Source organism: Camelus dromedarius, chromosome 18 (genome assembly GCF_036321535.1).
Source record: "Camelus dromedarius isolate mCamDro1 chromosome 18, mCamDro1.pat, whole genome shotgun sequence".
NCBI classification, from domain to species: domain Eukaryota; kingdom Metazoa; phylum Chordata; class Mammalia; order Artiodactyla; family Camelidae; genus Camelus; species Camelus dromedarius.
In genome coordinates this window covers 43,424,459-43,490,460 of record NC_087453.1, presented here as the reverse complement: position 1 = coordinate 43,490,460, position 66,002 = coordinate 43,424,459, and the positions used below count along the sequence as shown (strand labels likewise).

General features: G+C 46.8%; 2 protein-coding genes and 1 non-coding gene across 5 annotated transcripts; 2 read left to right on the top strand and 1 right to left on the bottom strand.

Moving 5' to 3' along the window:
• Window positions 1–11,815: 11,815 nt before the first annotated feature.
• Window positions 11,816–21,692, bottom strand: MGME1 (mitochondrial genome maintenance exonuclease 1). 2 transcript variants are annotated; one of them, XM_010986077.3, is made up of 5 exons: window positions 21,559–21,692; window positions 19,872–20,459; window positions 16,131–16,347; window positions 13,313–13,445; window positions 11,816–12,923 (listed from the first exon to the last, which is right to left on the bottom strand). In XM_010986077.3, exons 2-5 carry the CDS (start codon window positions 20,383–20,385, stop codon window positions 12,762–12,764), a joined length of 1,026 nt encoding a protein of 341 aa, XP_010984379.2. In that variant the 5' UTR covers window positions 20,386–20,459; window positions 21,559–21,692; the 3' UTR covers window positions 11,816–12,761. The 2 variants fall into 2 exon arrangements, with proteins under 2 accessions (XP_010984379.2, XP_010984380.2); XM_010986078.3 differs by lacking the exon at window positions 21,559–21,692 and adding an exon at window positions 21,375–21,539.
• A 132-nt stretch (window positions 21,693–21,824) lies between these two features.
• SNX5 (sorting nexin 5) lies at window positions 21,825–46,056 on the top strand. 2 transcript variants are annotated; one of them, XM_031434289.2, is made up of 14 exons: window positions 21,825–21,964; window positions 22,220–22,301; window positions 31,805–31,909; window positions 32,951–33,061; window positions 33,940–34,061; window positions 35,188–35,311; window positions 35,740–35,835; window positions 37,231–37,336; window positions 37,419–37,494; window positions 38,680–38,719; window positions 38,803–38,889; window positions 40,372–40,531; window positions 43,911–43,996; window positions 45,268–46,056. In XM_031434289.2, exons 2-14 carry the CDS (start codon window positions 22,251–22,253, stop codon window positions 45,316–45,318), a joined length of 1,215 nt encoding a protein of 404 aa, XP_031290149.1. In that variant the 5' UTR covers window positions 21,825–21,964; window positions 22,220–22,250; the 3' UTR covers window positions 45,319–46,056. The 2 variants fall into 2 exon arrangements, with proteins under 2 accessions (XP_031290149.1, XP_064331974.1); XM_064475904.1 differs by lacking the exon at window positions 21,825–21,964 and having other exon boundaries at window positions 22,098–22,301.
• Window positions 27,213–27,447, top strand: LOC116147554 (small nucleolar RNA SNORD17). The gene has a single exon (XR_004131113.1). It is a non-coding gene; the product is annotated as a small nucleolar RNA SNORD17 (small nucleolar RNA).
• Window positions 46,057–66,002: the final 19,946 nt, after the last annotated feature.

Here is a 66,002-nt window from a genome sequence, read left to right as displayed (position 1 = left end):
CCCAGCCCCAGATTTTTGGTGTTAAGGACTCGCAGCCTGGAAGAGGTGAAGGGGTGAGCTGGGAAGTGTGCCAGGCAGATGGAACGGGAGGCAGGAGTGTGCTCAACTTGCGTGAAGAGTTGGGGAGTGAGAGCAGATGGGGCGAGTGTAGACGAAGTCAGAGAGGTGGCGGGGTGGGGGCAGGCGGCCATTGCAGGCTGTTGTAAAGACCTCAGCTTTTCTTCTGAATGAACTGGGAAACCGTGGAGAGTTCTGAGCAGAGGAGGAACATGGTCTCACTTATGTTTTCACGGGCTTGCTGTGGCTGCTGTGAGAACAGATTTGCAGGTGGGAGGCAGGAGTGGAGGTGGGGAGACCAGCTAGGAGGCCACTGCAGAAAGAAAGGCAGGACACGAGGAATGTTTGGACCTGGGTGATGGTGGCGGAGGCGGCGAGGACGGCCGGGGGCTGGAGATGTTTTTGAACATGGAGCTCCCTGGGTTTGTTGATGAACTGGATGTGGGCTGTTGGACAGACTGTACATCTTTCTTCGTCTGGGACAGTTCCAGTGTCTATCGTGAATGACACGATCACCCTGGTTATGAGAAGGAGAGAGGGGTCAAGGATGGCTCCAACGGTTTTAGGTAAGAGGCGGGGATGACCAACAGTGAGGAGCCGGGTCCGGGGAGGGGTGGAGTCAGGAGTTCTGGGTTTGGATCTTTTCAAGTTGCTGAGAAGACATCCAAGTGTCTGGGAAGGTGGGAGCTCCTGCCCGAGGTCTGGGGTGGAGGCGGGAGCAGAGGAAGCACGAAGCCGCACGGCCGGATGCCACCTTCCCAGCGCAAAGAGGGGCCGTGGCCTGTGGGCACATAGGGGTGGAAGTGAGGAAGCGAAGGGGGCCCAGTGAGGGTGACTCAGAGGAGCTGCCACTGGAAGGGAGGTGCGCTGTGGGGGCAGGGGGGTGGGCGCACCTCGACAGATGCGTTCTGTCCCCTGTGGGCCCCGGCTCATCGCTTTGAATGATAATCTTCTCAGATACGCGTGCTTCCTCATCTTAAGCTGAGGACACTGAACACGATCAAGCTGTTAAAAGTGCCCTGGTTGTCATTACAGACATCACCTGCTGTCGCACTGTTTGTAGGTATGACTTTGAGAGCTGCTGTGGCCCACAGGCCCACTGGTGCCCACACCTGCCGCCCAGGTCCCCACACCTGCCGCCGTGCTGAGTGCCCTCCCCGTGCTGGCGGCCGTCCCTCTCCTTCTGGTCCTCTCACAGCCCCTCCTCCTTTAATCCAGGACTTTCCAGGCTACAGTTGTCCAATAACCAGCTTATGGGACAGACTCACAGGTGAAGCGAGGGGCTGTCCTGTGACCTTCAGTTCCTGCTTCTGCTGGTTTGAAGATGTCTTTCCTTTCTTCTTCAATTTCCCTGAGTAATTCCTTACTGGAAGGTGACTTCTGGTTAAGCGGAGTGGAACTATAAAAGTTATTCTCTTGCCACATTAATTTAGTCTTTCCTGACTTACCAGGCACACCCCCAGCCCCACCATGTCCCGAATGTTGTGTTAGCCCCTGGTGGGGCTGCGGGGAGTGTCTGATTAGCTCACTTGTATGACCAAGATTAGCTGTGGGTCTGCAGTTGAGGCAGACAAAAACCCCTGCCTGTGTGATGTTTGCATTTTGATTTGACAAGGGGTGGGACATAGATATGATAAATTAGTAACACATCTAGTGTGTAGGGGGTGCTGCGTGCAGTGGAGAAGTCATCCAGCAGAGAAGGCGTGTGTGAGTGCCAGGGAGAGGAGGCTGTGGGTTTTAGGGTCATCCCGCAGCCTTGATGAGAAGATGAGGGGGAGTCTGGACCCAGAAGCTCAGGATCCAGCAGCATGGAGATCAGGTGACCGTTGTAAATCAGGCCAGTCCAGTGCTTCCCGTCCTGCCGGGATCAATTCCCAGACCCCCTCCCATGGCCCGCAGGTTGCCTTCCTCACGCTGCCCAAGCACATTCCTGTCTCAGGGCCTTTGCACATCCTCAGTTGCTGCACGTGTCCCTCCTTTACTTTATCCTGGTCTCTGCCCAGATGTCACACAGTCAGTGAGGCCTCCTGGGTGGCTGGCCCCCAGTTCTCTGGCCCTGAGCAGCCCCCTTCCACCTGACTGTGCTGGCCTCGTGACTCACTTTAACCAACACAAAGTGTCAGAGGTGACACTGTGCCCACTCTGAGCCTAAACCTTAAGATGGCCTGGCAGCTCCTGCTTGTGAATTCAGGGAACCCTGAGCTATGCTGTAAGTATGCTGTAAGAAGTCTGGCTTCTGCTGGGAAGGCTGTGTGAGAGGCCACGTGGACCGGGCACCCGAGGAGGGAGAGGCTGTGAGACTACACGGAGAATGGGGTCCAGCTGTTCTGACATCCCAGCAGAGCCCGGCCTTCTCACCATCCTGCCAAGACACAGACATGTGAATGAGTCATCTGCATCTTCCCGCCCAGCGGAGCCTCAGGAGACTGCAGCCCCAGCGAGACTCCACCCGGAGCAGAAGAACCATCCGGCTGAGCCCAGTCGGTCCACAGAACCTTGAGTGATAGCAAGATGGTGATTGTTTCCATCCCTTAGTTTTGAGGCGATCTGTTACCTCTGTCTCTGTTTCCTTCCCTCTGCACTGTTTTTCTCTGACATTGATCCATGTGTATGTTTACTGTGCATCTCCCACGGCACTGTAACCTCCATGAGGTCGGAATTTTGTTTGTTCTGTGCACTGCTTTATCCCTGGAGCTGAGGACGCTGCCTGGTCATAATTGGCATTCAGGAACTACTTGTTGAGTGAAGGACTGGAGAAGTATCCACTCTTCTAAGATCAAAATAGCCTTGGTTTTACAATGACCCTTTTCCTCTGAGGAAAAACTTCCAACCCCCAGCGCGTCAGGATACACAGCGTTCCCTGAGGGGCCTTCTGCAGCTGACTTTAGGCATGGAGGTGCAGACATTTTTATTGAACTCCTGCCACAAGGAAGACTGATTGGAAAACTAATAGATAAACATTTAAAAATAGCAGCTTTAAACAAATCCAGTTCTGTGTTTGGGGAATCCCCTGTGTTCCCAAAGATGGGGCAAGAAGCAGCAGGAGATGTGAAGCCAGCCGGAGGAAGGGGCGAGGGGACCAGGTACCAGGGAGGAGATGAAGGGGGGAGGGCACTGAGCCAGCTGCTCGTGACTCCCTGGGCCCGCCTGCACCTGCACCCCCACCACTAGCAGCCCCCTAGAGAGGCCCCCTGGGCTCTGGGGGCCCGGCCCACTGTGCAGACGGCCAGATTCCTGTGGCCGCCACCACGGTCCACACGGTTGCTATATTGGTCCTCTCCTCTGTTCCATCCGCCTGACGTTTTCTCAGCCGATTCTAAGCCCAGTGCACCATTTTAGCTGACGTGGGGGAGTGCTTCGTGGCGACAGCAGATGGATGGGATGACAAATAGCAGGCTGGTGGGGACAGCTGCGAAGTGCTTTTTCCTGTGCCGGAGCTGTGGGCTGCGCACGTGCTCCCGCGTGGTCTGGGCGCACAGGGAGCAGCAGCGTGTGCTGGCGGACGGCGGGCAGGCCTCTTCCATTTCCTTCTTTGCTGCTGAGCATCCTCGTCCGTATTTCCAGTCAACCTGCTTGCCAACTGTCAGGAAGCAGACCTGGGACAGTGGTTTATTTGCCCGCAGGGGTGTGATGTGGTCGTGGGGAAGTGAAATGGAAGGGGAGAAAGCTGAGGGTTAACCAGGAGCAGGTTATTGCCCTGGGGCTGTGGGCAACTGGGCCTCAGCCCCCCGGGGAGTTCTGGGCACCCTGAGGGGCAGGGAAGCTGGACTGTTCACCCACCATCTCCTGCGGTTCACTGGGTGAGGGTGGTCCCCAGGGCGTTAACCCCGCAGCCAGATGAAAGCTCCAGGCAGAAGTTCTCAGGTTCTCATCAGCTCGGGCTTCTGTAACAAAGTACCACAGACTGGGTGGCATGTAAACCGTAGAGATGATTTCTCGCAGTTCTGGAGGCTAGAAGTCTGAGATCAGGGTGCCCGTGTGGCTGGGTTCTAGTGAGGGCCCTTTCCGGGTTGCAGGTGGCCCCCACATTCTCGCTGCGTCTTTCCACGGCCAGCTCCAGCTTCTTCCTCTAAGGTCGCTAATTCCATCATAAGGGCTCCACTTCTGTGACCCAGTCACCTCCCAAAGGCCCCACCTCCAAACACCATCACACTGGAATTAGGACTTGAATGTATGAATTTGGGGGAGGGGGCGGACACAGACCATTGCATCATCATTTAAAACAGTGAGTGCCAAGGGGATGTGGACAGGGAAGGTGGGGTTTGCTACACTGACCAGCACTGCCTGTGCATCTGCAGTGCCAGAGCTAGGGCCAGAGGAAGTAGGAAACGCACAGTCTAGTGGGGAGATGGCCGTACAAGAGGCAGGGTGAATACCAGCACAGAGTCCTGCATCATGCTGTGGGAGGCAGGTCACCTCTGAGGGCAGTGTGCAGCTCCGCAGATTGGGGAGCATGAGCTGGGTCCTGAGAGCCAGACAGAGTTCAGGGCTCCATACGTGTAGTTAACCCTTCACTGCCTCTCAGTGGATTCTACATCCTGGGATGACACTGTAGGTACCAGATGGGGAGGGCCAGCAGGCTGATGGCCCTGGTGACCAATCAGAGGTTCCTGGAATTGGAAGGTGGTTGGAGAGGCCCCGGGGCCTGCCTCCTGACCTGTGTCCTGTCTGGCTGGCTGCTTGCCTTTAAGACCCCTGGGCGGGGACCGTGCCAACACTTTGCTGTCTGTCCCTGGGGCCAGCGAGCAGACTCCCTTCCTCTACGTTCACCCCTTGGTGCCCACTTCTTCCTGCCTACCCTCAGCGAATATCCGCATGGTCTCCTGTATTTACATGCAGTTTACAGATGAAGAAGCAGAGTGACCTACAGGCTCACACCTGTCTCTTACAGACACTCTGCAGGGCCGGTAAGAAGTTCTTAGCTGAATGTTTCAGTTAAGGAAGCCAAGGTTTCCCAAACGTCAACTGACGGGTCCAAGGTTACCCGGCTGGGAAGTGGCAGGTCCAGGAGGCACACCTAGGTCCCCGTCCTGTATGTCTCCCTCATGTCACTACCCCTTGGAGGCCCACTGGCCTTCCTGAGGGTGGGAGTGGTGGCTGAACAGACTCTTCCCTCTCTCTTGCCTCTGGTCCGGCCTCGGTGTTTCCTAGATGGAGTCATTTTATGCACTGCCTGTGAGTGGCTCTAGGTCCCCAGGCTCCCGGTGAAAAAGCCCCTTGTCTCTCTGATTATATCGGGAAGAAAGCCTCTGTAGGCTGTAGCTTTGGGGCCTCACTTTGCTCGAATACCCTCTTTAACCAAGAGAAGGCAGGCCTCCAATTCAGCCTTTGGTTGAAAAATTTTCTTTAGTTTTTTTGGGGGGTTTTATTATTTACTTTTAGAGGAGGTACTGGGGATTGAACCCAGGACCTCATGCAAGCTAAGTATGCACTCTACTACCGAGCGCTACCCAGCTTTGGAAAGCAAGGGAACTGAGTTAGAATGAACATCACTGTTTTGTTTTTGTTGTGCTTAATTTATGGTTACCTTCTGCTTATAGCAAGTCATAGCCATTTTTCCCTGTGGTGGTGAGATACAGTTTGCTTTTGAAATAAATTTATTTAAATAAGAAGAGTGAACCTGTTTAAAGAAAAATATTGTAGGTGGGGGGAGGATATAGCTCAGTGGTAGAGTGCATGCTTAGCACGCATAAGGAGCTGGGTTCAACCCCCAGTACCTCCATTAAAAAAATTAATCAGTAAATAAACTTATTTACCTTCCTCCAAAAATAAAAAAAAATTAAAAAGAAAAGAAAAGAAAAATACTATGTGAATAATTGTCTAAATGGCCCTAAGATCTGGCAGAAATCCTGGTGGTGGCACAGGAGTGACTGAAATTCAGGAAATGCTTGTACTCAATAGACACAAAATGCCATCATTATTTGCAACAATAAAACAGCTACTATTGAATATTTATTACAGGCCAGGGACTTTACATTTAAATTTGTTATTTCTAATCGTTATAAAACCCTATGCAGTTGTTATTATCTCGCCCACGTATAAATCGAGGCTCAAAGACTTTATGTAACTTAACCTGGGTTGTACCACTACCACCGCGGGTTGTAAAAATGGCCCCATCTCTTCCCTTCCTTGGATCCACGCCCCTTCACAATGTGACTTTTTGGCACATCTCATCAAGAGGTGGAGTTCATTTCTGCAGCCCTTGAATCTTGGCTGGGACACACGACTTGCTTAGGGCAATGCGATGTCAGTAAATGGGACCCAGACAGAGCCTAATTTATCCCTCCTCCCTTCCCCTTGGGTAACCATAGTTTGCTTTCTATGTCCCTGAGTCCATTTCTGGTGTGTAAATAAAATCTGTATCGTTTTTTAGATTCCACATATAAGTGATATCATATGATTTGTCTTTCTCTAAGACTGCCCTTTTTTTAATTGAAGTGTAGTTGGTTGACAGTGTTGTGTTAATTTCTGGTGTACAGCATAGTGATTCAGTTACACATATACGTATATATTTCTTTTCATATTCTTCATTATAGGCTATTACAAGATATTGAATGTAGTTCCCTGAGCTATACAGTAGGTCCTTGTTTATCTAGTTTTATATATAGTAGGTGTACCTGCAAATCCTGAACTCCCAGTTTATCCCTCTTCTCCCCTTGTTCCCCCCTCGTAACCATAGTTTGAAGACTGATCTTCTTGAAAAGGGAAGGAATGGCTTTAATCCCCTGCCTGTCCCGCCTTTGCATCACACTTGGACTAAAATCCGAACTCCTTTCATGGCCTGTGCGCTTGGCCTCCCTGGCTCCCTCACCTGCCCCCGGTCTGCCATCTCTCCCTGCCCCACTGCTTTCCGGCCTCCCCTGCCTCCCTACAGTTTGCCCTTCCTCTGGACTGTGAACTCCTTCCTGCCTCTAGGCCCTGAACCTGCTGGTCCTCCTGCAGGCGCGCCCTTGCTGTGGCTCCTGACACTGCTGGCCGCTCTGTCTCTCTCTGGTTTCGTCTTACACATCACCCCTCTGCGGCGCCCTCTCGGACCTCTGACGCCCAAGCCCACACGCCGACCCCCTGGCTGGCTCGGGCGCTGTTTCTTCATGGCACTCCCCATCTGTAATTTTCTTACCACTTTTCTCACCTTTAGTTGTTTGCCCGTCCTCTGGACCTCAGGTCCTTGCACGAGTTGGCACAGAGCAGACACTCAGTAAGTGTTCGTTGGGTGAAGGGGTGGATTAACCTCTAACTCACAGTCTTGTGCCTTTTTCTCCATTCTGTCCTCTGTACTACGTCACAAGTCCCATTTTACGTCTTGACTCGTGACTCCTCTAGCTCTACAGATACCTCCCTCACAAGTGTGTCCGCAGCCTCTCAGCCGAGGGCTGGCCAGAGCTAACTATCAGGTCTCTGGGGGCCATTCTAATCCCAGCTCTTTTTCTCCTTCTCTGGGGCAGGGTAGGTTCCCCTTCATTGTTTGTCCCTTCACTTACCTCTCTTAAAACTGTTCTTTGTGACTTTTATCTATTTCTTTCACTTTCTTGATCTCGCATCCAAGATGCACCCAATTTTCGCAACTCATGACCTCCTGGACCTTGTGTTATGTTCTGTAGTGATAACTTGGATTTGAAACTCCACACCTTATGGGTAACTGCTGACTACAGTGCTGGAAAAGGAAGCATTCACACATAGGGCAGTTTCACAAGCAGTATGTATGTACTGAATGTCTCACATCTGTTCAGGGCTGTCGACGTGTCCCATGAACTGGGGAGTTGATGTACACAATGGAAATGGTTAAGTGACAGGAAAGGTGGAAGGCAAAGGAGAATGAAAATGGGTGGTAAAAGCAACGGCTCCCTGGGAGGTCAGTGGAGGGTGGAATCATCACGTGCCAACTGGAGTCAGGACCAGATAGTTGTCCGGCGCTCAGTCCATTCCCAGCATTGCCACACGTTTCCCTGCACTGAGGTTTCCGACAACACTGGGGTCAGGACTAGCCCCAAGCTACTGATGAGGAAACAGACACAGGGAAGGGAAGTGACTTACCTGACATTGCAGGGCTGGGACCTGAAGCCACATCTCCCTGCCTGTGAGGCTCCTGCTTTCTGTGTTACACCATCCCGTTTCCCGCAGACCAGGTAAGGCTGGAGCTGCACACCTGGTAGGATTGGGGCTCATGTCCAATCAATCTCTTAGAAAATTAAGACTTGGCTGAAAAAAGGGGTGAAGGGAAGTGGTTTTGGGCAAAAGCATCAGTGAAAACAACAGCCCAGCCCGCGCTGTGCGACAGCCTAGAGTTGCCTGAATAGATGTTTCTAATCACAGCTGATCTTTGCTCGTTGTTTAGACTTTGTTTTCTTTTTTTAAAATTTTTTTTAATTGAAGTATAGTTGATTTACAGTATTCTGTTAATTTCTGGTGTACAGCAAAGTGATTCAGTTATACATACATATATATACATATTCTTTTCCATGTTCTTTCCATTATGATTCATTACAGGATGTTTGGTCTGTATACTGTGCTATATGGTAGGATCTTATTTTCTTAACTTTTAATATCCCATTTATTTACTGACAGTACTGATTTAAAGACATGTTATATGTCTTTTCATATAAGATATGAAATAAAAGATATTTCAGCAACATTGCTTTTTTTACACCCTTATCTTTCATGGGACATTTTTAGATAGACCTTTTAAAATGTGTCACTACCTTTGATGATTAATTTTCATGCACTCATCTTTTCCAACTATGGATTTTAGAAGTCCTCACAGCAGACAGCACAGGCCCCTGATTTGGAAGGACATTACCTGGGGCTCAGCGCAGCGGCAGTTTGAGGCAACGGCCCCGAAGCCTGCCTGCTCCTGACCGTCTACCTCTCCCCTAGAGAATTAGGGTTGCTCAAGGAAAGCCTGCCCGGCTGGAGCCACCGTCTCCTGCCAGTTTGTAAATAGCCTTGTTCCTAATCTGTCTCACTCCTCTTTTCGGAGCCAGTGACCCAGATTCATTTGGCTGGAAGAGGCTCCCGAGGGCTGGGCAGACAGGCCTCCACATCGCTACACTAGAAAACGTGAGAACATCACAAGTTGCCTAAAAATGGGGAGAAGAACTCTCATGCAGCTGCTTCAATTCAAACCAGATGTGTGTGAGTGCCTGAAACGCTGTTTTACCCCAGAGTGTATGTGGGTCCAACAGCCTCTGGCTTCTAGCCTCTAACTGCAGTCTACTCCTCCACCACTAGATGGCAATCTCGTTTAAAGCCGATTTTATTTACGCAATAACGCTGTTGAAAAAAAGTAAAAATTAACTTTTCACCCCATCGTGTTGGAAAAAAAAAAGTGTTAAAACTCTTTTGTTAATGAATATGTGGGAAAGCAGGAAGCGTCAGCAGCCACTGTGGGAGCACGAGTTGATAACACTGTTGTGCAGAGGAACTGGGCAGTGATGTTCAAGCTGTGCACAGCCTGGGACCCAGCGGACTCGACTGGTTTGATTACTTGATACTGATGAGGCTAGCTAACAGGCATTTTGTTCCTGCTACGTGCCAGGCACTCAGCCTCATTTAATCCTCAGGACTCTAGGAAGTACTATTATTTCCCCTCGATTTACAAAGGAGGAAATCGGCCCCAGAGAGGTCAGGTAACTTGCCCAAGGTCACTGAGCTAGTAAGTGGCAGAGGCACGGTCTACACCCAGCTTCCACTGCCTTGCCCATGCCTCGAGTTCTTCAGGAAACGGGCACACCCTGGAGGGTGCTCACTGCAGCACTGTCTGTAGTAGCGAACACTGCTGTCTGATGGCCCACTGGCGAGGCAACAGGCAGAGCGGCGGAAAGCCAAGCACTAGATTTAGGGGCAGTCAACCTGGATGATCGCAAAACTCATAGAGACACGGCAGTAAAAACCAAACACAGAAAGCAGAACGATGTATTATTCACGGAGAACAACACAGGTATAAGTAGTAAGACTATAAAAGGATACGCTAGGAAGATAACACCGAATTTATGACGGTGCTAGTCTCAGGGAGAGGGAAGTGGGATTAGGGAAAAGGGCTTTTCAGTTTTTCTGTAATGTCTATTATCCCCCCTCCCCTTCCTTCCCTACCTCTTGAGCAAAATGGAAAAAACGCAAACCCTGCTCTAACCCAGACTGTTTTATGACTGATCCTTATAAAAGCATTTCTCAAACCTGACAACCGTTACTGTCCAGGCCAACAGGTAAGCCTTTGTTCAGTCAGGGGCGTCTCCCCAGAGAGTCCCCCAAGCTCCCTTCTCTGGTGTAAATAACTTAAGAGTTCAGTGGGTTAGGCTTCCCTTTGTTAACCTGCCCTGCGGAGGCTGGAAGGAAGGGGAGGAGGGCAGGAGGAGGAGGCAGGGAGAGTCAGTTCTGCCTTTGCTTGGTAACTGATGGCTTTGGTTTAATAGTGTTTCTCTTTAGGGTATCAGCTCCTAACAACTGAAGTGTTTCTTTAAACATAAAAGTTCTATTTCCTTGCTTCACTTTCTGTGTGCGGGAGGAGGATAGGGTAGGTTATAATCCAGTGTTTAATTGCTCAGGTGGAAACATGCAGTGATTAAAACAAATTACCCACCTCCAACTCCTAGAGCTGGTAGGCAAATTGGTTACCTAGAAACACAATGACCTATGACTAACCTGCTTCCTGTATTGACGGTCAACATATATGAAACCATACGCTACATGTTGACAAGTTTTCCTAAAACTCTAAGAGATTTATAGAGGTTAATGTCCTTAGGTTAACAGGGGCTAATGGCTCTGAGCAAGAGGTCAGGTCTGAGGGAGGAAAAAGGCATTATTGTGGGGGGAGAAACTGAAGACTGGTTTTTAGTGCCAGCATGGAGTTTTTGCCAGCTGCTGAACGCGTTAATGCGTAGAATTGCAGAGGAAAAGGGGAATAGCTTCAAATCTAACGGATTGTCACAGAGCTCAGGATGGGAAGTCTATTCTGTAAGGGAGGAGGCCTCAGAAGAGCAATGTACACCTTTAAAAAACATTTTAATTATCCTCAATTAGAGAATCCCTCGTCACAAGTCCTGCTTCATTTCCCTGGCGTTTAGTATGCTCCGTGACTTAGGGGAGCAGGTGGTAGCCCCCAGTTAGTAACATCCATGCTAATTCTTGAAAAGCTGTGACTCGTTTAGAAACTCAGATTTAGCCTTCTCTTCCTCTGCCGTGGTGGTGAAAATAACTTTTTCAATTGACATCTCCCTCTCGGAGGACTGAGCTTTCTCTACTGGGGAGACTGAGGACTGTGAAGGCTGTCGGGAGACACTGGTGTGCCCTGTGTGAGTCGGGGGCACCCGCCCCCAATCTACCGTAGCCACGCACACCAGTCACGCCTTCCCGGTCAGACTGAGGGTCTTTCATGGAACAGTTCACGCCACGTTAGTTCACACGATGCTAAAATCAAGCCTTGCTGGGTCTGGGCACCTGAATTCTAGGGGGGGCAGGGTGGAGCAGTGTGGCCATATCTGCAGGGACAGCTCTGAATGACCTCACTTGATTTGTGACTTTGGAAACTACAGCCTACAGGAATATACACTGCTTGAGAAATATGTGAAGTGTATGGAGTCAACACAAAGTCCCCCTCAATTTGCCCCTCTCTTCCTTTGTGTGTGTGTTTACATACAACACATCTCAAAGCTACTGGGTCAGTGGTAAAAATCTGAATTTAAAAACAAAATCTAACCAATTTCCAGGTTTGTGAGATTACTCTATAAATGCACAAGTCAAAAAAAAAAGCAAAAGCAAAGGCCTCGTTACTTCACTCACATCTTGTATTTTATTTCTTATAATTAATGGCTAATGAAAGGAAAAAAAAGTGGTTGTCGCACCCTACTATTTTAAGGCAGCAGCAGTAACTTAAATGCTAACCTACTGCGTAGAACAGGGAGCCTCCCCCAGGGCTGCAGTGGGCCTTTATTTATGTTTCCCGAGCCCAGTGACACTAATCGTTTTCATTACTTACCAAACACAGAAAACAGATGTTATTATTGTTCCCCAGAGCTGAAAAATCCCCTAAACAATACATTTGCTCCGTGTACATGATTCCTTGACTCAAACCAGAATACAGCTACCAAAACACCTACATTTACAATTCTCAGATGGAGCCTGGCTCCTTCTGGGGGTTCATGGTGGGAGGCCAAGGGGTCTTGCCAGTGATACAGTGAACACGCCCCATCTTTCCAGAGAGCAGCATTTACTTGAAGCTAAGGAAGGAATCATATTTTTCAAAAATGTTAAAGGGAAGCCTTTTCCCCACGTGAAATGTAGAGACCCCAATATATGAAACACGTTTTAGGAAGCTGGTTGGCAGTGGGCGACGTTCTCCCTCCACACACACCTAGGGGCGCGGGGCCCCCTCCCTCCCGTGCGCCCTGGGTAGCCGTGCGGCACACCAAGCCTCACCACCCTTCATTTCTCAGTGCGAGGACTGGGCGTCCTGCCCAGGACACAGAAAGGTCTACAGGGGCGCTGGGGGTGGGGGTCCCACAGCGACCAACGCCGTGCCAATCCCGCCGGCCCCTCTTTTCAGGCCATGCTGGTCGGCGGTAGCACAGCCGCTCTTTCCCGTGGGGAAGCCCGGCTCTTCAACTTTAAGTTTCCCAGCTTCGTCTCTGTGGTTGCGGTAAATTTCAACAAATGAGTAGTCCTGCTAGTGTTAAGGTAGCTCTCAGACCCTGTACGCAGCATCCTGCTCCCTAATCTGGCTTCTGAATATTCTGGTTCTTTTCCTTCTTTGTATACTCTTCCAGTCGAAGGAGCCACTTCGCCCAGTACTGCGAACAGAGCTCAGCGTCCATGAAGTGCGGGTGGGCAGGGGACCCGTCTTTGTAGGCCACCACGATCAAGCCACACCGAACCTAGGAAGGAACACAGGGCAAGCGCGGCATTTCTAAGGTGGCGCCACAGTTGGGGTTCATTTCCTTCTTACTCTGGGGCAAACTCAGAACAAAACAATCTACAGCAATTATCTTTTAATTCAGTTTCTAAGGTGAGTTGATTAAAGACGGGACCAGGATACACAAGAACACAGAGATGATCGTTAAGACATTAAAGAATGGACTGTGATCATTAAAGAACCATTAACAAGAAGCCCAGGAAGAGGGGGAAGGTGCTTTCTGAAGTGGGAGAGGGACAGGAACAGAGGAAGCAGTGGGCTACAAACAGCAAAAAAAAAACCCTCAGGAGTTAAGAAGCTACAAAGCAGCACCGAGCCAGCTTCACAGAAGCAGCGGCTCGGCGTCCTGACCTGAAAGCTGTAGTTGGCATCGTGGTTTATGGCACCAACATAGGCCACGACTTGCAGCGGGTTGTCAAACGTATTCCGGATAAAAGGTTTTGGCTTCTCCGACGTCTTCCAATCAATCACACACAGCTTGCCCCTGAAGGGAAACCAAAGGAAGCCTCTGTACGTAATAGTTCAAACTGGAAAACTATTAGGTTAAAGCTCTTCTTACATATACTTTACTACTTGTCACCTGATGACTGTTGCTTCTATCCCCCGCTTTCCAGAAAGACCGCTCTCCTGAGCTCTACTTGGGATTTTAACGTGTGGGACATTCTTTCCTTCGAGCCCCTCATCCAGGGCAGTGATGACATGATGGAAAATGCTGCCCACAGCGCCCGGGAAACAGCCTCCCCAGGGCAAGTTTCTAAACTCTCTAGAAATTTCTCTGGACCTCTATGATTTAACAGTTGACAAGGGAACCGAAACTCCCTCTATTAGTTTCTCAGTTGATTTTGACTGAAATGTCTATCAGGAGGAACCACAACAGACCAGGAGCAAAGTCCCCATGGCGCAGGACTCAGCATCACAGCGCCTCAAACCAAAGCTGGGGTCCAAGCCCATCGGCACCTAATGGGCATCAACTGTGTGCAGAAATGCAAGTAAGCAGACCTGGTCCCTGTCCTAAGAGTTACACACAGGGGAGGGATGTTGGAAAAATAAAAACATTCCTGCCACTTTTGTTTAGTCAAATAACCAGTACCCACCCCCAACCCTGGTGGGATTTACAGTTGCCAACTGCAGATGTCAGAGGACGGCAGAATGAGTGACTGAAAACCGGTGACTCTTAGAGGCTCTATCTGCTGTCTTTCTTGACTTCAGTTTTGAAAGCAGCAGTTTAGAGGGAGATCTTGTACAAAGTATGTATGTTACCTACCTGTCACCGTAGTCCCAGAGTTACAACTTATGCAAGGTATTTATAAAATCAGTCTAGGGGAGCACTGTCTAAAAGAAATAAACTATGCTGTACTACAGAAATTAACACAACATTGTAAATCAACAATACCTCAATGAAAAAAATGCAAGCTACACGTATCACTTAAAATTTTCTAGTAGCTACATCAAAAAAGAGATGAAATTTTAATATTTTATTCAACTCAACATATCCAAAATATCATTTCAATACATAATTAACATTAAAAAGTTATTAGTGAGATTTTGTACATTCTTTTTTGCACTAAGTCACTGAAATCTAGTTTGTGTGTTTACAGCACACCTCAGTTTGGACTGGCCACATTCAAGTGCTTAACGGCCATACGTGGCTAATGGCTACTCTGTTAGACAGTGCAGGTACAGACGTAATACACCATCTTTATAATCTGTAATACTGCAAAGTCCGACAATCTATGCAAGTGAAAAGAAGGCCCCAGGAACCTCAGGGGGCTACCATTCCTAGTTCTCTCCCTTAAAGAAAATCAAAATACCCTAAAATAAAGATTTCTGCCATGTTCCACTGTTTCTAGCAATGTACTGTAATGAGTAGGGCTTAATAATGTGAAACAACAATCCCAGTAGCATAAGCCCAAATTAAAACTACAATAAGACAGTCCACAAATAGCTCCTCAATAAATAGAAAGATGCTCAGCCTAGTTTATTTTGAAATGCGGACTGAAATGATGAGATACAATGTTAAAACTCCAGTGCTCCGTGACCCCACAATTTCCCTTACAGGCCTGTAGGGAGAGCAGTGGTTTCATATCCTGGGTGCAAATGACAAGGGCCTGGAAAATTTAAGTATTCATTCCCAGGCCTGCTTCAGATCACCTGAATTTATCCAAACCTCACATATCACTCATCAAAACAAACAGAGGGACCCGAGCACCTGCCGACAGACAGTCTCATGATGGTCTAAGAGGAGACAGTCACTGCTGCAGTTCGTAATTGTGAAAAACTAGACAGAACCTGCCGCTCCCAACAGGGAAATGGATGTGGCTCATTCACACAGAGGAATACCAAGCAGCACTTAAAAAGAACAGGATCAAAACGATAACGCTGACATTTACTGAGTAGATAGTGTGCGTTTTAAGCAGTGTTACAGGGAATGTCTCACTTAACCTCTAAGACAAACCTACAAGGTAGGTACTGTATTTGTCCTATTTTACAGATGAACAAGTTGAAGTGCAGAGGCTAAGTAAGGAGCCTAAGGTTAAGAAGAAAAGCTAGAAACCAAACTCAGGCAGCCTGTCTCCAGAGTCCAGTATCTTTTAACTAGAGTTCCAGGGTTACACTCAGATTCCCCCCAGCCCCGCTGCATCACTCAAATGCTTTTTCTTGGAGTAGGGGGTATGTGCAGGTTCTCTCCGCCCCTGAAATCTGGAGTAAGTGGGGAAAACAGTAGCAGCAGCAACGTAAGAACCGCAGGACGCTTTAGTAAGCCCAGAGTTCCTACCCATGTAAAAAACTGCTTGGAAGCCAGGAAAAGAGTTGATTTTTCAGGGCCGACAGATTAAGGTGCTATTTTTAGGCAACAGGGGAAAAAATGCAAGAATCAAATTGGACCTTATGGCTGGTACTCTGCTTTGGGGGAGGGGAGGGGGAACATGCTGGAAAACAGGCCATCTTAGGGATACTGGAAAGTTACGTTTTTTCTCCACCAAACACTTGGATTTTGGAACAAAGATTTACAAGGATGATGTGACCGTTACCTATCACGTAGGTTTTGACTTTACAGAGGACACATCTTGAAGCAAGAGTTAAAAGAAAAAAGTAGTGTTGGAGAGGAAACACCTGTCCACCAGAATTAATTCACCTCATTCAATGTAAAAAAAAATCTAATACTTACTGATAATCAGCCACACAGTCCAGCAGACCTACATACTTTAGGGCCTCATGCTGAACAGCACTTTCAAGAGCTCGCACTCCACTGACATCTTTCAAAACATGCTGGACACTTTGGATGTAGCCAGATTCGAGATTTTCATCTCTGTTTTTTAAGGTCCCCTGAGGTGAAAGTATGCTTTCCAAGGCTTCATGAAACTGTTTCCCTTGTAAAAACATGTCTGAAAAGAAAATCAGGGGAAAAGGAAAACAACAACAAACCCAAAACAAAGCTAGTACTGAAGAACACTCAATAAACTGAGCGATAAGATTGAAAATTACATGAATTACCTTTAAGTGACAATCCCTAAGACACACTTCAGACTCTTGTGAAATCTAAGAATGCACTTTGAAAACAAAAGGGACTAGAATAGCTTAGATAATAAAATGGATTAAAATGACGTATTTCTAGTAGAATTAGGCCAAAGTTAGGATGGAAGATCTGGGGGCCACAGGACCATACCTAGTGAATTCACACAGTACTGTAGATTTAAGTATCCATTTCATTTAAGTAACCAGTAAGTTAACTGGTTGTGATAAACAGTTATTAGGCATTTAGAGAAATGTGCTTGTTTACAGTTCTTTTTACAACGAAATTTTAATTATGAACACAGGTGGAGGCATCGTTTTACTAACAGGCTTAGTGACTGGCAAGAAATGAGAATCAGGGCACACACGAATTAACCAACGTCATGGGACTTGGGCGGGGGGGGGGGTAGAAAATATATGGCATTCTTCTCCCGTACTTTCTTTTAGGGCAAGAACAGCCTAAGACAGTGGCTCTGTCCTGAATTTTTTTTCCTCATACACTTTTAAGAGGACACATACATATTCAACAAATGCAAGAAACACTCCATATTCACTTGACTCTTGATAAGGGAAGGAGAGGAAGAAAGAGGGTATTGCTGAGCTAAGCAGTGGCCTTGGCACTTTCAAACTGTTAACTTTCAAACACAACAACCTGGGAAGATAAGGATCATTACCCCCATTTTAATGAATGAGCCAGGGGAACGCTGTTAATTTGCCCCAAAGCAGAACGCTGGGGTGGCAGCCTGGCACCAGAGTCTATGTCCATTCCAGTCTATCACACAGCAGAGGAGAGCGGAAAGCGCAGGGACCACCAGTCAGATACACACAGAAACAGAGTAGGAAATACATATGCTTAGAGACAGACCTGCAGAAAATTAGGAAAACAATCTCATCTAATGAGTGTTATGTCAAATCACATTACATCTGTCAAGTATCTTTTACAAAGATTTTGAAAGGTCGGTTCTACCATTGGTAAAAAATTGAATCACTTCTGGGATATTACTTGGAAAGTGAAATGAAATTCAACTGAGGAACTAAGTTATCCTATTCCAGATTTACTTGGCTCACCTGGACTTCTTAGCACGGAAAAGGCCTACCAATTAAGACTGATAGAATTAAAACCTAGGGAAAAGAGGTGCAGTATTCATCTACAGACTAGTTTTAATGAAGCAGGACACAAACATGTTAAAAGCAGGAAGGAAAAAAATTGCTTTATCAACAGTCAAGCAAATAGACAACTCATTCCCCACTGCAGACTTAACCCCTGACTAGGTTCTTCACATGTAAGGGGTACCAAACAAGAGAATCCAGGCTATGGGATCCCTTAGATTGTAAAGCTAAGAATGTTAAACATGATTCAATTTGTGAAAATAAATTTTAAAAGATTCAAGATTTATTGCAAATAGCATCAAGAGTATTCACTCTATAAGCTAAAGGAATGAAAGTGAAATGTTTTCAACATCCAGTAAATAAAGTATGTTAAAGAAAATTCGTAAGTCTCCTGTATTCTGACTGGCAGGGTGGATTTTTTAAGATTACAAAAACCAGTGTAGCAGAAAAACTGAAAAAATACTCTCCAACACTCAACTATAAATCAACATCAGACTTTCTTATACTAGGCAAATACTTTTCAAAAGGTAAGTGGACCCTTGGGAAACTGCGGATTTGAGAATGCCAGCTCTGGGCCCATCTCTGCTCTGGCCTTTGGCAAGTCTACGCAAAAAGGAATTTATTAATCCAGTATTTTAAAAACTGCTCCTCCTGATCCATTAAGCAATTCAGCGGGTTATGACATGCTTTTTCTTTCTTCTTTTTTTTTGGCCATGACACTAATCTGTATGTGATTGTCCTGTTATGAAAAAAAAAAAGTGATTCTGCCTGTTTCATAAGGTTGATCCTAAGTTAACAGAGAAACATATCAGAACAGTAATCCAGAGCAGCACAGTTGACTCAATGGAAAACAACCCTACTTTTCTCTCTGCCTGGTTTAGTGGGGCTCATTCACATTCCAAACAGAAATTCCTGTCCTTTATCAAAGGGGCCAGCAAAGCATTTCCTTACTTTGTGCCAAGAGCTACAGACCTAGGTTCCCAATGTCCCAGCAAGTTTCTGTCCTTAAGTTTCTTAGGTTCCCACAACCTGTGACATTGCTGGTTTAAGGAGAAGCAAGCAAAACTATTTCCCATGAGGAAACAATGTCTATTCTAAATTCCTGTGGTACAAATAAAAAACTTATGATGCCACCACAAGATTTAGAAAGAAAAAAGTTGCTAGTTTAAAAAGCAGAGAACAGTTTGGTGGTTGTTACTAATTAACTATCCAAGACAGCTGCCTCAGGGCCAGGCCAATAGCTCAGTGGTAGTACGCGTGCTTAGCATGCATGAGGTCCTGGGTTCAATCCCCAGTAGCACCATTTTAAAAAAAAGGCAGTTAGCCACAGTGTACATTCCCTGCCCCAGGCAGTTGAGGAATGTTATAAAGGGCTAGGCCTTGACCATTTTTGCCAAGTCCAGGTACCACCTAAATACTTAATATTTTTTCTTTTAAGATGTATGTGATCACAGGTTTAATGTGTTACACACACACAGAGTTTTCCCCTAAGATGCCTCAAAATGTGCATTACTCTTAAATTACAGTAGAAGTGCTTGTGTACCACCAGGGTACGTGTAATGCTCTCTGGGAAGCGTGGGCTAAGGAACACTCAGTGTAAAGCTTAAGCTTTAACAAAAGACAACTATATAATCCTGATCGGGACCAGCTAATTCACTGGTACCCATGGTCTTTTCTTTCATCTTGTTTTTGAATACAATCTGTTTTAAGAAAGCTATTCTCCTCACTGGTCTAAGAAGTTAGTAAGTTAGGAGCTGAAGGCTAAAGTTTGTTTATTCTCAGTTCCTAATCAAGAGCATCTGATTATCTCAGTTCACTAAGATCTAAATATAGACCATATGTTTTGGGGTATTGCTAGAGTCTTTGAATTTAGGAGTCAGTCTCTAATGGTAAGTAGAGCAAGGGGGTATTTACTAGATTCTGAACAGAATGCCTAGCCAACAACTGGAATTCCATCATGACGTGACTGACTCTTCCATTATCAAAGGAAACAGGCAATTCTAATACTTAGGTTTGTAGCTTATAAAAATAATTTTATAATCATTTAGTCAAAGTGCTTGATCTCTGTGCTTCTGTGACATGGGGGTAATAGTATCTGTCCTTCATAGAGTCGTCATGAGGATTAAGTGAGTTAATATACATATAAAATGCTATTAATACTAATTATTATTTGAAAGTAACTTCTCACTAGTTAAGGTTAGAAAAAGAACAACTCATTCTTTTGACGCTGGTGCTCTATATACTAGAAAACACAGTTGCCATACAGAACCAGGACTGAGAAAATTACTTGAAGTATATTCTGCGAAGCCATCCTCTCCCAGTTCCAGAATCATCCGCTGTTTCCATCTCTCCAAGTAGAAAATCTGTTCTGCTGTCATGGTCTGCTGAAGGACTCGGGTCACACTTGGTATCATACCCCTTTGCAGAGGGATTTTCAGAGGAATTGCAGGATCACTTGTGACGTTTGGTTTTATGCTTTTCTCTGGATTGAAGAGAGGAAACCAGTTTCGTGGAACTCCTGCTTCCTCATCTTGCTTTGGGGCCTTACACTTACTCACAGGTCCATAGAGTAAAGCATCTTCCTCGAACAATGATTCTGGAGTCTGAGCTTGGCCTCTGAATGACAAGACAGACTTTACCAAATCAGAGTACTTTTCTTGGTCCACTTCTCCATAAGGGTTCACTTTTTTCTTCCGGCCACACAAAGAAGAGGAAGTGGAGAAAACCACATGGGGGGCTGGTTCTATAGAAAACCCCTTTGAACTTCTCAGCTGCCTGCAGATGTTCTGAAATGCCTTCATCTTTAGATTCTTTTTTTCTTCCACTTCCTTCTAGTCTACTTGTAATGCTGAGGGCCTTTATAATTTTTGCATTCCTATCAAAGAGGAAAGTGGTGTTAAGAGACTAATTGTGTTAAATTCTTGAACTATCAAAGCAAAAGCTGCAACAGGATGATACTGCACATTAAAGGTGTATTTAATTAGCTTTTTCGACATGTTAATAGAGGAGAACAAACCTGACTCCATATTGGATCTATTCCTGTAACTCTTCACCCCGGTGCTCTGCTGCCTATGCTTAGTCATGCTGGCTCTGCACCTTTTGCAAAGGAACATTGCCCATAGCTTTAAGTATGGACAGCCCATTCTCAGGGCGCTGACCTTTAAGGATGTAACACTTTCCCATTCATATAGAAATAAAAAGTTGCAGAACAGAGAATGACATTTGTCTTGTTGGAGGTTTATAGGAACACTGTGACCAGACTTACGCGGACAGCTGCAAGAACAAAGGATTCTAGCACCAAGAAGTAGAAGTTTGCTACAACCAGCCACACCCCGTCCCTCTTTCCTATAAAAGTAGCCTTAATTTTTAACTAGGGACACTAGACCACCATCTTCGGGATTTGCTGGCTTTCCGAATACAATCACGGTTCCTTGCCCCAACAACTCATCTGTCGATTTACTGGCTTGTCTGTGCCTGCCAGCAGTATGAGCCTGTAACATCTGGACCAAACTACTTCCACAGAAATCCTCTTATCAATACCAGAAGGACCAGCGCTTAAGTGTGAAACAGTAAGACAGCTTGGGGCAAGACACCCCCAATATTCAGTACGGAGCCGTGAGCGGCCTGCGAAGCGCAGGTGCGGGCCCAAAAAGGCCCGGAACTGCTGGAGCGGGCACAAGCCACAGCGGGCAGTTCATGGCTAAACACCAGATGCCTCGCCAGGTACCCTGCGTGCGTGTTTCCCACTTAACCCCTTACGCCCTCTAAGGCGGGTGCTACTGCGACCCACTTTAAGACGTGGCAGCCGAGCTGCTGAAGATCCCGTCAGGTCTGCGCTGTGGAGGAGCGGTCAGCAGGGCCACCGCCGACCCCAGAAGGCCGCCTCCGCTCCGGGAGAGGCGGAACCACGGTGGGAGGCAGAATCAGGGAAGCGACGACCCAGTAGAAGCCCAGCCCACAGCAGGGGAAGGTACCTCAGAAGCCACGACACTTCGCTAACTCCCAGGGTGCGAACTACCCCTCGGGCCGGTGTTTTCGCGGCTCCCGCGCTTTGGTCTGGAGTTAGGCCCCGCCCCAGGCACTGCGGTCCCAGCAGGCACTGCGGCGCTCACGCCCCGCCCCCAGCCTTCGTTCCCTTCTACAGACACCCAGGCGATCCGAGGGCGGAAGCGCGGGCGCCTCCAAATCGCGCCCTTTCGCTCTCACGAGATCTTGTCTACGTCAGAGCTCGTCGCCATCTTGGACTCTGGCTGAGTAATAAATTCCCACCGAACGAGAGCGCGGTCTTTCTCGATACGCGCCTCGCTGAGAGAGTTTTCGCGGCCCTGCGCTCCCGTCGCGGCCCTGTGGTCGGCGGTTTCCGCGTGGCCCCCAGCGAGGGTAGGCGCCGCGTAGCTTCTTTGCCCGGCTCCAAGATGGACGGCAGCGGGGACGGGGGAGGCCGCTCTGGGGAAGCACGTGGGGGCGCCGCTCGCCTTTCCCGGGGCTGCTGGGATGGTGGCGGAGTCCCGAGGCCTCCCGCCGCCGTCGGGCAGGGAGGCTGGCGGAGGCGGGGCCGCGGCCGCCCCTGAGAGGCTCCCCGGCGGAGGCGGCGGCGGCGGCGGCGGCGGCCCAGCCTCTTCTTTCCTCGCACAGCCAGGCGGCCCCGCTCGAGGCCCGCGTCGCCATGGCTGCGGTTCCCGAGTTGCTGCAGCAGCAGGAGGAGGACTGCGGCAAGGTGAGGCCCTGCCCGCCCTCAGGCTCCAGGACGGGAGGCCCGCCGACCTCCCGGGCTCCGCACTCAGTCCCCCGTCCCTTAGGGCTCCCAGCGCGGGCGTTGCTCCCCCGCGCCATCCGCCCCCTGCGCTGCCCCGGGCGCTCGCTGCGGACCCGCCGGGGAGAGAACCCGAGCGGCGGGCTCGCTCCCTGGAGACCCGGGGACGCGTGCTTGTAGAAAGTTCTTAAAACTTCCTTGGTTCGGCGAACACCGGAGGGTGAAACATGAAATCCACGATCTCTGTAGCAAACTGCAGAGCTCTATTTTTGTTGCCTCATGTCCGCGCGTCACCCCCTTGAGAAAACTCTTTTTGGCCCAAATACGGGGAAATTCAGTCAAGTCAAATCTGAAGCGTGTTCCTTACAGCTTTGTAGGCGCTAAATGCGTCACTGCGGGAGTTCTGTTTTTCTGGTGGGTGCTTAAATGGTTGAATTTTGTTTTCGCTCTTAAGAGTTTTAAAACTTGCCTATTTCTGGAATCACCCCCATGCGGCTTGGACCTTGAGGTCTGAAAGGTAACTAACGCAATAACGTTCATGGTACCATAGCCAGTTAAAGATGTAGGGGAAGCCTCTGCTCTTGGCCGTTTACGTGTAAGTTTCGAAATTAATAGGGGTTGGTAAGAGTACAACGTTTTGTGCAGAATTATCCACAGGGAAGTTTCTCTGACGATTAAAAAAAGTGGTCTAAAAATTCCGGGCGCTCTCAAATTGAAGTAACCTGTAAGGCATCTCTAAAAATCAAAGGCAGCTTCGATCCCCAGCGCTTTGGAAAGACTTTTTCATCTAGTAAGTGCCAGAGATCACACAGTGTTGCTGAGTTGTTCCAGCAAGGCTGTTCCTGCTGTATTCGTTACTGAAATAAAATACATATGCATGAGGGTCTTGGTTAGGGTATGTATGTTAAGTTGAAGTAAATTCTTTTCTCTCCATAAAGCCAGAGTGTAAACTTGAAAACGATTCTTTCTGGGACATTCCAAAGGTAATTTTCTTTCCAGAGTTTTTATGGCTAAATAGAAATTTTGGTACATTGATTCCCCCTCCGCCCATCCCCCACCTACTTTCATTCTTGATCCAGAGTCTATTTTAGATAGCTGGTTAAAACTTAACCGATTTAACTACCTTCCTATTTGTTGTATAACCATTGCTGGTTTTTAAAATAATTTCCCCAACACCGATTCTTCAGCAAAATGGGACTGTTACGACTGCTGTTTCCTGCCTCCTGGTTTTAGTGGCTACAGGAAAGGATTGCATAGAATTTCTTTCCTAATTTTTTTAGATTGCAGAAATAAGGAAATAATGAAGTTAATAAAATATCATTCAGACACATGGATTCATTTTCTTTCTGATCTTCGGTGCTTCTGTGATGTGGATCAAGTCTAGAGGGTTTTTACCGTACAGGAAAAAAGTTTAGGACAAGTGTGAAATAACACGAGGGCAAATCTTGGGCAAAATAATCTCTTGCTGTAATAAAGCTTAGTCTACTGAAATACTTTCCGTTTATGCTGAAAGTATTTTAAGTTTGAACTATCTCATCCGCTTTGGAAAGTTTTCTCAAGAGGGTGCTGTGCTGATGGGAGGATGGGGTTCTTGAATTTAGACCCACTAAAAATGCAGGGGACATGATTGATTCTTGAGGATTTTTGAATGCTGGTACAGAACTTCTGACTAGTTAAGCAAAAAAGGAGTCAGCCTGTATTTGGTAGCATGGCACTTCCATTTAGTCATACCCTTCTTAGCTGAGGGTGTTAATTTCTCTTCTTGCCCCAAAAGCAGTTTTCTGGGAAAGTTGCATGATTGGTGTTTATCTAGTCCTCTGCTGATGGGAAAGATTGTATTGTGATCTTTTCATTTAGAAAAAGATTTTGCCAAGTCTCCAGCCCCTGAAAAAGTTAGCTGAAATATTAACACTGTTAGGCCCCTTTTTCATGATAAATGAATACAGTGCTGCCTCCTCCCCACCTCCCACAGTGATTTGAATCAGCATTCTCAGGTGTCTGGAGTTTTTAGTGGTTTGGGGGAAAATTGGTTGGAGATTTTGCAAAACCTTGTTCCCATAAAAGTAACATTTACCTAGGCCCCTAGTCATTTTGCACCTTCTAGGTTCTCCAGGCCTTCTGTTGGCCAAAAAAGCCTTTTAAACAGCCGGCATCATGTTTCGGTTTCCACTCACAGATTCCATATGATGAGTTCCCGTTAATCTTGCAAACCTGTGGCAAATGGAGGATGGGTCCTTGTTTCCTGGGACTTTTTTAAAAAAGTAATTGTTAAATTGTTAGTGGACTGAAGTAATTGGAGTGCACAGGAAAAGCTTTGTAAAGGCAGGTGGTGACCGCCCTTCTCAGCTGGGTACTGTTCCTTCACCTCAGCTCTGGTTGGCTACATGGACTTTGGGTGGACGGTGTTTCTTTCTCAGAGCCAGCCGTCAGTATTTTGTTACGCTGCTGCCCTGTGGTTTGCTGGTAGTTTTTTGTTAGCTGATGTGGAAGTTGTCGCTAGGGACAGTACTCTCCACCAGGTTAAACTGAGGGTCCTACAATTCGTGTCAGTACAGGAATAACTTGAATTTTCACCAGTGCCTGTCCATATTAAGTGATTCTTGTAGAATGAAGTCTTCTGCTACATTTAATGACTGGATTTCACTTTTTTAAATTTGGAAAGTAGGGCTTATGAAAGCTGCCCAAGTCTTAGTTCTGGGTCAGTAACTTGCACACAATGTCTTCAGATCCCCATTTGTGAATACACAATAATAGCAGGTCATAATCTCCTCACTTTTTTTTTTTTTTTTTTTTTGGCTGTAGGACGAAATGGCTGAAGGGAGGCTGATACAGAATTTTCTGGATTCTCAGGTCCAAATTGTCATTTGGTATGAGACCTAGTAAGTGACTGACTAGAGCTTCAGTTTAAACCAGGATTTCTTAACCTGAGCACTGTTGGTTGACATTTTAGGCCTGATGATTTTTTGCTGTGAGGAGTTGTCCTTCCTGTGCATTGTGGCATTATTCCTGGCCTCTGTTAGGTGACAGATGCTCCCTTCCCTCCATTAGTGACAGTCAGAAATAAGTGGAGACATTGTCAAATGTCCCCTGGTTGAGACTTACCGATTTAAACTTTCCTTTCTAAAATGGTGTGATGTGGGTGGGTCAGGTGAAGAGACTAATCTTTAATGTGCCAGTTTGTTTCAAGCTACTTTTCAAATCTGTGATAAATGCTAAGGAGATAACATGCTGTGTGAAACAGAGGCATTGTTGCCTAATCTTTGGTAGAATTAGCACCCCCCCCCCAATATTTAGGAATCTTAACAAAAACCGGTGAAGGGTTCTGGGCAGTTGAGGGTTACGAAGAGGCAGTTGTGTTCGCTTTGTTGGAGTCCAGTGCCCACTTTGGACAGGGGAAATCTGAGGCTCTGAGGCCACAGCACTCAGCCGTTGTGGGGCAGAATTGAAGCTCACTGAGAAACATGCTGCAGGGTAGAACTTGGATTAAAATCCTGCTTTTTAAACATTGTGCCTCTATTGTCCTTACTACTTGAAATTAGGCAAGAATAGTTCTGTGGGTCGGTACCCTGAAAGCTTCAAGTACCCAGTGGGGAAAGGAGCATGCAGTGAAGTTAGGTAAAATTTAGGGAAACAACCTTTTAATCAGTTTAGTTTTTTTGAGGAAAGTGAGCTTTGTAAGTTCAGCCTTTTCTTTCTGAAATAGTGAAGGAAGGTGGCTGTGGGACATCTTGTCTTGCATGAATGGTGAATTTGTTTTTTTGCAGTTACAAACTGAGAATTTTTTTTACATCTCTGCATGAGACACTAGCTCATCCACCCTCCCCTCCCCAAAACTACTTCACCTCCAGCCCGTACTTTCTGACATAACTCGTAAGAAGAGATTCCTCCTGAAAGGGGACGTGGAGTTAGTCAGCTGTTCCATACCCCCGAGGCAAACCGTAAATGCCCTGGGAGAAGTGAAGTCGCAGTTGAAGTGCAGCGGAGAGATTACTGAGCTTGAGTTTAGAAATTGGGTCCTTGCCTTGACTCCTTCCCCCCTTTTTTTGTTTGGTGTAACTTTTTCAGACACTGCTGTATGGTCTGGCGGGAAAAGTAGTTTTCTCAAAAAAGTAGTTTATGTGTGGTATGCATTTTCTGCCAGAAGAGTTTTTGGTTTACTTTTTTTTAGGGGTAGATCCCTAAACCTTCTGTCCAGTTAACGGTGGGGAGTACAAACAGGTGTCGCCAACCTTAGGGCTTTCGCCTGATCTTTCGTGAAGAGCTGTGCAAAGCTTGCATGGGTACTAACGGAACCAGGTAGTTGATGAGTGATAAAGAGAGATACTGGAATATTTATATCAGTGATCTGGGAAGTGTGTGACTAAAGGCCCAAGAAATCCCGCCAGGAAGCAAGCAGCCTTTTCTCTCCATGCTGCATTGGTGTCTCAAACTGAGATGACACAAGCTTGAGCTCAGACAGTTCTGTCCATGTTGCTGAATCTTTGGTGGTGGTAAAGGTAAATTTTATTCTCAAATCTATTTGTTTTATCTTGTGTTGATCATAAAGTAAGACTGGTTTTTGGTAAAGAGCTGTGGACTTGATAGACCAGAAACTTTTGGGAGGGAGCCTGAATGGGAGAAATTAGTTTTTTGTTTTTGGCAGCTGCTTTCTCTGTACCATTGGTGTGTTGATTTCCAGTGTAATTTCTCTGCTAGGAAGTCTTTATAGATAATATATAGTTCAACCCTTTTCACTTTGTCAACTCATTTGAAAATAACCCAGGTATCTTGTAGTTAGTTGGATTTCTTGAAATGCATGTTATTTTAGCCAGTAATTCAACGAAGTCTCTTTCGGAGCCCGTGTTGAAATTGACTGGTTCATGGGTTCGCAGCCTTGTGAAATGATGATTCAGTTTATCCATTCGCTGAGTGCGCTGCCCTGACCTCCTTCCAAGCCTCGGCTCCTGTTCTGGGATCTCTGGGCTCTGTAGCCCCCAAGTGCCCCGCAGTCCACGGTGTTCTGCTGTGGACAGCGTGTGTGTTGGGGACTACCGGTAAGAGTGGTTGGTGTCAGCAGGGATGGGTCCCTGTGGGCCTCATCTCACCAAGATGAGTGGTGGAATCTGATCACTTGCTGCAACCTTTTATCTGGTTTTTTAAAGCTCCTAACTAACTTCCATAGCTCTTATCTGTTAGTAGACTGAGACTGTATGGAAGTCTTTGATTTCTGTTGTCCTTGAGGACTAAGAAGTGATACTGGCAGGCCTGAGAAGCAGAGAACCAATAGTGGTGGGGGAGGGGATGAGAGCAAATACCTGTAAAAGCAGAGCTCATATATTGCTCAGTTAACTCCTGTTTCATGCACCGGTGCCTCAGGGAAAAGCTGGGGTAGAACACAGGTTTTGGTTCCCTTCAGGGTGGAAGAAAATAGTGACAATTCCAGTACTACCAAAATTTGAACCATAAAGGAATTTGGATGGGGAAGATACGGTACTAAAACTTCTTACAGAGTACTTCCTGTGAGTGGAAACAGTAACAGTATATGTTGTTTAATAAGTATATATCAGGTGAGTCTGTTTTCAGAAATTACTGCAAATTCAGTGTCTGCAGCAGAGCAGTTCTGGATCTATTTTCTTATAACTATTGGATCAGGCAAGGTATGCAGACCTTTCAAGCTGAAATACGTTTCTTGCTGGTTTTGTCTCTGTGCTTACAGACCATTAATGGGCCTCTCCCTGATAGGGCTCTTTAGTTCCTTAGGCAGTGGGGTGAAGGGATAATAAAGCAAAATCTTAGAGAAACAATTTGAAGAGAAGACACCCTGATGTAGCATATGCTGGCTAAGGACATTTCTTCTGCTTTAGGACTGGAAAATAGAAAGTCATTTAAATATATACAAGTAGCCTTTTTTCTCCTGTCGGTAGTAGTTTCCTTGCAACATTCAAATTCTGATGAGACTGTAGGGGCTGGCATATTCAACTTCTTACATGAATACAAAACTGGTTAGATTTAAGTGGCTATTCAGCCAGCCTCCATTCTAGCAGATGAGTTACTGTGGAGATGATTTCTTACCATTGTGTCTTGTCATTTGGCTGTGTGGCAGTAGTGTGGATGGGAGTCAAGTTGCCATAACATAACTATCTTTACGTATCTTCTACCGTGGGTCCTGAATTTCTGAATCCTTAAGCTTTCTGTGTTGTCCAGTCACATAGGTGCTCTTTGCCTTCTGTGAGCTGTTTAACCTTTTCAGGAGGGAGTGAGTCGTAAGTGAGATCTGGACCAAAAGTGGTCCTTAGTGGTGCGGAGTTCTACAGATTTGTCCTGCAGGCATTGTCAGGTGCCCGAGTCGGGGGCTGACGACAGGTGAGGGAATGCACAGGTCCTTTGCATTAGTTATTCTTCTTAGCCTCTCTTACCAAGCATTCAGATTTCTTAAAACAGGCAGTGCTTGTATATCCTTCTCACAAAGATTGTAATGCTTACTGTAAGGATTAATTAATCTGGAAGGAGGTATATTGGGACTGAAATTCCATCTAAAACTTTGGATATGTGGTGCAGTGGTTTCTATGGAAATCTACGGAAGAAAGTGTTTTTTTTTTTTTTTTTTGAAACTTACATTCCAGATTGGAGAGTAACTGTTTTAAATTTGATTCTCATAAGTGACCTAAGGGAACTGGGAAATGGAAAAATTAACATGCCTTTCTTTCCCCACTAATTTAAACAGCCATTCTAGGCATTTGGACATCTGTGGCCAGTGTGGTCAGACAACAGTGTTGGCCGGCAGGGCTAAGGCATTCCGGGTGCTTACTTAGGACAGGGGATAGAGGTGGGTGAATGGGGGAAAGAATTTGGAGGGTGATTTATTTACCAGCTGCTGTGGCCTGGGGCTGTGGGATATTTGTTTTGTTGACTGAGCAGAGAAAGGATTGCTGAGCTTTTAATCACACTTGATGCTTCCGAGAGAGAATCCAGTGCTGACTTAGACGCTTTAGACAGCTCACAACTTTTTACTCCTTGATGATTTATCTGCTTTCATTATCTGGAGGGTTATATACAAGAAAGTTCATTTGCCTTGTGAATAGGGATTGTATGAGTTGGTGATGGGCTGTATACTCAGAATTTTGCCACTGTCCTTATTCAGACAATTCTTTAAGGCTCAAATGCAGACTTTTCTGTGTTGTCTGTTGTGTTTGTTTTTTGGTGGGGTAGGGTGGGGAGTGTTTGTCATGTCAGTGGTCAGATTTTTGTTTGAATCACTTCCTAGGGTGATATGTCCAGGCAAAGGTAATCACTGCTAGAGAAGCTTGGGTGCTCGATGCCTTGCTGTATAGTGTTTGTTATTCTTTTGTGTCCTCATCGTATTGAACAGCGAAACCCAAAATACCTATGCTGACAAGAAAGGATGATAGTAGTATGGTAAATAGTCAGGGCTGTTCCTCTGTGTGGTTGGGAGTACAGGAAAAGAGGTGAAAGCAGAGTTCAGTAGAACAAAAAGCAGTTCGTGAAGCCCGTTGCAGCTTTGACTGGCACTCAAATGAGCCCCGTTTACTAGATTACGTTCCCCTTGGGTTTTCCAGCCCTAATTCCAAAGGTAGTCTGTGTGGAGCTTGCAGGCTCACTGGGCTTGTAGTGAGCTAAAATGAAATTGTCAGCATGTTCAGAAATTGAGAGATGGCTAGAAACGAGGACTTGTGACCTCTTTAGGAAATGGGATCTCAGGAAGCATGGCAGTTGTTGCTGAGCTCGGGGAAATGCACCTTGGACCTGGCCCATGGGCTGCCTGTTCCATGTAACCTGGTCCATGTAAAGTGAGTAAATCATGTACTAACTCTGACGTGGATACATTTAAGATCAGTGGGATGGCTAGTGTTCTTTGCAGTAAAATTTTAGTGTATATTTTGAAGTCTTTTTGAATGTTGTATTTACTCAGTGGTAAATTATCAGAAGGAAGGAAACTTTTATCAGAAAAGTGTCAGAGTTAAGAGTCACAGTTCTGATAAAATGAAGTGTCCCTGACCTTGAAGCCTTATCTTGTTTGCAGGGATCTCATAAATGGACATGTGAAAATTAAGCCAAACAAGCAACTATTTCGTAGGAGTCATCAAGAATTCATTTGGAAGATGTATTTAGCTTGAAATAATCAGGAACAGTTCAGTATACCATGGTCTTACTACTACCTGACGTTAAAATGAAGTTCTGGTGACAGAACTTGAGGCTTCTTTTTTAGAGGAAAGCCATTGTTACATGCCTAACTCTGGCTTTTACAATTAAACTTTTCTTAGTCACAATGCTGAAGGAAAAAGGGAAGTACTGACAGCTTCTGAGATACAAAGGAGAGAAGTAATCCATGTGCTTTAAAATAATGTATTTAATCTTTTTATACCTGATAGAACCAGCTTTTCTGTTTTCAGAAATATAGTCCATCAGTCTTTGGCATTTCCATTTTGAAGAAAAGAATCCAAAGGCAAGTTTAGAAGGAAATACCTCAGTGTTCCATGTTCTCGCATCTTAACGCTAGTCTTCACGTGGCATTCTCCCTGTGTTCAGTAATCTGGAGTGTTAAGGATGGCAGTTTAACTTTAGCACAAGCTTATGGTTGGGAGTGGGGGCAGGGATGAGATGCATATTCCACGCAATCTCTCGTTTGTGTCAGGTGTTCAGATTGACTGTCAGCTTGTCTGCTTTAAAAAAAAGAATTTATTGTATTTTTAAAAAAATTAGTGTTTTTTAAATTCAGTAGAAAAACTTGAAAAGGAAAACCGTTTTAACCACTTTTTCCTAATAGTCCACTTCTTCCAAGAATTCTTTTTTAAGCTGGCAAAAATGGAGTTGGGTATTTTCTCTGAATTTCCAGCTTACAAAATAAGTTACTTTTGCTTCCAAGGCAGTGCTCACACTAGTTCCTTATATGTAACCACAGTGGGATTCTGCTAATTAGGGCCTTTGTTAGTTTTTACAATTCACCTCTTGTGTCTAGATTTCTCATCTCCTTGAGACAGCCCCTGAATATAAATAGGTCCACTCTTAAGTTGGATTTTATTTCTCTACCCAAGATCCTGTACCACATGACTATTTTCTCCAAGTTTTCCTAGTCTCTAACTTTGAGATACACCCACTCTGTTAATGCCTCTTAAGTGTTCTTGTAATTTGGGCATTTAAGAAGTTCAGGATTTCTTTCTGTCTAGTTGAAGCCTTAGTATGGTTCTTCCAAGTATTTGGTTAAATGTATTTTTCATGTAGACAACGTATGTAATGTATGTGATAATAGAATCATATAGTTGCTTTGTTCCGATTATAGGGATTTGCTGGCCCCGCCCATGCGTTTAAGGGCAGGCTTCCCCACAGTTTCAGATAGACTTAGAGATACTGCACCTTTGTTCTAGATGGTCTTAACAGACTGCTTTTTAATTACTAGCTCCCTGTACTTGGAAGAATGCTTTTTAGGACTAAAATGAATTTGAGACTAATAGCCAAAAAATGTATTTCAGCTGAGATCTGTATCAGTGGACCTGAATGTTGACCCCGCGCTTCAGATTGACATACCTGATGCACTCAGTGAGAGAGACAAAGTCAAATTTACAGTGCACACCAAGGTAAGCGACAGAATGACTTCAGTAATAGAAACAGTGCCCGGTGACAGCTTTGTTCCCGGTGGGTGTGAAGAGACTGCCTGACCTGAGGTGCAGTGTAGCATTCTGCTCAGGGAGGCCCTCCCTGCTGGTGCTCCTAGTAAGCATCAGATAAGTGCTCTTAGGACAGCATTCTCCACTGGTGGGGGCCCTAGGGCTGTGGGCCTTGCTGGTGTTAAATGTGGCTTGTACTCTGCGCTGTGGGGAAGCAGACCAGGCAGAGTAACATAGGTGGAGCCGCCTCCCTGCACAGCTCCACCTTTGTTTTTAATTTGTATTCATGGGAAGTGCTTGCTTTCCCCATATTTACCAAGTTCTTGGCCTTTACCTCACCTGTTGTGATTCAAAGACTTTTTTTCCTCCTGCAAATTATTTATTTGACAAAGCGGTATGCGAATCTGAAAAATACAGAAAGCTTAATTTCTCAGAATCCTTCCAAGAACATTTCCAGCCTCCTTTCTCATTCCATTCTAGTTAAAACGTATTATGCCAGACACTTGTAAAGGGTTTACAGGGATTTAACAGGGATTTAATATTCTCTAACAACCTTATGGTGATGTTCTATTATCCCCCTCTTACAGGTGAGGAACTGAGGTACAGGTTTAAAGAAGGTAAATGGCTAAGGCACAGTTTGAATCAGAAAGTTTGAAGCTAGAGCTCTTGGTTTATGCAATCTCCAGCATACATACATCTGTTACCTACAAGGTCCTCTCCCACGTGGTTTTCTTTTCATACCTTGGACTGATTAACATACCTGTTACTCAGGAGGCAGTGTGAGGGCTACATGATTATATCTGCCTGAGCTGACCTGAAAGGTGGAGTTGTATGAAAAGAATTAAAGGACATGTTGAATCTTAGCGAAGACTTTGGTAGTGGTGGGGATTGTGTTGCTTCTTTGTTCTTTGCTGGATGTTTTATCCTGCAGAATTTCCCATAGTGCACCCCGTGAAACCCAAACCGCTTTATCTAAAAATGGTGGTTAGCAGTTACTTCTTTTCTTCACAGACCACGCTCCCCACGTTTCAGAGCCCAGAGTTTTCTGTCACACGGCAACATGAAGACTTCGTGTGGCTACACGACACTCTTATTGAAACTGCAGACTACGCCGGGCTTATTGTAAGTGCATTTTGGAAAATCAGAAAACTGCTGAAGCCAGTTTCTTCTATCTTGCTCTTCATTTTGTTTCAAGAAACTTGGCCGCTTTTTGTAATAGACTGTGAAGTTAGTCTGACTTCATCTGTCAACTAGAGTGTATGTTAACTATTACTGGTAAAGTTTAAAGTATATGAAAACAGCGTTACAGCTACAAGATGAAGCGTAGTTCTATACTCTACAGTATGACTGTCAGCAGTTCCGTGGTTCACGAAGTCCTGTCTGCCTTTAGGTTTGGCATTTCTCTGGCATTTCCTTTCAGGCATCAAGTGGAGTGGATTTCCATTGGTGGTGGTGTACACCGGACTTCTCAAGTACAGTCTGCTGAAGGAGTAAAGGAGGCAGTTATCCTTGTGCCCTTGAGGGTTAATGCATGGCTGCAGGGAAGAGACTTAGCTGATTTTAAAGGAGAGATAAATGTGGCTTGTCCTGCCAGGTCAACTGAAGAATCTGGCCAAAAAATTGAAATTAGTACTGAAGCTTGTATTTAAGAATGTTCACTCAGAATTAGAATCTCTTGATTATCCTCTGGAATAAAAAGTACTTGTAAGCCTAGAGACTATAATCTTGACGGTACTTGCATTAACTGGCTTCATTTCAGCACTGATTGTAATATGTAAGTTAAACTAACAGCCGTAGCAGGATAAACTGTCAGAGTCAAAGTGAGTGCCTGGATGTAGGGAGAATGGTTCTTCTAAATGGCCAAAAGGAATAAGGTTAAGAGAAAAGCAGGAGTTGGTTTTTAGACAGCCCCACTGGGCTACCTGCCTCCTGTGCACAGGCACCAAGTTGGAACTTCACTGGGGGCAAGAGGGCTCACGAGTCACTTGCCTTTGCTGCAGATTCCGCCTGCGCCCACGAAGCCTGACTTTGATGGCCCTCGAGAAAAGATGCAGAAACTGGGAGAGGGCGAAGGGTCTATGACCAAAGAAGAATTTGCCAAGATGAAGCAAGAGCTGGAAGCGTAAGTGGATTTTCTTGATGGGGCTCTGTCTTTGGAGAGGAGAAGTGGTGATGTGTACAGAAGTAAGAATCTGACAGTTAAATTTTTTTAAGTATGACAGTTAATTCGTTGCCTAGTTGCTGTCTTCTCGAACTGCATTTTGCAGAGTGTGGGTGAGGGGGCGTGGTCTTTGTACTGCTGACACTGGATAGACTGATTGTTTTTCTCTGTGTAGACCATGCTTGTCATGGAATGTTGGTCTGGCATAGTGATGAACTAAACCTTTGTGTCTTTATATATACATAATTCTTCAGGCTACTGACAGTGTACAAAACTTTCTTCCTTGAAGTTTGTTGACTGAAGTATAGTTGACACTAGATTGCAGTGAATGCTGTTACAAAGAAGCATTCTAATAAAACCCACATTGATGGCTTGAAAGAAGTCCAGCTCTGCATAAAGCATACTTTAATCTGGCTGTAATTATTTCAAAGAAAAATGGACTCTCTATCTTGTATCATAGTTGGAGGTTTGCATTAAAGTTTATTATGAAACCTTTCCTGCACTTCTTTATCTCGGCCCCCTCCCTTCTTCATCAGTGTATTGGGTTTCAGGTGTGCATTTCAACAGTCCCAACAATGCTCTGCTCCAGGCCTGTGTTGTCCAGGGCCAGGGCTCACGCACCTCCGGTACTGAGTAATTCAGCGTGCACTCGAATGCCTCTCATGACAGCTCTGAGGACTCTGAACACAGCAGACTCAAGTTAGGAAATTCAGTCATCTTTAACGTATAGATGGAGATAAAGCCACTTTGTCCTTTCTGATAGTTCCAAGGCTTAGTAGACTCAGTGCTGGGTACATGGCTGCAGAATTAAAGGGTTTTCATTGTGTTAAATGTTCTGTGGGTGTGGGCCTCGCTGACATGCTCCATCAACTCCAGTTACATCACTTTCCTCTTCGGTGGCTATTCCACAGATGCCAAAATGAGAACTGCCGTATTACCTATGTAGATACTAAGTTATGCCAAGATGCTTTGGGTCCAGTTCAGGTGTGTGCATGGCTGCAGGAGCAGCTCGGTGGTGGTCACAGGAGCAGAATCTCTCAGCTAGCTGAGCCAAGCCAACCAAATGCCTTGTGCGCTTCTCTTTCAGTGAGTATCTCGCTGTCTTTAAGAAGACTGTCTCTTCCCACGAAGTCTTTCTTCAGCGGCTCTCCTCTCACCCTGTTCTCAGTAAAGATCGCAACTTTCATGTTTTCCTGGAGTATGATCAAGATGTAAGGCATTTTTATTTCATCTCCGTGATCTGGTTAAAATGTACACAAAAATATACTTGATATGTTTTCTGAAAAGTTGACTTTCAGAGTTGAGTTTCAACGCGATGGAAAGCTTTTAGATGTTGTTCTTCCCACCCCCCAATAGATCAGAAGTGTAAGACAGTATCAACATAACAGAACAGTAATTCTACTGAGAATTTAAAGCCACTAAGGCTTTGTGCCTTGATAGTTTTTCAAAAACATCTAAATCACATGTTCAGAATTACAACCTGTGTTTAGGTTAGCTGTTTATTTAGTATTTTGGATCTGCTAGTTAAGATGGAATGAGGGGTGTCTTATGTATGTCCCTGTACTAGTAGTGACCTGGAGTGTGTGCAGGACTTGATGAAAAAGGTACACACCATGAACTGTTCTGCTTTTCTCTTCAGCTGAGTGTTAGGCGGAAGAATACCAAAGAGATGTTTGGTGGCTTTTTCAAAAGTGTGGTGAAGAGTGCTGATGAGGTCCTCTTGTCCGGAGTGAAGGTGAGTGGCTCTGAGCTGCTCTGGAAAATTCTTCTTGTCATGTAAATAGGTGACCTCTTACTTCTTCAGAACAGGTATCTGTGAAATAGTTGGCACTAACTTCTCAAAATTATAAGTAATTTTTTCAAATTTTGGTTATTTTCATCTACTCATTGAACTTACACTTATTTTCCCAATATCCTGTTCTTTCCCAGGAGAGGGGAAAGGAGGCTTCCTACACTTAAAGGGGACACTTTTCTACACTGTTTCCTACACTCTTCTGTAAGGAGAGAGGTTACTCAATTATTTTAAAAAGAAAATTAGCTACAGACCTGTGTTTCATGCTGTTCTCCAGAGCTGCACTGTCTCTGGCTAGCCCTGGTTGCACGTGGCGGTTGAGTACAGTTAACTGATGTAAGTAAGGACCCGAATTTAAAATTTTATTTACGCACTGGATTGCAAGGACTTGATACGAGGGAAAAAACAAAACCATTAGAAGTAATTTCACCTGTTTTTTTTAAACTATCATTTAAACTATTTTGTGGCATAATTTCTGTACAGCAAACTACACATATTTCAGATGTACAATTTGTTGAATTTTGACAGGCGTATACACCTATAAAACCATCACCAAAATTTTAATCACTCCCCAAGAAGTGCAGATTTTGAAATAAATCCATGAGAGAGGCTCATGTATTTCTGTTGGACAGTGCTGATCTAGAACATCAAATAAATATACGAGGCTCCTCTCTCCTAATACGGGTGATTTGTTTATTCTCTTCTTAGCCCTCCCTCCCTTTTTAACTGAGCTACCTTAGCAGTTACTGTCTGGTGTCTGACTTTGCCACTTGAGGGTTTGAGTAAGGAGCCCAGGATATAGGTGCTGATAAGAGAGGGCGTTGTCAGAAATTTGCAAACTCTTGGGCCATCTCTGTGGCACAATTGAAGGTGTGCAGGGCTGTCATTATACCTGTGCGTTGCCGGGGGTTTGGCAGCCCTGGCCAGTGCCCACAGGATGCCAGTGCTGCCTCTCAATCTGGAATCAGCCAGATTCGCAGATGCGGGCATCCAAGGTGAGAGCAGTCCACCAGGCAGAACCACTGCTCTAGTGGACTTGCCAGATGTTAGAGAGGATGCCCGAGTTTGACCCGGCTTTGCTACACGGCTCTTTGAAATGGTTCTCCTGGGTGGGGTGGGGCATTCTCGCTGTTGACATTTTCTGCCAGCATTTCATTTTTGCTAATCTTGGATATGAAATGGCAGTTTTATAAAACAGAATTGTTACTTGTATTTCCCTGGTCTTTAGAGGTTAAACTTCTTATGCGTAAGCTTATTTAATGTTTTTTTCTAATATAAAATACATACTGGTATTCTTAGAAGTTTTGCTGCTTTAATGTCTTTTTTCCTTCCATTTAGGAGGTAGATGACTTCTTTGAGCAAGAGAAGAATTTCCTCATTAACTATTATAACAGGATCAAGGATTCATGTGGGAAGGCTGACAGAATGACCAGATCTCACAAAAGTAAATACCTACCCACTAGCCACTTACCTTTGGGAACGCGCCAGCTCCCTTCATGTAAAAAGAGCTGTCCTTGTTTCCGCAGATGTCGCGGACGATTACATCCACACCGCAGCCTGCCTGCACAGCCTGGCTCTAGAGGAGCCCACAGTCATCAAGAAGTGAGTCTTTGTTGGAAGGCGTTTTCACTAATCCCCTAATCGAAAGTGTCGGGTGGTACAATTAAAAGTGTCACGAGTGATGACTGCGTAGGTTCAGCTTGGCTCTTGAGTGCAGGCTCACTGAAGGGGGACTGGTCTCCAGCACCCACATCTTACAGACCTTCCAAGCATAATCACCTCTAAGACGTTTGTCTGGGACTCAGGGCACTTCCATGGCAAACGTGGTAGCTGCTGTCAGAGCCTTTATTTCTGTCACTTACGTGTGTCTGTTTCTTGTTGATTATTTTGATTTTGGAGTTGTCTTTGAGTGAAGTTTGCTCTGTGTGTTATGGCAAGTGGTGCTTTCTTTTCTTGGAAATACTGTGGACTGACTTGAAGAGGTTTGGTGAAGGTGGCCGTGAGGATGCAGTTGTTGCTCAGTCTGATCTCTGAGTTTTTCCGTTTTTCCGTTCTGGTTATTCCTAGTGTGAGAAGGTATAGTCCTCCATATCCATGGGATCTGCATCTGTAAGTTCAAACAGCTTCACGTTGAAAATACTTAATTCCAGAAAGTTCCAAACTTCAAGGAAAAACTTGAATTTGCTGCACGTCAGCAGCTATTTGCATAGCATTTACGTTTACTATTCACGTAGCGTTTACTTTTTAATAGGAGTGTAAGTAACCTAGAGATGATCTAAAGGATACAGGAGGGTGTGCATGGGTTATGTGCAAATGCGCCGTCTGTATAAGGAACTTGAGCCTCTGGATTTTAGTGTCTGTGGGGCAGGGCCGGGGGCCACCCTTGCTCTTACCGTGGATGGAGTGTTCTCCTTACACCTAGGCTTGGTATAACCGGGGGTGGTATTTCAGGTTTCAGAATGGAAGTCGGGCTGCTATAGAACCAAGACGAAGTAGTAGCACGTTTATGGCTTAGAACCTGACCTCATTTACCAGTCTGGGGACACGGGTTCTCATGCAGCACAGCTGAGGGGCCCTGAGAGAGGCGGATGCCCATGAACACGGCACGTGACCGCGCTCGGTTTTCTTCTCTGCTAGATCGGGGACGGTTGTGATAAAGGCTCTGCTTTGATAAGTTAATTCTAAAGCACCATGGGCTAGGACTCCTGAATCTACCTTCATGTCATTGATAAGATTGTATTTTCTGCATGATTTAAGACCTTAAGCCAGAATCGTGTATATTTTCAGGTACCTATTGAAGGTTGCCGAGCTATTTGAAAAACTTAGGGTAAGGATTTTTATGTTGGTTTTCATATGTATTTTATGGCCTGTAGACTTCTGCTTAGATGGTGACCTTTAACTTTTTAACAGAAAGTAGAGAGTCGAGTCTCCTCGGACGAGGACTTAAAGCTGACGGAGCTCCTCCGATACTACATGCTCAACATAGAGGCTGCTAAGGTAAGACGGGCTCTTGGATCCTCCCTGCCGTGACCCAGCAGAGATCTGGTGATACACACTGTCCTCTTTGTTAGGAGTGAAGGAAGATGGGAATCAGGATTGTTCATAATTAATAATGTAGGTGGTGTCAATCTAAATAAAGAGGTAAACCGAGGGAAGCACGAATTCTCAGAAATAGTTTGTTCAGGAATTGTAGTTACGCAGGAGAGTCCATTGAGGGTTTGGGGTGGGCTGTGTTATGGGCAAGGGGTGCGGAGAGGAAGAGTCCAGGCAGTAAGTTCTTTGGCTTGAGGGTGCTGGTCCCAAGCTGGCTGACAGGTCGTCATTAGTGAGGAGATAAGTCTTGGACGTCTGGATACAAGGCGTTTATGGGAAATCAGTCCTCAATTCTTAAGTCCCGTTCTGAGGGTGCGTTGTATGTATCCTCGAGTCCCATTTTAGATGGAAGTTTTTTCACAGTGATGTGCATCTTTGTGAACTTGTGCCCTTAGTTTGTATTGCTGAGGAGCAGCAGGGCTAGTGCTGAGTAGACAGAATAGTTTGGGGGATTATGTTAACAGAGGTAGACATAACTGGACCTATGCCAAAGGGGCTGTTTCAGTCATTTTTATATGAAATACAGTAAATCAGGCAGCATATGAAATTAAGCAGGGAAAACACCTAATGGGAAAATGGCATCGGGAAGTAGAAATTCATTCTTTTCCTCATAGTTTAGTTTTATTTGAAGTAATTTGTCTTTTGACACGTTTTCGTTGTGTAACATATTTGGATGTCTTTAATGCACGTTAGTCTGTATCTTCTACAGTTTATCTTCTACTCTTACAGACTTAAGAGCTGACGATGCACTTTTTTGAGTACACGCAGAAGTAGACATAAATTGTATGTCTATCATGCACATGTGCCCCAGAACTTCTGTTTTAGATACTGAGGTCACTTCTGCTTTGCCCTGAGATCACAGAGGCTGTGTTTCAGGTTAGGTGCTCAGGGTGGGCCCTGAGGCGGGATTGGCGGGGTGATGATGTTTTACCACCTCGTTGCCCAGTTGCATTCTAGCAGCATCACTTGACTCACTCAGCAGCAACTGTATGTGTTCTGATACACAGTGATTAATTTTCTGAAATTACTTTTGTTTATTGACTCAACTAGGGAAAAAGTCCTTTGTTTTCTTGATCCACATAAAGAATTCTGGAAAGGCTCTCAACAATGCATTAAGAATGACTGTTCCCAAAATAAGTTTAAAAAATACAAAAACAACAGAAAACCAAAAAAGGAAAAGAATTGCTGTTCCCAGCCTAATTTTGATACTTGAAATGGTGGAGGCAGGTACATGAGATGGTTGCCTCTGACCTATTTTAGGCTGTGTGTTGCACGGTGGTACTTGGTCTGTTTTTTAGAGTACTTCATACATTTAGTCTTCCTGTTTTGTTCTACAGATTTTTCAGGATAGGTTTAACTGTGTATCATACTTAATTTTCTTCCCAGGATCTCTTATACAGACGCACCAAAGCCCTCATTGACTACGAGAACTCAAACAAAGCCTTGGATAAGGCCCGGTTAAAAAGCAAAGACGTCAAGTTGGCTGAAGCACACCAGCAGGAATGCTGCCAGAAGTTTGAACAGCTTTCTGAGTCTGCGAAAGAAGGTGGAGCGGAGTCAGACCCCTCCTTCCTTTCTGCTTTTTATTTGTAGATAATTTCAAGCTCAGAGAAGTTGCATGAATGGTGCTGAGAGCAGCCCTTCGTCCTCTGCTGGGAGTCACCTTGCTGACCACAGCTTGTCACTTGGGCACACGTACCCCCACTTGTGTTTTTTATAAACATATCCGGGGGTTTCTTTGAACCATTTGAGATGAATTTGTATGTTTCATCGTCTTTTTATCCCTAAAAACTGATAGTGCAGTGACCAGCTTCTGTGAACTGGTGACAGTGCAGTCTGCTGTCTGCATTCTCGTGCTTGTGCCAGTCATTTCCTGCAGTCTAGGGTTGCGTTTAGTTACCATATCTCTGAAGTCTCCCTTAATTTGAAAGGAACCTACCTCAGCTTTTTTTTTAAATAACATTTGCCTTTTTGAAGATAATTTCTTTTTACAAGTAGAATGCGCCTCATTTTTGATTGGTTCATTTCCTTGCAGTTGGATTCTGGTTCGCATTGCCAGCAGAATACTCCATAAATAATGTGTGCTTCTTAGGGCATCATGTGTGAGGTCATGCTGTGTTCACCTTCCCCTCGCTTTTGGTGTTTTGATTACCCAGTCGGGGGGGTCCAGTTGATTTCTCCACTGTGTATGATACCTTTCCCCCCATGCCACCGACTGGCAATCTGTAGGGACAGACCGTCCTACTCTTGGTCATGCTTTGTCCTAGATTCAGCCTGTTGGCGATTCTTCCCAGAGCTGACCACGAGCAGCTCCCCTCCCCCAGCTCGGCGGGCCCTTCTCCGGGGCAGCGCTTTGTGCTGTCCGCTAAGCACAAGCCTTCCCTTCTCTCCTGTATTTATCATCTTTATTATAGAGTCGGATTCCTGTCTTCAAAAAGTTTTTAGACTCATGACTATACTATTATTTTGTGTTCATACTGTCCAGACTTAGCCAGTGCAAGTGCCTTTAGGCTGGTGTGTCCTTATGACACCCCATTTTTTGAGACTAGAAAGGAGTTTATTAGGGTGCACTGCTGTGGACAGCAGTGAGTCACACAGACTAGAGGTGCCTGTGTGAGCCCCGAGGGCTTTGCACAAGTCTCTGACTGGTTTGTAGGTGAGGTAAGAGATTGAGGGTCTGTGAAGGGCTGTAGGGTTTGACTGGTAAGGTGTGCTGATAAGCGTGAGCTATTGTGAGATTACCTGGGGCTGTTAGTTTGATGGGGAAACACGCCCAATAAAGAATGTACTTTATCTGTTGAGAGATCATAGACACATCTGAGAGCCCAGGAATGGGTGGGTCGTTGGACTTTGAAGGACATCAGTGGGCCCCACAGTCCCCCCAGTCCCCCCTGACAGATTGGCAGTGACAAATCAGGGGCGAAGGTCTCATTCCGTATCTACTTCCTGCTGAACTGTGGGTGTAGTGCTGTCCCTGACTGTTACGGGGTCCTGACAACCCTGCATCCTTAAAGGTGGGAGTGATAGGAGACCCCAGTGGATGGCACCTGCATATTTTTGAACAGTTGGATGTTCTCTGCCAATTAATCTTAGACCTTTTTTACTCCAGCCCTGGAAATTGCTGTTTCTTCCAGGAGCCCAGGTTCTTTTTACTTAGGGAATAATAACAGGATTGAGGGCTCGTTGCTTCTGGGGTGCCTCTGCTTCTAGACCCTTCATCTGACATTGAGGAAATGCAGGGACGTGGGCACGTGCACATTGCTTTACACACTCAGGAATTGCGAGTCTGCGATGAGGACTCAGTTCTAGTCCACATCCACAGGGTTCGTTCTTGCCGTCCACCATTCTAGAGTAAGGGGCTTTTCATGTGGAGTTTACCTTTATTAGGAGATGGTGGATCATTTTCATTGAACACAAGTGTAAAAGAGAGTCTTTTACTTAGAAGATCTCACTGCCCTGTAGTTCTTGGGGGCCATGGAACACACCAGAGCAAAAAGTAAAGAATGTATCTTCCAGAATGTGAAGGTAGATTACAGTGGGACACTATACTTGATTTACCTTCAAAACTCAGGTTTTCGTGCAAAATACCCCTGTCATTTTAACACTTTACCACCCCCCCCACCCCCCCGGCAAAGTCCAGGCATATTGAGTAGAGTTCTGCCCCTTTGTCTTGGCTTGTGTCTGTTCAGGACTACAATGCCTTGATGTAAGGAACAGCTTCTCTGTCAAATCTTTGCAGATGGTTTGCAGACGTGCTCATGTGGCTGTTCTTCGGGTTCTTTCAGAGAAACCACCTTCTTGCTGCCCTATACTTAAGTCAATTCTGGCCCTTTTTTTTTAAAGCTAATTTAAATTTACAAGGAAAAGAACACTTCAAAAACTACCGAGTTAAGTCTTCTATAGGCCAAAATTTAGTGGCTCTGGTCTTTTTTTAAAAAGAAAAACCACAAAGCTTTAAAACGGTTCCTGTTTAGGCATGTGTTTATTGCCTAAGGTCTGTCCCTGTGCTGTTTGATTGTTTCTTCTTTATTCAAAGAGGCGTGAGTGTACGATATTTAGAATACTGAGGTTATTGGGCGTTCGGTAGAAGTTGAACAAGTACGTGGGCAGGCGTCACGGGAGGCAGTGGGTTAGCTGGAGTCCTGGTCCCAGGGGGAGAGGAGGAGCGCTTACCCTGACATCTGGCAAGACCAGCCTAATGTATCCAAGGTACTGTCACTAACTTCATTATACATTGTTTCTTTACTTTTTAACGTGGCTGTTTGTTTGTGTTGTTCCTGTCCTAATGGACGAGGTACAGGAGGTAAGCTGGCTCCTGAGTGCCCTGGAGCGGCAGCTTAAGCCGAGGGAGGGTTTTGATCAAAGGTGTGCTGATGAAAGCTGCAAGGCAAGGAGCTTAAATTAAGTTCACAAGTTTGCAGAAGGAATTGGAGGGAGTTAGTGCATTTTTTTGGTTTACCCTAATTTCTAATAGTACATTAATCCTGAATTCTGATGGTGGCAGTAGGAAAGGATAGACCTGAAGGTGGCATGTCCTGTAGATCTTACCACAGAAAAGCTGGACACGAGAATTGCAGTTTTCAGAGCTTAAAAATAATCCATTAAAAAAGGTCACTGGTGCAGGCACGTTTGGCTCACTACTCCCTTTCCCACGCTCCACACGCATCGATTCCTAGAGGTCAAGGGCAGGTCTGCTTGGCTCGATCCTCCGGGTAGTCAGTGGCCATACTGGGATGGGGTGGTGTCCATATACCGTGGCAGGCACATCATTAGTGTCCTGGTGTGTGCTCCCTTCACAGAGGTAATAAAAATGAGAGAAAAAATTAGTGTACCAGAGCTCTGGAGGTCATTTTATTTGTGAGAATGATATTTGGAAGTTAAAGATGAAAATTGTTCACCTTTTCTTGGTAAACTTTGTTTTGTAGAGCTAATCAGTTTCAAACGAAAGAGAGTGGCAGCATTTAGAAAGAATCTAATTGAAATGTCTGAACTGGAAATAAAACATGCCAGGGTAAGTGTTACCTTCAGATTAAGCCAACAACTTTTGGGTTTTTTTTTACCCCGAGTGATTTCCCAGCTCACTATTCCAGTGTCATCAAGCAGATGGGGTTTGCTTTGCGGTTTTAATCCCCTGTGATGTGGGTGGGAGCCACTCGCTGGAATATTTTTCTCCACTGCAATCCTAGAATCCATAATGTCTTGATGAAGTGCCCTGCTTTTTGAGAAGCGCACTCCTGGTGGCGGTTACCTTGCTTCCCCCTCCCAGGTCCTCACACTCAGAAAAACCTGCCCCAGTAATCCGGGCGCGTCCGCCGCGGCACCAAAGCTCGTCACTGTCTGGAGTTTTCATGGAAAACAACTTTTTTTAAGTAGATTGTTTTCTACTTTGCTAAATGTCTTCTGATACTAATTTTCGTTTAGAAAAAAAAAAGGAAGAGAATCTTCCTTACATGCATCGTGTGTATAGCATGATTCAGCCCAGAGACGCTGGAACACAGTGGCGCCCTCTGAGGGAGCTTTTATGGGTGTTGGCTGCCCGGGCCCACTCACTCGGTTCCTGGGCATGGCTCTTTTGGTGATTGAGGGGGCAGTAGACAGTGAACCCCAGGGTGCTGTCTGGTTCAGGGCAGTTGGGTCATTGTCACTGGCCGTCAGCATTAAGTTAAAGCAGGAGGCCTTTGAACATTTGTTGTGTATTTTGAATTCCTTTGTTTTAGCTGCAACATAGACGTTAACTCCTTGCCTCTTAAGTCCTGCTATGTAAGGCCTTTTAAATTGGAGTTTTCAAGTATCACTTATGTATCATTTGTATATAATGTTCATAATCTGAGTATTCTAAGTTTTCTGAACTCCTTTAAAGCGAGAACTTCGTAGAATATTTTGTGCAAAGTCTTATCTGCGTATGTATCATCTGTAATTTCATTTATAATCTCACTCATAACTAATTTTTAGCAACTTTGTATCCAGTCTTTCCAAAGCCTTCAACTTAAAAGAACATCAGGTTTATATTACAGTTAGGTTAAGGCGCGTAAGCAGGATTGGTGTGACTGCATTAGGAGCACGCCGGGGCGTGTGGGGTGTGGGTGCTGTGGCGGCATTCTGAGAGGGCAGAGCTTCCTAACGTGAAATTGGGGTGAGGGGTGTGGGTTTTGGTTCGGTTGTTATTAGTGAAAAGCACCGGCTCTTGTGAAAAGCTGGTTTGAGGTTAATTCTTACAGATAATAGGAAACCTTGGGCCCCGGAGCGCGCGCTCACTGGCCCACCTTGGCTTCTGTCTTCCAGAACAGTGTCTCCCTCTTGCAGAGCTGCATTGACTTGTTCAAGAACAACTGACCTTCCTCTTCTCTGACGGACGCGAATGTGAGGAGAGCGGCCTCGCTTGCACTCAGATCATCACCACAGAAGATTTACTACCTTTGACTTGAGTTTAAAATTATGTGGATAAATACTTTGATTTCTAAAGATCTTAACGCTTAACCCATGTTTTAAAATGTTTCTGTTGCATGCTACTGGGACATAACAGATCTTTTCCTTACGCATTTAGTACCTCAGAGTGGGTAGCGTCTGAATCCTGGGTTCTCTAGTTTGTCTTCAGTCATTAGGAAAGTGGGCGAGAATCACGTGCCTCCTGGCGGCGAGTGTAAGCGATTGCCTGGCACCTGTTTCATGTGCCCGTGTCCCTGCAGACCGGTTACTGTAGGATAGGTAGGTGCCGTTACAACAGAATTCAGCTACTTGTTACAGGTAACAGACATTCCATCCCTTCATTAGCTGGTTTCCTCCCTCCTCAAGGGTCTTCAGTCACCTCAAGTTGTCTGTACTGTTACAAGAGCAAGACAGATCTCGTCTTTACGTACACCCTTTGCAGTTCCATCTTTGTAGCTGGAATACAAATATTTGAGGGGAGAGAAACATTCTAAGGGTGTAAGAAGAGGAATGTGGCCTGCTTTAGAAGGTGGCCAGATCTACAGCAAGATGTGAACCCTCCTTAATGGTAGTGGGGGGGCGGTATTTGTTTTGTGTTCGGACTTTTTATAAAGTACATAATAAAATGATAAACCATGTTCTACAGTGGAGTGTTTTTGTGGAAAACAAGGCCAGATGTGCCCGAAGACTGCAGTTGCAGCTAAGCTTTGGGGGTGGGAAGGGCTTTGGCATTTCTGCCAGGAGTTGTCCTGGCCTCTGTTCTAACCCTAACGTCTCTGAAGACCACAGGCCGGTTTTTCAGGGTCTGCCTGTCCCATCATTGGTGACTGAGCCTCAAGGTGGTGTCTGCCAGGTTTTCTCCTTGTGAAGTTTTACTGTGTTTTACTTTGTAATTAACTGTTGGGAAGATACATTGAGGCTATATAAAAACATTTATCCACTGGTTTTAGCTTCTGTTCTTGTTTTAATCAGTTGTAACTGGTGTGAGGGTTGTAAAACACTGATTTTGAACACCATACAGAACCTTTTCTTATACTAAACTGATGTTGAAGACTTGCTTCCCCAGCCTGTCAGTTACAGTAGCTAAAATTTACTAAACAGGCTGGACTTGGTAGCTTCTCTTCATGCTACGTGTTTGGGAAGCATGGTGCAGGAAATGAGTGGGTTTAAACATACTTGTAGCCCCAGTTTGGGTTCCTACCCGCGTGTCTGTCTTGCTTCCCTGTCACCTCTGTATTCCCCATAGTAGCCCCAGTGGTTGGGGTGGGCGACTTCTAGCGTACCTGGGTTGCAGCTGCTCCCCGGGGTTCCGGCTTTTGGCTCATCTCACTTCAGGGCTTGACTGGGGGCACTGCATTTGGACTGGGTCTGTTGCTGGATGTCAGGTGGCTGGGCTGCTGGGGCCCAAGTCCTGTCCCTGCTTGCCTAGTGGCTAAGGGGGCCCCCGTTCCGAGCTGGACAAGTCGAGTTGCAGCAATGCTTTAAACTGGTGCCCCTGAGGTTAATTTTATACCAGGGGCCTCAAATGTGTGTGTTTACTTTCTGCTGGTCATTTATGAAACTCCATGGGGTTCGGGGTGGGTGAGGGGTGTTTCAGCCCTTTCCTTGTCCTACCCATCTGGGTCAGTGGAGCCATTGCCACCTTTGTGCAAACCTGTGCTCTGCCCCTGGGGAGCTAGGTGAGCTGGCTGGAGAGGCAGCCAGCCCCTGACAGGCTGTGTGGACTGGATGCCGTGCAGCTTGGGCTGCGCGCCCCAGGGAAGCAGCATGCAGCCTCGGCAGAAGGGAAGCCGTGGGAGGAGCTACAGCTGCCGAGGCACCTTCCAAGATGCCGGTGGGCTTAGAGCATTCTACAATGGTTTCCTTAAAGCCAATAGGTGAATTGGGGCCACTTGAGTGATGTGGGAGGCTTTGTTGGGGTGTCTTTGTCTTAAAGCTTCAACGATAGTGTGATAGGGTGTTGAGGATTGCTTGGGGACCTGGCAGCTAGTGATCCACACAGCCATGTATCTGCCTTTTCCCTAAGGGAAGGTGAGGGGGTGCAGATAGGCAAGGGAAGACTCCCCTCTGCTCTGTAAAGCTTTGGTAGGAAATTGAAGTCACTTTGTGTCTTTGTTGTCAGTGGTAACAGCGCAAGCAGTGGGCCCGCCCTCCCCATGTGTTCGCTTGCCCTACCTTCATTTCTCTAGGTTAGTTTCCTCGACCCTCGTCCATCTTTTGCGGTGCATTTGAGATAAGGCCCTGACTCAGCTCTGTAAGGGGTGGTTTCTGTTTGGAAGCTGTTTCCAGTAGGCAAGGAAGTCATCGCCCTGCACTATCAGCCTTCTGTCTGTAGGGGGCAGAGGTACCCAGGGCAGCTACATGCCTCGTGGAGGCTCTGGGTGCAACTGAAGCGGGAGCCTGGCATTCCTGCAGAGTTGCTCGAAGGATCATTTTGTAGCAGGAAGAGAAACGTCTTGGGATCTGAGATTGCAAGTTGTTCCAGATGGTATCTCCCCAGACCAGCAGTCCTCTCCAGGGCTCACATGGGCCTTGTTCCTGGTGACCCCAGACACAGCCTCTTGCTGAAGCTGCTCCTTCTGTTCTGGGCCTGGTGTCAAACAGCTGTGAGGTAGTGGGTTCAGAGCCGGGCCATGTGACATGTCTGGAAGGCAGGCAGGGAGCACCACGTCTGGGCGGGTACGGCTGGGAGCTGAAGGTGGAGCCTGCCCATCCCTGCCCCCGACCCGCCTGGACAGATACAGGGCTCCCCTCGCCGGGGTAGGCAGAGCAAAGAGGTCACTTACTGGAGGTTTGGTTTGTCGCCATTCAAAAGGCATTTACTTTGTTTTTTATTTTTATTTCTGACTTGAATTCAAGCAATACAAACGGATAAACTAGGAAGAAAAAACCTTTTATTTTGCCACATTCCATAAAAGTCACTAAATGTGTTTCTGATTTTTCCCCCATCTGTATATGTAGTGCCTCTTACAGAAAACCATTGAGGGTGCCGGAGTAGGGCTTGGTTTCTGGAGGTTCCTAGCTGTTGAGTTCCTTTTGGAATGATCCCCGTGGCCCAGAGGTCTGAATGCCTCATTAGCATCTGTGTCTTGCAACTGGCGCTCCCACCAGAAGGAGGGCGGGACCCCCTGGAGACACAGTGTGGAGGAGGCAGGGGTATCTTGGCCCTCCCAGCCCGGGCCCACCCTCCAGCAGCCCTCCCCCATCCTGCTGCGAGGTCTTCACTTGTTAGACTGAATGACTTACACGCCATTTTAGGAGGATTTTCATCTTAATTGGGTCTTACTGTCACGCTTTACAAAATTCTTTTTAAAGCTTGTTAAATTGTGAGACCTGTAATCTTCCGAACACTCAGGAAAAAAGAGCCCATAATCCCAGCCCACAGCCGTTTTCGTTTCTGAACTGTTGCCTTCTAACTCTTGCATTAATTCATCTGCTGCACCCTCAGCTAAAGGAGGATTTTTTAGCATTAGTCAAAGGGGAGGACTTGGGGGGGAGATTCAGATAGGATTTTCACTGAAGTTTGCTGCGAAGATTATGTAGTGGAAAGCTGGCCAGCTGTTCGTGTATCAGGAACTGTTTATCACTGGCCTTATTTTTTAACTGCCGTGTTGCAGACCCTTTGCTGTCATTTTGGTGGAGCTTGGAGATGGAATGGAGATTGTGTGTCTGTTCTTTGCCACGTCCCCACCACAATGCAAAACCACAGGAAGGGATTGTTCCTGCACTGGGCGGTCAACCTAAGACAAGGCAAGATTCAGAAAAACAGCAAATGAAAAGAGTTCTGCTGGGTGTTAAGCTGGTAGGAGTCACTCCAGATTCAGGCCTGATGCACGTGGTAGTTCTTGGCACAGTGATGGAAGTCCCAGCTCCGCGTTGGCCTGTCCTGCCAGGGGAGGGGAGGTTTCTGCAAAGCAGCTGAGGGGGTCACGAGGGTGGAGACTGCGAGCTAGAGTCAGCCTTCGAGTCCGGCTGAGTCCAGCTGGCTCCTCGGGTTGTTGATTGTCTCATGCTCCCATTTAGTCCCATTGGGAGGCCGGCAGCTGCACATGGATTTGGGGCAGAAAAAGTGGCAGGAGGAGGAGAAGGAAAGGGCTTCTCGGGGGAGGAGGGCAGAGGAAGATAGTGAATGCCCGCAAATAGGCGGTGGATAAGTCCATTCCTTCCTTCCTGGAAGCTGCCCTTGGCCGGCTCGGTGACCGCCCCAGAGGACAGGAAGTCCTGAGTCTGGGCGGTCACAAGGGAAAAGCTGGGAACGCCTGCGCCAAGCCTGCGGGTCTTGTACAAGTGTTTTCCTAGAGTCTGGTTTGTGTCTGCAGCGCTTTGGCCCCATTTGCACGGCCTGCAAAGCGCTTGTCCTACTTAGGTGGCAGGGACAGGAAACAAGGATGGAGGTTGGGAACAGAGTCACAGAGTCGGGGGCCAGAGACAGGCCAGCATGAGGTGCTGCCTTGAGGGTCCTTGTTGGGCCGCGGTTGTCCTGGAGCCCCTGCGTCACCAGCATTGGTGGTCTGAGCCCAGCCTGGCCATGTCCTGGACAAGCTCCCGCTCCCTCCCTTCTCTCCTTCCGGCTCATTTTAAAACCTAAGTCTGATAATGACCCTTGTTTATAAAAAGCCCTTCCCATGCAATATAAAGGCCCAAGCCCTTCCAACGACTGCACGGCCCTGCCCCGGCTGCAGCTCCCACCCTCAAGTTCTATTTTTCCAAAGGTGTCCACGTCCCAAGTGTGTTTCTGTAATGTGACCGCCTGGCACAGAAATCTTAATTCCTCTCCCCTTAAAACCTGGGCTGGCTTTAGTGACACATTTACAATCCACAGAGTGGGACAGAGTGCCAGGGCTGGGGGGGGGGTGTGATGCAGGGGGACTTTCCAGTATAGACAAGAGGAAGCCTGTCTCTGCCCCCTCCAGTGTCTCAGTCCCTGTCTTTGCCTCTCTAGCTGCCATGTGGGGAAGATGCCAAGCCACATGTGGGGAAGGCCATGAGTCCCAGCTAAGCCCAGCCTTCAAGTCATCCCAGCCCAGGAACCAGACAGGTGAATGCAGAAATCTCTAGACCAGCAGTGACCAATAGGACTTTCTGTGTGATGGAAACGTCCTGCGTCCGTGCTGACCAGTGCAGTGGCCATTAGCCATATGGTAGCTAGGGTCAGAGAAAATGCAGAACACCCTGTCCAGTTTGAATTTGAGATAAACAATAATGACTCATTCGGTCTAAGTGTGTCTCATGTAGTATCTGGGATATATTCATACCGAAACAATTACTGGTTACTTCTCTGATACCCAAATTTACTGGGGCATCCTGCATTTTTATTTGCAACATGTGGCCCCTGGAATGCAGCAAGTGCAACCGAGGAAGCGATGTTTCAATTTTTTAAAATTAATTAATTTAAATAGCCATGTGTGCGTGGTGGCCACTGTACTGGACAGAACACGCTAGAGAACACGAGGTTCAGTCGTTCCTGTCACCCCAAGACAGGCAGGGTTCCCCAGTCGAAGCCCTGGACACTGGGTAACAGAGACAAGCCACTCCCCCAGGCCCTGAGTCCTGAGCAGTGGGCAGTGGCGGTTGCTTTACGCACTAAATTCGTGGTGGTCTGTTACTCTGCAGTAGCAGCTGGGGCTCACTCATTCCCCTCTGGAACCCAGGCTGACCTCGCCTCTGGCCCTTTGCTCAGCTGCTCCCTGTTGCTTTTGTCCTGCACACCCGCCCTTGGCTCATTCCCTCACCTGCTGCCAATCTTTGCTCAAATCTCACCTTTCAGTGAGGCCTTCCCTGCCCACCCTATTTAATCCCTGATCTGCTTTCCCTGTTTAACTCTACTGAAAAGTTTTTCACACCTTTACTCTCTGTATGTAGACCTTATTTCTGTCTCTTCGCAGAACTGTGAGCTAGGAGGGAGGGCCGGGCTCTTCAACACCTTCCGTGTTCTCCAATGTGCCCCATGTGCCTAGAATGGAGCCCGACACACGGTGGGCCCTCGGCAGACTTTCACGGGTGGAGTGAACAGATGTGAAGTGGAGGAGGCGGTGCCCTCTTTCCAGACTCACCTCAAGAGTGGCTGTCGGTGTTCGCTGCCCCGAGATTCCCTGTCGGTTTAAGGTTTTGTTCTGTTAAGAGTGTTCATTCAACACTCTATGCCAGGAACTGTCCCAGGCCTTGGGGATACAGAGGTGGCTGTGACAGATGAGTAGCGTCTGTTCTAGAAGGGGGGGTCTGGGAGAGTGACCCGGAGATGGGCCATTTAACTTGGTGACACAAACCCAGGAGTTGTACCCACTTTCATAGGCAGGGTCTTGTCTCAACCTGCTGTCACCATGAGAGATTTTTAAAATGCTAGTGCCCGGGCCCACCCACAAAGGTTCTGATTTCAGTGGGACAGGGTCCAGCCCAAATGGTGGTGGTTCACAACATTCGCCTGCGGTTCTGATCTCCAGGCAGGATTAGGACCACTTGTTTAGGTGAATCCTGGTCATTGCTTGTGAACGCGGACTTCTCATCAACCCCGTTTTACAGATGAGGAAAATGAGGCTCAGTGGCTCGGCCTGGCATCCAGAGTCAAAGGGAGCATCTGGGAGACTCTTGGGCCCTCCCCCTACAGTGAGGGGACAGGGTCTGTCTAGAAGGTGGAGGCCGGGGCTGGGGGCCCCTGGGCTTTGGAGGGGCCCTCAATTCCCCAGGAGGTAGGTAACCATTCCCCGAGGGCCTTCCCTCCCTCCATGGGGCTCCTACCACAGCTAATCAGGCTAATGAGAGGCTCTCCGGGCCAGCCCACTCTGTAATTTGCTCAGTGCCCTTCCCTCTAATTTTATTGTCTACTCAGCAGTTTCCCAAGCCCTGGGGGCTCTGTTGCCAGGAGGAGCCCCTCCCTACCTTAATGAAAGGGGCTGCTTTCCTGCTGGCTGACTCCTCTGGGGGAGGGAGGGGCAGTGGCTTTTTGCAGAGACCTGTAAGGGGTGGGAAAACCTGTTGGCAGAAGTTTTAGAGAAAGAGGCAGTAACTCCTTCCGTCCACCAAGTGCTGCCCTAGGTTCCTTTTCAGACACTTTTCGGAAATTTTAAAGCCAGCGGGGGCAGGATATCTGGGTGCCCAGCGCTGGCCCCAGGCGGTGACCTCTCCTGTGTCACTACCTCATGCTGGGGTTTAACTTCTCTTGCTCACTCTTCCCCTGGTTTGGTCACTCCGACTGGACCGTGCGCATGAGGACTCCGTGCTGCTTTGAGTCACCCGGTCCGTGCATGGTTTGTTTCTGCTGTGAAGGAAGCTCAGCCTCTGCGCGCTGGCACTGGTAGGAGGGGGTTTGCTCTGAGCGCAACAGGGGGTGCAGTGGGGGCAGTTTGGCCCCTGCCTGCACACAAGAGGCATTTGGAGGATCAGTCTCCTCTAGGGTGAGGCTAAGACTTCAGACCATTTGGAGAGGCCGTGAGGACCAAGCAAGGGTGTCCATGCAAACCTTTAGACGCGCAGTGCTCGGCCCGTTGTGAGCGCTTAATAAACATGACGTCGTTCTGTCATAGTCGCTGCTGTCTCCTGGCTGCGGGCCGTGCGCACAGCCGACTCCCAGTCAGGGCTGGTTGGTCTACCGGTTTGGACCCGTTTACCTGGGGCCTTGATGCTAGGAATTCCACCTCCACCGGAGTTCACATCTCAGGCAGGCACGGTGCATCCAGAGGCTGCAGTGGCCAGCCTGGCAGCTCCCGCGGCGGCCCGGGCCCCATCCCCTTTCCCTGGGGCCCACCCCTTTCCCCTGGGCCCCGCCCCCAGATGGTGGAGCTGCCCTCCAAGAGCGCGCCGCCGCCGGGGCCTTTGTGGGCCGAGCCCAGCTGGCTGGGCTTGGAAAATCCAGCAGCCAGCCTGGAGGTGGACGGTCGGCCACACAGTCCTCCACGTCCTGGCCGCGGCCTCCCCTGCTGACACACCCCAAGGGAGCCGCTCTTTGGTCTCTGTCCCCTGGGGCACTGCGGTGCCCTGGGTTAAACACTGGTTTCCCCCAAGGCTCAGGCCACCAAGGCCACCTGCCACGTTTCCTGCACACACAGGCTGGCCCTCTGTCCTGGGGCGTGCCTGCTCCCCCTGGAGTGACCCCACCCAGACAGGGGCAGGAGCTGTAGGGTCCGCACCCCTCTGTGGGATGCGGGTGGGCTCCACACAGTCCCAGACCCTGGCTCACCTCCACACCCGCTGCTGGGCCTCCCGGGCCCGCGTCCTCCTCTCTCTCAGCTCTGGGAGAGCCTGGACCACAGCAAACATGACAGAGCACTTGCTTATGGACTCCAGAGAACTTGAACCGTGTGGTTTTCCTCCCAGATTACCAGGATCTTCCCTGAGGCGCCCATGGGGGCGGGAGGGAGGTTGAGATGCAGGTGGCAGCAGCCTGAAGGCTGCAGGGCCCCGCTCCTTTCTCATCTTTCTGGGTTTCTGAAGCCCTCAGAGTGCCGGGTGCCCTGGCCAAGATCTGAGAGCCCCTGTTGTTTGCTTCACGTCAAATAACACCAGAGGCAGCGTCCTGAGGTGCTGGGGTTGTTGGAGGCTTCCGTAGTGAGGTCAGGCCCAGTGCAGCTGGGAGGAGGAGAAAGGGCCCTGAGTGGGGTCTCCTGGCTGCAAGTCTGCTGCGGCCCTGGGCTGGGAAGCAGGAGGTACCTGTCAGTGGTCCGAGGGAGCTCTGGGCAAGATGTGCTTCAAAATACCCCCGTTTTCTGGGGCAAGTCACTCAGCCCTCAGTTTCTATTTGAAAAATAGAGGTGGGAGTGTCCCCAGTCGTAGATGGAGGGGAAGAGGGATCAACAGATGCTGGGGAAGCCCCTCTCAGACTCCAAGGGGATCATTCAAATGCAAAGACCAATGCAACTCAGGGCAGCGAGTGTCCAGAGCAAGGTGGGCAGATGGGGAGGCCTGGAGTGAGTGGTGGTCCATGGCCAAGGGTGGTCCACGGCCAAGGTCCATGGCCCACTGGACAAGGGTCACATGAACTCATCCATGCCTTCCACAAGCAGCTGTACCCCATGCTGGGCCCCAGGGATAGCAGTGGACAAAACTGCTCCTTGTCCTCATGGAGCTTTGTTCTACTATGAGTGTTGGGGCAAGCAGATACACAGAGGGGTGAGGTGATGTGTACTCTGGTGAGGTTTGTATCTGGGAGAGTGAGTGGGAATGGAGCTGTTATTTTATATAAACCTGCCAGGGATGGCCTCACTGAGCAGAGGCCTGAGGGCTATCAGAGAGAAAGGCATGCGGATATCTGGGGGAAGAGAGTTCCAGGGCGTTTTTTAGTGGGTGTATCTGTTAGCTATTGCTGCATAACAAACCATCCCAGCTCCTAGTAGCTTAAAATAGCAGCTGTTTATTTCTAATGACTGGACTTAGCTGGACAGTTCTTCTGGTAGCCATGGCTCACTCAACAGCCTGAGGTCAGCTGCCAGGCTGGCTGGGGTTGGGGGCTTAGAATGGCCTCCACTGGCATGGCTGGTCTCAGCTCCTTGGGCTCTTGGTCCCCAGCTGGTCTTGCCTGGCTTGTGCTCTTGGCTGCTGGGTAAGTTTCCAGGAGAGTAAGTGTGGGCCCAGAACCAGCACAGCATCCCTTCTGACATGTTCTGTCAGTGAAACAACTTATAAGATTCAAGGGAGGGGGATGGCAAATCAACTCCATCTTTTGATCAGAGAGGCTGCAGCCACTTTTGCAATTTTCTATAATCCCCTGCCCTGCAGGTGAGAAGCCAGGGCTCAGAGACAAAAAGGCACAAGTCACTCACCCGAGGCCACTTGACTACTGAGATTCCAACCTATGCCTGTTTAAAGTCATGGTTGGTGCCTTTTCTAGTGTAAACCGCCTTAAGTCCTCCAAGTTTCTTAAACTGATTTTTAAATTTCCCCCAAATTTCATGTTAGGGTAGAAAATACAGAAAAGCAAGTTGAGTCACTGAGGGGCAGGGGCAGGATGCAGGGGTGAGATGTCCAAATAGCCTTCCAGGCTTTCTTCCTGCAGACACATGTGTGAACCCCCAACCCACCTCAAACACACACCCTCTCTCCCTCCCTCCCCCTCTCTCAAATACTTTTTCAGCTGGTGGCTTCTTTCTTTTTAAGACTGTTTCTTAGAGCAGTTTTAGGCTCGCAGCAAAAGTGAGTGGAAGGGAATGAGGTTGCTGGTGTCTTTTTTATCCCACGTGAGAATAAGGATGAAGAAAAGAGTGGCCACAAGCAGGTCCACTCTCTAGGAGGGCCGGAGAATTTGGAGATATTTATCTTTTTTGTTATAAGTCATCAGAATAGGCTTATGGAATAATGACCACTGCCAGAGATACACTGGAGGCCAGATTTAGGTGGAACTTGAACACTAGAGTGAGAGGTAATAGGGAGCCATTGAGGGTTTGAGCAGGGGAGTGGCCCATGTGAGACAGGAGTCCATGGTGGGGCAGGGGAAGGGTCTAGAATTCTGGGCAAAGGAAGTGGGAGTGCTGGGCCAGGGATTCACCAATGTGAGTGGAGTGGAGTTTGGGGTGGTTGGTGGGGGACCTGAGAGCTGCCAGCAAGCCCTTCAGGATCTGTCAGGTGAGCAAAGGGAGAGGTTGTTGTGGTGGTACCAGAAGGCAGAGCCAGGTGTGATGTGCAGGAGAGGCAGGGAGATAGGACTGGACTTGATTCTGAAGCGCTCTGGTCATCAGTGCAGCCCTGGGTCAGGAGGGGGATAGGCTGAGTAGACATATGCTGGGCTTTGCCCACCCAGCTCCTCCCTCCTTTTGAAAGACCTCAGACTCTCCCGTAGGTTCCTCTCCTCTGTTCTCAGTCCAGCTCTTCTGCGGGAGCTGCCCCTACCCTCTGCCTGCAGGTGCGGCCAGAGCACTGAGGTCTGCGCGGGAGAGCCTTCTCCCCTGGCCCGGGCAGGCTGATGAGGGTCAGCCCGGGGACTTTGAGGACAAGCTCCTGGTCTGTTAGAGCTGCCAGAGGGGTGGAGAGGGGGGCTCTGGGGGTAGGGTAAGCGTGGCCCTGCAGAGTCCCTGATGGCGTTGCTCCAGGGCCTGTGTCCACGTGCCAGGCACCATGCTGGTCAGTGTTAGTCACACTCCACTGTGGCCAGTGCCGAGAGAGCGGCAGGCCCGGGGGCTGGGGCCCTAGGACAGGCAGGGGCGCCTTCCCTGGATTGGAGGTGGGGGTCAGGGAAGCCTTCCTGTGGGAAGGTTTGAGATCCCCGTGGCCAAGAAGGTTATGTGGACCGTCTGGGTGGGAGTGGGGGAAAGGCATTCCCAGCCAAGGTGATGGAAGCAGTTGACTTCTCCCCCTGGGAGGCTGGAAGAGGTGACACGGAAGTCAGGAGCCTGGGCTCTCCTCCCTCCCTGCCCCTCACTCCTTGTGAGGCCCAAGAAAGCTGTACCCCCTCTCTGGGCCTTGGCTTACTCTTCCATTAAATGGGTCTAACCTGCCTCACACTGGAACACATCAGAATCAATAGGGAAGATGCTAAAAACTCAGTCCCAGGCTTTATCCCTGAGGGTCTGGAGAGGCAGGTGGGGCCCAAGAATGTGCATTTTCTCCCAGCGCCCCAGGGTCCTCTGATGAGAGCCCTGCGCCCCCACTTTGAGAAGCACCCCTGTCCCCCGGGAATGCCAGCAGGCCCTTTGGACCTGGGGATCCATCTAGCACCCTGCAGAGGCAGGACCTGAGTTTACCCAGGACCTCCCAGGCCTGGCACTCGTCAGAGGTCACGGATGGCCCCTTCTGGCTACACCTTTGCCAAACACGAGCCACTGAGCCCCTGGCCTGGCTTACCATCCTGGCCAGTAACTCGAAGTCCCCCAGGGTCCCAGAGCATCGGCTGGAAGGGCCCCTCTCCAAGGCCCTGGGGAGGAGCGCTCCCTCCAGGGGGCCCCTTCCAGGTCAGGCTCCCTCCCGCCCGGCTTTGCACTGCTCCTCTTCTTTGTCAATATTTATTTCTTCTCTGGCCACAGACAGCCTGGTATTTGCTCAAAGGGCAGGAGCGGACCTTGCTCCTCACCTTGCGCTCTGCTTCCCGGCCTTTCCCTGGGGGCTGCCCCCTTCTCTGCAAGCAGTCTCCCCAGGCGGCCCCACCTCTGGTGGCCCCAGCACCACTTTCCCATGTCGCTGGCCTCCACCCTGAACCTGTCCTCTGGCTCCATGCACATTGTATCTGATCCACAGGCCCAGAACTGAGGTCCTCGGAACATTCTAAACGTTCCAAAAACAGTCCTGGTGGCAGCACAGGCCCCCGATCCCAGTTCAAACAAACCACAGAGGTTGTGGTGAAAGGACCCGATTTTCTACAAAATCAGATCCCGGCCTTGGCTGACACCGTGCACGGGCCTGGGAGACCCCAGCTGGGAACACAGAGCCATGAATACTGTTGATGGATGTGTGACCTGCCCGCGGACAAGTCCCCGGACATTTTTTCTGCCAAATCTATTCAGCTGGGGTCTTGTCATTTTTGCCTCCTTTGACCCTGGGGGACACGTTGCAGGGAGAGAAGGCCTCAGCCCCCACCCCCCACGTCGCAAAACATTTTGAGATCCGTTGCCCCAGTTTTGAGCGCTGCTCAGATCAGCACAGGTGTGGTGATTGTTCCTTTTCCGATAGATGCTGCTGGCAAACTGGACGCTTGCTGCTGTTTTAAAAAGACTTTTTATTTTGAACTACATTTCGAAAGTAGGAGTGAAAGGAAGTAGTAAATAGTATTCAAGTTGCCGGAACAGTACAGACAGTTTCCTGCCCTCCTCTCCGCCCTCCCCAACCTCACAAACTCATTCAAACGACCAAACCCGGGAGGTGAACTCTGCTACTAACACCCTGAATCCAACTCAAGGCCCTGCGTCACCCTCACCGGCTTTTCCACTAAGGTCCCTCCTTTGCTCCAGGAACCATCCAGGAACGCAAGGTTGCATTTAGCTGTTTGATGGCTCTGGTGTCTTGCCGTCCACAACGGTTCCTAAGACATTTCTTGTCTTTCAGGAGCTGGGTACCACGTAGAGTGTTGGTCAGTCACGTGGCTTTGTGGGTCTCCTCACCGCTAGGTGGAGGTCATGCATCCGGCAAGGCCACCACAGATGTGGAGCTCAGTCCCCAGGCCACAGGGTCACCGGGCTGATTTCTGCAGTGATGCCTGGCTCTCAGGTCAAGCGGTCCCCGAGGGCCTTTTCCTCTGTAAAGTTATTTTTGCCTCCCATCCTCTGCCTTGGCAACAGAGGCTCAGGAGAGACACCCTGAGGCCATGAAGATGCCTTTTCTCCTCTAACCTCGCCAGATGCTGGCATCTCAGCAGATCTTGTCTGAGGTGATCACCTCTGTGGTATTGGCCTAATGCTGGCTTCCCCTCCCTCCCTCCACGTGTACTGATGGACTGTCCACTGCAAAAAAGAGTGGTTCTTTCTGCTCCATCGACTTTGTTAATCAAGTAGTTACATCCGTGTGGACTGAGGGATATTTTATTCCATGGGTGATAATCTGATGCCATCATTTTTTGTTTTGTTGTTCAACTTTCTCCAGCCTGGCCGTTGGGAGCTCCTTCAGGGCTCCTGTGACCCTTCGACTAGCCCGCATCTTTCCTGGCTCCCCCTGCTGTTCCAGGGTTTGCTGCTGGCCTTGCTCAGCTACTTGTTAGACACTCCTCTTGGGTTCTGTGGCCATTGGAGCCACAGGTCACATCTCCTGTTTGATATCAGTTATGGGCTAGATGATGCTAGAAACTTATCCCTTAGTTGTCTGGTGTGTGGGCAGCGCTGGGTCTTTGGAGATATCTCCACCATTGGGAGGTTGGAAGTTGTGATGTGTTGTGGCTGTTCAAACCAGGCAGGACCCAGTTAAGCTCCAAAATGGCAGTCTTTTATGGTTTCTGTCCCCAGCGAGCACCTAGGGTTCCAAGCCCGGGGACACCCAGCTCATACTGACCAGCAGCTCCCTATGCCTGGCAGACACAAGCCTGCCAAGACTTCATGATGATACCCTTGACCTCGGTCCAAGAGCTTTGCCTGATCTTAGCAACAACCGAGACAGCTGGGAAGTTTCTTGGTTTGGGGTCCCGCAGAAGCTGACCTTGTTATAAGGGTTCAAGGGCAAGGACTTTCTACGGGAGGTGATCTCCGGGGGCGGGGGGTGGGCGCGGTGTGGTGGAGTGAGACAGAGAGTGGGGGGGCAGCCATCACTGGAGTCTTACTGTATTATCAAGCGCGTCACCGTGACCAGCTGGATGTCAGTCCTGCTGGAGGGCCCTGGGAGACTGCAACTCGTACTTAAGGGCTCTCTGGCCCTCAGGACCTGGAGTATTTATACCCCAACTCCTATTAGTTTTGGTTGACGGCTGCTCCTGGGAGTGTTAATTCTCTAGTACTTCTAAGCAGCCAGGCAGAGCGGGCTCTTGGGCTAGAGAAAGACCGCAGGCAAAGCTGTGCTCAGAAATGTTAAGGGTCTACAGGTTATGGGCAAGGCCCCAAAAGCATCCACTACAGGCCTCTCCCCATTTCACAGGTGAAGAAACTGAGGTGCAGAGATGCTAACTGACTCATCTGGGGTCTGGAGGTAGTTAGTACTGAGAGCTGGCCCGGGAGCTATGAATTCGGGGGAGGACTGTGTTCGATGGCTCTAAGTCTCCACCCGAGACTCTAGAGTCTTCTCCCTTTGCCCCAGCTTCTCTTGACAAGTCCCTCCTCCGCTGCCTGCTGGCTGGCCTGGAAATGACCTCGCCGGCTGGGCGGGCGCATGTTTGCAGAAGGCGCGTCTAGCCCCGGGGTGATGGGGGGTGATGGAGTGTCTTGGTAGTTGCACGTTCATTATTTGAGTTGGATGGGGAAAAGCCCCGGTATTATTTCAGGAGGCTGGAGTTACGTCAATGCCCCAAGTAAGCAGTGTGAAAAGACTAGGTGACTAGACGGAAGAAACCCCTGGCTTCACGTTGGCTTTGACCGTTGGGCTGACAGATCACCTGTTTCTCTCTCTGGCCCCAGGTTCCTCCAGGGGAGAGAGCTTCCCCACACGGAGCTGCTCTGTGGTGTGTCCGGCTCTGTGCTGTTCCTCTGTCCCCTCCCGGCCTCCCGGATCTAGTGTAACCCATCTTTCACCTCGACTCCTTCCTGAATCCTGGCTCAGGTGACAGTAAACAGAGACAAACCCCACAGACGTGAAGAGGAGGGGCTGGGATGCGGATGGAGTCTTAACTGACTCAGCGGCCGGATCCTCAGGGACAGTGCAGGGAGTGGAAGGGTACTTACACCAAAGAACCCCCAAAGGCCCTTCTCTTCTCCTCTCTGGTTCTTCGACCCTAGAGCTCTGACATCCCTGATGATTTGCCTTTAAAGGAATTTCCCACACAAAAATCACTTCCTTTCATTCTGGTCATTTTATTGTGTAATTCCCTTGATAATCTCCTCCCCCTGCCCCGTTTTTCTTTGTTTTTCGCTCCCCCCCGCTTGGAACTTGTCTTAGCCCGATGTCAGACCACCTGGATGAATGCTGTATTTTTCTTAGGTTTTCTTTCCTAGTTTCCAGGTTATTTTTCGTGGCTGATCTACTGTTGGAAACTGTCATTGACTATATTTCCTAATGATTCCACTGAATTTTTTTTTCAATTAAACTTTTTATTTTGAGATAATTGTAGACACACAAGTAATAGTAAGAAATGATACAGAGCGATCCCGCATACCCTGTACCCCTCCACCCAGGGGGCGGATCTCTCAAGTTGGGCTGTTAGAGCCACGCCTTTCCCTCCTTCATCCATTTCTATAATTTTGTCATTTCAACAATCATAAATGGCATCACACAGCGTGTAGCCTTTGGCAGCTGGCTTTTTTTTCACACAGCATAGTTTTCTAGGGATTCATCCTGGGTACTGCTGGTATCAGGAGGTTGTCCCTGTTTGCTGCTGAGTAGTATTCCATGGTAGGAACGTCCTACCATCGCTTTAACCATTTGCCTCTTAAGAGAATTTGGTTTGTTTCCGGTTTTTGACTGTTATGATAAGGCTGCTATGGACGAGGTTATGTCTGACTAGAAGTCTTCATTTCTCTGAGATAATTGCCCCAGAGTGCAATTTCTGGGTCACATGGGGGTTGCACGTTTAGCTTCTTTAAGACCCCGGGTGGCTGTTCCATTTTACATTCCCTTCAACAGTGTGGGAGGGATTCATTTTCTCCACCGTCCTTGTCAGCATTTGGTGTTGTCACTGTTTCTTATTTTGCCGTTCTGATAAATATGTACTGATAGAGTGGCTTCAAATCGTGTTTCCCCGATGGCTGGTAACATTGAGCATCTTTTCATGTGCATGTGCGCTCCCTGTCTGTCCTCTTCAGAAATGTTTCTTCATGTCTTTTGCCCATTTTGTAATGTGATTGTTTGTTTCTCTTATTGCTGAGTTTTGAGAGTTCTTTATATATTCTAGACAGTAGTTCATTGTTGGCTAAGTGGCTTGCAACTTTTTTCCGTTTATAACTTACCTTTCTAGCTTCTTAACACAGTCTTTCCTAGAGCAAAAGTTTTTAATTTTGATGACATCCAATTTACTGATTTTTCCTTTTATTAATGGTGCTTTTGGTATCAAGTATAAGCTCCAGATTCCAGAGATTTTCTCCCACACATATTCCTAGAAGTTTTATAGTTTTACATTTTATGTTGAAGTCAGCAATCCATTTGGAGTTAATTTTTCTGTTGGGTGTGAGGATGTTAATTTTTTTGTCTGTGGTTGTCTGATTGCTCTGGCACACTCGTGGAAAAGGCTGTCTTTTCTTCATTGCATTGCATTCATACCTTTGTCAAAAATCAGTTGGGCAAGTCTGTGTATGTCTATTGTTGAATTTTCTGTTCTGTTCCCATTGATCTATCTGTCTATCCCTCCACCAGTCCCATGCATTCTTGATTACTGTGGCATTGTAGCAAGTCTTGATATCTGACAGACTGATTCCTCCCTCTTTATTTATCTGTCTCAAAATTATTTTAGCTATCTTAGTTCCTTTGCCTTTTGACATAAATTTTAAAATAATCTTGTCTATATCTAAAAAAAACCCTGTGGTGGAATTTTGACCTGTATATCAATTTGTCAAGAATTAACATCTTTATTATGTTGAGTCTCCTAATTCATGGTCATACTGTGTCTCCCCATTTACTTAGACCTGCTTTGATTTCTTTAATCACATTTTGTCATTTCAGCAGACAGATCTTGAACAAGTCTTGTTGGATGTACCTATGAGTATCTCATTTTCTTTTGGTGCAGTTGTGAATGGTATTGTGGTTTTAATTTTGGTGCCTACTGTTCATGACTAGAATGTGCAAATACAATGGATTTTGATATGTTTACCTTGTGTCCTGAGACCTTGTTTTTTTTTTTTCCACTTTTTTTTTAATTGAGTTATAGTCAGTTTACAATGTTGTGTCAGTTTCTGGTGTAGAGCATAATTCTTTAGTCATACGTGAATATACATACATTCATTTTCATATTGTTTTTCACTGTGAGCTACTACAAGATGTTGAATATATTTCCCTGTGCTATACAGTATAAACTTGTGTATCTAGTTTATATGTACCTGTCAGTATCTACAAATCTCGAACTCCTAGTTTATTCCTTCCCATCCCCCTCCCTCCGGCAAGCACAAGTCTGTATTCTACGTCTGTGAGTCTGTTTTTGTTTTATATATAAGTTCATTTGTCTTCTTCTTCTCTTTTTTTTTAGATCCCACATATGAATGATACCATATGGTATTTTTTTTTTTCTCTTTCTGGCTTACTTCATTTAGAATGACATTCTCCAGGGACATCCATGTTGCTGCAAATGGCACTATGTTGTCATTTTTATGGCTGAGTAGTATTCCATTGTATAAATATACCAGAACTTCTTTATTTGGTCATCTGTTGATGGATATTTAGGCTGTTTCCATGTCTTGGCTATTGTAAATAGTGCTGCTTTGAACACTGGGGTGCAGGTGTCTTTTTGAATTAGGGTTCCTTCTGGATATATGCCCAGAAGTGGGATTGCTAGGTCATATGGTAAGTCTATTTTTAGTCTTTTGAGGAATCTCCATACTGTTTTCCACAGTGGCTGCATCAAACTGCATTCCCACCAGCAGTGTAGGAGGGTTCCCTTTTCTCCACACCCTCTCCAGCATTTATCAGATAAATACATTTTAAATAGAAATCTTTTTATTATTCAACCTTTTGGATTTTGCCAATTTGATTATAATAAACTAACTTGAAATGAGTTAATTGAATCTCTCTCATTGTAGTGAGAATGATATCTTGTCTTATTAGACTGTCCCTTCTATAAATTGTCCATTAATACCCTTTGCTGATTTTCTTGTTTCTTGTCTTTTATTCTTGTTGATTTTCATAACTATTATATACATTCTAAATACTAATCCTTTTTCTGATTTGTACACTAAAAAATGTCTTCTTCCTGTCTACTATATATCTGTTAAATTCATAAACAGATTCCACATTCTTCATGGAAGAAAAATTTCCTAATTTTGATATAGTCAAATCCATCAAATCTTTGCCTTATTCTTCAGGCTTTGGGGATCTTGTTTAAAAAAAAAATCTTTGTAACTCTAAGGTATTTTATATTTTCTGAGATTTTGTTGAACTCACTTATTCTAGAATTTTTTTTCTGTATTTCTTGGAATTTTCTACATAGACAATCATGTCATCTGTAAATAGGAACAAATTTTTTTCCTTCCAGTTGTATGCCTTTTATCTTTCCTACTTTTTTGCTTTGTTTTGTTTTTCTCTTTGCCTTATTACGCTGGCTAAAACTTCCAGCAGAATCTTAACTAAGAGCCATGAGAGCCTTGACTTGCCTTTTTCCTGATTTTATGGGTAAAACATTCAGTCTTTTGCCAATAAATACAACATTAGTGATAGATTTTTTTTTGATAAGATTCCCTTTTCAAGTTGAAGAAGTTCCTCTCTATTCCTGTTTTTCTGAGAGTTTTTTAAAAAAATCATAAATTGTTATTGAATTTTGTCAAAAGCTTTTTTTGCATTGATTGACATGATTATGTGATTTTTCTTCTTAAGATTGGTAGTGTGGTGGATTACACTGAGAGGTTTAAAAAATATTGAACCAAAGTTGTATTCAGATATTTTACTGTTTGAAATAAACCTCACTTGGTCATTATGTATGACTCATTTGATACGTGGCTGACTTTTCTTGCTAAGAATTTTGTCAAGGGTTTTCGCATCTATATTCATGAAAGATGTGGGTCTGTAGTTTTCTGTATTGTTTTGTTGGGTTCTGGTATCAGAGTAATATTAGCTTCATAAAAAAGAAGGGAGGACATTGGCAAGTACTCCCTTCTTTCCTATTTTCTGGAAGAGATTGTGTCAAATTAGTGTTAAGTCTTCCTTAAATATTTTATAAAATTTTCCAGTGAAAACATCTGAGCCTGAGAACTTCTTTTTTGCGAGTTTTTAAGTTGCAAATTCACTTTCCTTGATAGTTACAAGGCTCTTCACACATCTATTTTATACTCTGGGTGAGTTACGGAAGTTTGTATATTTTGGGGAACTGATCCCTTTCGTCTAAGTTGTCAAACTTGTGTGTGAAGAGTTGTTTGTAATGTTCCCTTTTATCTTTTTCTTTTTTGATATCTACTACGGCTGAGTGAGATGCTATTTCATCCCTGATACCGGTAACTTGTGTCTTTTTTCCTTGTCAGGCCTGGGAGAGGTTTGGCAATTTTGTTGATCCTCTCAAAGAAATAACTCTTTGCTTCATTGATTTTTCTCCATTGTTTCCCTGTTTTCATTTTCGCTGATTTCTGTCCTTGACAGCTGCCTTTCCTCTACTTGCTTTAAGTTTACTTTGCACTTCTTTTTCTAAGTTCTCGAGCTGGGAGTCTAGATCATTCGAGGTGTTTTCTCTTTTCTAACGTACGCATTTAATACTGTAAACGTCCCTCTCAGCGCTGCTTTAGCCACGTCCTGGGAGTTTTGATATGTTGTATTTTCATTTTCATTCAGTTCAATATATTTTAAATTTCCCTGGGGACTTCCTCTTGATTTGTAGGTTATTAGAAGTTTGCTGTTTAGTTTCCAAGTGTTTGGAGATTTCCTGTTATCTTTATGTTACTGATTTCAATTTCGATTTCATCAAGGCTGGAGAACATACTTGACATAATTTCAATTTCTTTAAATTTGTTGGTTTGTTTTAAGGCCCAGGATATGGTCTGTCTTAGCATGTGCTATGTGGCCACTAGAAAAGAATGTGTGTTCCGCTGTGGCTGGATGGAATGTTCTATAGATGTTAATTAGATTCTGTTGTTCGCTGGTGGTGTTGAATTATTTTATATCTGTGATTTTCTGTTTAGTTGTTCTGTCAATTGTTGTGAGAGGGATGTTGAAGTCTCCGACACTAATTGTGGGTTTGTCTATTTATTCTTTCAGTTCTGTTAGTTTTGCTTTACATTTTTTGTGACTCTGTTGTTTGGTGCATACGCATTAGAATAGCTGTCTTCCTGGTGAATTGACCCATGTCATTATATAATGTCTTGCTCTGTCTCTAGTAATATTCTACTTTATCTGATACTACTATAGCCACTCCTACTTTCCTTCAATTGATGTATGCATGACACATCTGTTTCTATTCTGTTACATTCTGCCTCTAT

Coding starts and splice junctions, on each gene's coding strand:
- MGME1 (XM_010986077.3), bottom strand. CDS start 20,385: ATGAAGGCATTTCAGAACATCTGCAGGCAGCTGAGAAGTTCAAAGGGG. Junction 16,348..19,871: donor CTTCGCAGAATATACTTCAA/GTAATTTTCTCA, acceptor TTTTCTTTTCAG/ACATGTTTTTACAAGGGAAA. Junction 12,924..13,312: donor ATGCCAACTACAGCTTTCAG/GTCAGGACGCCG, acceptor GTTCCTTCCTAG/GTTCGGTGTGGCTTGATCGT.
- SNX5 (XM_031434289.2), top strand. CDS start 22,251: ATGGCTGCGGTTCCCGAGTTGCTGCAGCAGCAGGAGGAGGACTGCGGC. Junction 37,337..37,418: donor AATGACCAGATCTCACAAAA/GTAAATACCTAC, acceptor TTGTTTCCGCAG/ATGTCGCGGACGATTACATC. Junction 43,997..45,267: donor TGGAAATAAAACATGCCAGG/GTAAGTGTTACC, acceptor TCTGTCTTCCAG/AACAGTGTCTCCCTCTTGCA.